The 70,808-nt window shown below is 48.7% G+C and overlaps 1 protein-coding gene and 1 pseudogene across 3 annotated transcripts; one reads left to right on the top strand and one right to left on the bottom strand.

Moving 5' to 3' along the window:
* The first annotated feature begins 2,781 nt into the window (after nucleotides 1-2,781).
* Nucleotides 2,782-55,129, top strand: HNF1B (HNF1 homeobox B). 3 transcript variants are annotated; one of them, XM_047081123.1, is made up of 9 exons: nucleotides 2,782-3,125; nucleotides 7,839-8,038; nucleotides 12,906-13,170; nucleotides 14,832-15,067; nucleotides 33,895-34,055; nucleotides 39,971-40,103; nucleotides 44,103-44,297; nucleotides 46,949-47,067; nucleotides 55,017-55,037. In XM_047081123.1, the coding sequence occupies exons 1-9, from the start codon at nucleotides 2,782-2,784 to the stop codon at nucleotides 55,035-55,037; spliced, it is 1,674 nt and encodes a 557-aa protein (XP_046937079.1). The 3 variants fall into 3 exon arrangements, with proteins under 3 accessions (XP_046937079.1, XP_046937080.1, XP_046937081.1); XM_047081124.1 differs by having other exon boundaries at nucleotides 12,984-13,170; XM_047081125.1 differs by lacking the exons at nucleotides 44,103-44,297; nucleotides 46,949-47,067 and having other exon boundaries at nucleotides 12,984-13,170; nucleotides 55,017-55,129.
* Nucleotides 55,130-65,984: 10,855 nt separating this feature from the next.
* Nucleotides 65,985-66,946, bottom strand: LOC124513156 (60S ribosomal protein L32-like; annotated as a pseudogene).
* Nucleotides 66,947-70,808: the final 3,862 nt, after the last annotated feature.

A 70,808-nucleotide genomic window follows, 5' to 3' on the forward strand; every position in this document is an offset into this window, starting at 1 on the left:
CATTGAATTAGCATTTATGACCCACATCCTGAAGAACTGTCTGCTGAGATCATTACACTTTTCCTTTTAAATGTCCATATGAAGAGGTAGGTATTGGATCTGCTCACAGAGCTATAGTTGCTGTTACTTACTGAGCACCCATATTACACCAGGTATCGTATCCAAGGTAGGAATGAGCAGGAGGATTACAGGAAGTTGCTGGACATGAAGAGTCAGGTTGACTGAAAGGCATACCTGGACACTCATAGGAAGTTTCCCTCTGAAAGTGAAACTTCCCCCACGTTCACATCATTGGCCTGGGGTAGAGGGGAAAGAATGGGTTTGCTACCACCTGAATTTTGAGAGATAAGAAAACTTGAGTCAGACTGGGCACATGGTAGTTAGAACTACAAATCAAAGCTTTGTTGTTAAAAGGGAAGTGATTGCTGGTTTTTTAATGGGTTTTCCCAGCCGAACACAGAAACTGATCTTCAATTACACTTGACTGCTTCTATCATGATAGCAAGTGAGACACAGAGAAAAAGAGATTGTTCTCCAGGGACATTTACTCTGAACACTTCATTATCCTGGCTGAGGGGATCTCGGTAGGCAGAGAATGTTCTCCCATTGGGCCGAATTGTGAGGGGCAAGGACCTGCCATATGTCACAACAAACTAAAAGACAATAGGGTGAAATGAAGGACCCTCATTTCCATGAACTTATTAACCCTTTCTCAAGGGAAGAGCCTGAGACAGTGTAAACTTCCCGGAAGGCTCCATACACTCCATGCACACAATCACCCCCTTCCTTCTGGCTCCCGGCACGTGTCCCAGGCATCCCCAGCAGACCCCGTGTTTAAGAGGCAGCCTCACTCTTAGCAGTCAAACTTGGATCAGTCGCCTCTGGAGCTTCAGCTCTAGCACACCTAAGAGATTTGATCCAGAATGAAGCAGATGAGAGCCGCTGATCCTTCCTCCCCCTTGCTGAAATTCCACATTTCCCAGAACTAGTCCCAACTTCCTCCTGCCTTTTAAAGGTGGGAATGGTAGGAGATTTTGGTTAGAAGCCCCTTTGCAAATTCCCTGCTGATTCTGAATTTTTGTCCCTAATCTCCCAGTCCCTCCAACCCCAGTGCTGGATCTGCCCGATTCTGAGAACACTAAGCCCCCAAAGGGGTTAGATTTTCCTACTGGGAACTGGCTTCCTTCCCTTTCCAGGCTGAAAAGTGTGAACACCAATTATTAGACCAAGGGGTTCACAGGTGGTCTCATTCAATGTATGCACCACCCCTCCCCCTGCACTGTCCGCTGCAGTATTTCTCGGATGAGGAACTGAGGCTTAGAGAGGGTCAGGGGGTGTCCTCTGCCTATGGGTCTGTGAACGGTGGATCCTAAAAAGCCCCTTGCCCTGTTCTTCTGCAGGTCAGAACCAGCCTGCACGTCCAGGTGCGCCGCAGGCCTCCTTCCTTTCCCCCCTCGGCGCCCTGGGGAAATGCAGGTGAAACTCCCATAAAGCTGAACGGTTCCGGTTTCATTCCTGACCGGACCCAGGTGGAAAAAAACTTCATTCCCTCAGCGGCTTGGTGGGCGTCTGCTCCCACCAGTGCTGCAGTGACCTCGCGGCCGCAGAGCGCCATCCTGGGAACTTCTGTGTCCTGGAGCTGCGAATAAACCAGCAGGCAGTGGCCCCGGGGACACCCGGCTCCAACCGTCCGCGCAGCTAGCTGCTGGCCACGCGTTGCTTTCGCGGCTAGGAAGAAGGCCCGGCGATTCTAGTTTTGCCCGGAAAGCGGAGGCGCTTTGATATTCCGGGTTTAAACAGGAGAGCATGGCCCAGGCGGCCAGCTCCCGCGAGGCTTGGGCAGCCTAGGTGCAGCCTGGCTGCTTGCGGGACTCACCTTTGGCTACTCCCCTGACCATAAATTAGTGGGCGCCTCCTCCCAAGGGTTCTCTGGGCCTCCTTCCCGCTCGCCTACGCTCTCCAGGCCAGCAGTTCTGCAGATCCAAACCTCCAGACCCGTGTGGTAAGGGCCTGGGGTCTGCAGAACGGTAGGAGGGGTAGAGCTAAATGGGGTCGCGGCGATCCGCACTCACCCCGCCTGACACCCCCACTTCCCCCGGGTCTCCGCGTCCATTCCCAAGGAGTCAGTTTCTCCTCTCCAGGCTGGCTCTCCCTGCCGGCCACCTGCGTCTGTTGGGATGCCTCCGAAGGTCTCTACTCTTTGCATCCTCTTCCATCTCCTTCCAAGAGCACCCTAACTACTTCCAGCTCTCATCTGAACCCCCAAAGGGCAGTTTCTTCTCTCCAGACTAAAACTGGACCCGCAGCGGGTGGAAAAGCCCCAAAGCCTCCCACACTATGCTGCAAGCTACTTGCTTACCAAGTCCAAAGGTCAGCTAAAGTTTGGCTGATAAACAGAACCAGTACAAGAAGGTCTTCAGCCCCCCAGCGTGAGTACAATGGACCCTGGCAAGCCCTGCTCCCGGCCCGGGTCTCCAGCTCTCCACGTCTGCTCCTCATGCGCTCCCTCTCTCGCTTTTCCCCCCTCCCCACGACCATTTGCATCTTGCCGAAAGCCGGGCCCTCCCCACTAATTTGCATATCTTATATGGCCTAATGGTGGCGATCATGGCAAGTTAGAAGTTTTCTGACTCCTCTCGGAGGAGACTCCGGGACCCCGGGGAGTAACAGGTGTCTGAAGGGTGGGGGGGCTCCTGGACTTGGGGTTCTCTTGTGAAACTCCCCTCCACCCTCCTCTCTCGCGCCCACCCCCTCACCCCCTTCTTTTTCTGTCCTTGGAAAATGGTGTCCAAGCTCACGTCGCTCCAGCAAGAACTCCTGAGCGCCCTGCTGAGCTCCGGGGTCACCAAGGAGGTGCTGGTCCAGGCCTTAGAGGAGTTGCTGCCATCCCCGAGTTTCGGGGTGAAACTGGAGACGCTGCCCCTGTCCCCCGGGAGTGGGGCCGACCCGGACACCAAGCCTGTCTTCCATACTCTCACGAACGGCCACGCCAAGGGCCGCCTGTCTGGGGACGAGGGTTCCGAGGACGGGGACGACTATGACACCCCTCCCATCCTCAAGGAGCTGCAGGCGCTCAACACCGAGGAGGCGGCCGAGCAACGGGCGGAGGTGGACCGGATGCTCAGGTAGGCGCGGACCGAGGTGGAGCCCCTAGAGCCCGGGCCTTGTGCCTGAGCTCCGCTGCTTCAGACCCCTGTCGCCAAGTCCGTTTCCCACCAAGGAAGTCCCCCGGGGGGCGCTCCGCTTCTCTCCCGACACCTGGACCCCTCCCAGTACCTCAGTCGGAGGGCCCTGAATCCCGAGCTCCCTCTCTCCCTGCCCAGGGCAGCGCCCCGGACCGCGGGGTCCTCCCGGCCTGGGAGAACCGCAGCGGCGGAGCCCTTTGCGGGAGGATTGCGCGCGCTACTGAAGGTGCGGGTGGGTGCAGTGAGACGGTGACCACTTCCCAGGAGCAGAGACTCGGGCCGCACAAATCCCGGGCCGAGCATTTCTCCCGGGCCAGCCTCCTACCCGGTCCCGGGAAACGCAGGCCGGCCTCGGGCGCAGCGTCCTGCTGTTCTTTGCAGAGGGCCTGGGGGCACCCGGGGCCGGGACTCGGGGGTCAGTTCTCTGGAGGGCACTCCCATCTGCAGCGCTCATGCAAGGCCCCAGGATTATCCGGAATCCTCAAAGCCGGTTCAGATTTGCAAAAGGAAATGTTTGCGTGTCGCAGGGCCCAGCCTGACCCGCACGGGGCAAAAGAAGCACATATCTAAGCAATCGCGGGGGGCGGGGGGGGGGGGGCAAATGCGGCTAAGACCACATTCGCCGAGGATTTGGTCGCCTACTGAGAAAGAAGGGCGTTTCCAGATCTCGCCCCCGACATCCCGGCGTCCTGGGGAATTCAGGCAGGCTGGCGGGTCCGGGATCCTTTGCAGGGCCTCTCCGACCCGCCGAGGGCTTTGACAGCTGGTTACTAATTATCCAAGGAGCCCAGCGGTACCCTTAGACCGCACGTCTCTCTCGGCCGCTTGGCTTGAGGACCGAGCCCCTCGCGTGGCCTCGGACACTTGAGCGCCGCGGTTTCAAGGCAGGGGCCAGGACCAAAGTTGCGCTCTGATTCAGGCAGCCTCGGTCGCACGGCCGCAGCAGCAGTTTGGAGTGGGATGTGACCTTGCATTTGAATTTGCGATCTGAGGGCCCAGGGGCTTAGTCTCTAGCAAAGACAATGGGGGGATTTCTAGTCCCCCCCAAAGTATTTGGCCATTCGTAGGTTTGGGGTTCCTGCCTCGCAGTTTCCGCGAGCGGCGGCGGTTTCTCCCGCGCCGGGGTTCGGGCGCAGGAAGGCGAGGGGTCGGAAGAGAAGCAGCCAGGGCTCCGGGGCGACCGGGAGGTCTAACCGAGCTCCCGCCGCCTGCCACGGGGAGCCAGCGGGGCCCAGGCCCATCCACCTGGCTGCAAGCGGCCGCTTGTAGCGGGGCTCTGGGAAGATTTGGGCAGCGCGAGGCGACCCAGGGCCCCCTCCGCACCCAGCCCCGCGCTGGGCTGGACGCAGCAGAGATGTAACATAAACGGCAGCACGTGGAGTTAGGGTGTTATTAATTTATTTCTATAAATCATCAACAGAAAGATACACAAAGAGTCGTGATTAGGTTGAAAAGAGAGGCGGGTTATTCATTGGTGAAGTTGTAAAGGCGGCTTAGAGGGGGAAGGAAATCCAAACGCCGACGCGGGTCGGCTAGCCGCTGCCCTCGCGCACGCCGGGCGCTGCGGGGCGCTCCCAGCCAAGCCCCCGGCGCCGGACCTCGACTGCCCCGGCCGCCCCGGGTCGCGCGCACCTGCAGGCCCTGCCCGGGCCTCGGCCCTGTGCCCTCCGCCCAGCTCCTGGCTCCAGAGAGGCGGGGAGGAAGGCAAGGGGCCGAGCCCCTCACCCTGGTATAGACGCTGGACAGACCCAAGGTCCCCCCCCCTTTCCCTGGCGGGCGCCGCCTTCCCTCCCCCCACCTTCGGGAGTGCTCAGACTTTATTAAAAGTAATTTTTCAAGAAATTGCTAGCGGTTCCCAGGTCATTGCACGGTCGGCTCCTGAGCACTCCCTTTTTTGCCCACCCTGTTCTAAAGCCGAGAGAACAGAGCTAAATTCACTCTTTGGACTGCCTGGACGCTCTTTATACCTCCTAGAAGGAAAAGGCGACAAGGGAAGGTCCGGGGCTAAGCGTCGTCCAGCCCCGGGACCCGGGCTCCAGGCTCCGGGCTCGGAGCCTCCAGCGCCGGCCTCTGCCCTGGGGCGCCTGCAGCGTTTGCAAAGTGGGCTGCTCCCTGAGGAAGCCAGAGCTGAGGCTTCTTAAGGAACGCGGGGCGAGCCGTGCTGGGGTCCAGGGCTTTCCTGCTCGTGGGCAGCAAAGTCACGGTTGGAAAAGGAGCGTGCTGGGCCCACTCGGGGCGCTGGGGTCGGGCGTTTGACACCTGCGCCCCGAGCACGGTGGCGGCTCGTGCTTCTCCGGGTCCGTGTATTTTTGGGGGTCGGAACCCCTCCCCCCCATATAAGCTGTATTTCCAACGAACAAACGTAAGCGGCTCTCAGGGCGCTTCCCGGTGAACTCAGGTGAATTCTGTGGTCAGAGCTGGAAAGGTAGAAATAACTGCGCCATCTTACCCCTGACTCCTGTCCTCAGATGCGGGCTTAAAGGTTTGCTGCATTGCAGCGTTTCCCTGGGCTTTTTTTTTTTTTTTTAACCTTCCAATTGTTAGGCTAATATTTCTTTCCACAGAACCCTTCGCTCTAAAGAACATTACACTATTTTGCTAGGTTTCTGAGACACACGAAATGAACACAGGTGAAGAAATTTGAACAAAACGGAAATAGTCAAAGAATCTGTTAAAGCGATATTAACTTTGAAAATCCAAACACTCTAACTTTTGAAGCAATTGTATTTGTTGGAAATGTTTTTCCGCCCTAAAAACCTCTGTGGAAATACTCGTCAGAAGTAAGCTTTAAAATGATCGCGGGTGTTTATACGGGTATGTGCATTCCACGGACCTGTTAACACTACTTTTAGTCAAGGTGAATTTAACATGTGTGAAACTGGAACGTGTTTTCACATTTTTTGTTTTTGTTGTTAGTTTATTATGTTTTGTTACTTGGATGTAGCTTTATAGATACTCGGGAAATGTACTAACTTATATATAATTAACCTTAAAAGTTTGTCTTTCCCAAAAACATCTCCATCAAAGCCTGTGATTTCACGAATTTAATACCAGACTTGTTAAAATAGCCACAATTATTCAAATGCTTACAAAATATGTTTAAATTACTAGGTTTTTAAGTTCATCAAGCAAAAACTAATTTTATTTGACCTACGATAGGCACCATTTAGAAATGAATTGGCTATTTAATTTACAACACTATCCGTTTTGTCCTCTGCTTTACACGTTCTTTATTGTTTGGTATGAAACTAATTTTTTCCCTTTGTTTTTTTTTCATGTTCTATGAGGCTACTATGCACATCAGCATACAGTAAAGGGGTGCTGGGTCTGTTTTAAAAGTTAAATATACAGCTGTATTAAACAAACAGTACATGTGACGTATTGCATTAATACTTTTGTTCTATACTTTGCCTCATTTTCTTAATTTCCTGTTTTAAATTATATCTCTCACTTTTAAGTTAATAAGCAATAAAAGATACTAGCGAAGTTGAAAACACTTTAAATAAGTGCAGTTCAAAGGCCCTAATACATTGCTGTAAAGAAACTTATGCGTGCCTGTGTTTATGAGAAATGAAAAGCATACACAAGTTCTATCCCAAGCTTGAAATTTATGAAAGCCATTGCCTTCCAGAAACTCTTACCCTATATCAGGGAGGAACTGCAAGAATACAGGAAACCATGGCATTTGGAATGCTTAATATCTGATTCAGAAATTGAAAATATCCCCACTCTGTTTCATCTGAGAGGTGGGGCTCTGGTGACTTGTTTTTTGTTTTTTTGTTTATTTATTCTTGTAAGAGAGAGAGACAGAACAAGAGCAGGGGAGGGGCAGAGAGAGAGGCAGACACAGAATTGGAAGCAGGCTCCAGGCTCCGAGCTGTCAGGACAGAGCCCGACGTGGGGCTCGAACTCAGGAGCCGTGAGATCATGACCTGAACTGAAGTCAGGCGCTTAACTGACTGAGCCACCTAGATGCCCCTGTTTTGTTTTTTTTTTTTTCTAAGTTGCCTCACCTCACTGGAACAATTCTTCACTCCAGGAGGAATGTCATTGTAGTTCTTAGAACTTTTCTGAAACTCTGAAAACTGTTTAGCATTTGGCCAAGAAGTTCTCCTTGCTTCTCAGGAGATGGGCACACGTTTCACTCCAATCGCATAAGCTAAGACACCGAGACACCCATTCGGAATGGAAATAAGGTAGAAGAGGTCTAGCATCAGAACTGATGCTGGCCCCCATCATTGCAGGGTCAGCCAGCCCCACCCTGAGCTAATGGCATCTCCACTTTCCAGAAGTGGAAAATTCTTGCCTTCAGGTCCCTCACTTTCCAGGAAAATGGAGGAAAGCAAAACAAAATGGGAACTTTTCTTTCTGCTTAATGAGAGAGAGCGTTGATGGTGCTGTCCCATCCCTGAAGACAGGAAGTCCTCCTCACCTTTGCCCTCCTGATCTCATGTGAAAGGGACGGAGTGTACTGTATGGAAGATTTCATCTCCCTTTTTTCTAGGTTCTGTTTTGGCCTCCCCTCTCTCCCAAGGATGGAGAAATGGGTGAAGATCAAAGTTTTGCAGAGAGTTTAGGTAAAACTCCTAAAAAGAGAATCTTTCTCCCCAGACATCTTCCACCAGAATCCTAACCATCTGCTTATCTGTCTAGTGAGGACCCCTGGAGGGCTGCCAAAATGATCAAGGGCTACATGCAGCAACACAACATCCCCCAGAGGGAAGTGGTCGACGTCACAGGTCTGAACCAGTCACACCTCTCTCAGCATCTCAACAAGGGCACCCCCATGAAGACCCAGAAGCGAGCAGCCCTCTACACCTGGTACGTCCGAAAGCAACGGGAGATCCTCCGACGTAAGTGCTTTAATCCCCCCTCGACCTCACCCTGTGGTGACCTTTGCCCTGATTCTGACCCCCGTGGGATGCCTCAGTTTCCCCTTCATTGAGAAGGCCTACATAGCACTTGGCAAATATAAGGAAGCTGGCAGGTGGATTTGGTTTCCATAGTTATTGTACAATGGATTGGCTTCAATCATTTTCTTTTCCCATGGTCCTTACTACCCAGCCAGCTACCTTGACAAGTGCTTAGTGTATGTAGTGTACCTTGAATTTTCTGGTCCCTGCTTCCAACACCCTTCCCTTTGAAGCCAAGTAAGTCACAGTGGAATATTGTCCCCCAAGTCAGCCAAGCAGCTCCCCCTTGATATATAACCACAGATCCGAGTTTCCAAGGAAGACATTTTGTAGCAATCAATAATATTGATCACTGTTCCTGTTCTCTTCCCTCCCCTCTGAAGAGAGCATACAAAATTGAAGATATTTTTATATATAGATGTATTCAGAACTCGACCCTGATATTTGGGAGGGCGGGGGGAGGGTGCGTGTGCATCCTGAAGCAACTCAAGGTGATTACTCATATTTACCAAAATCCATAAAGCTTTGAGACTTGAGCCAGTGACACTGCCTGATGAAGAAGCTTCTCTGGCTAAATCAGGACACAGCACAAGTGTCTGCATTTGGAACTCTGACCAATCAATACTTGTCATTTCCATCCCCATCCTCAAATCTCCTTTCTGTCCCAACATCCCATCCTCCTAGTAATACCAAGAGATTTTTGTTTTGAAGTGTCGGGAAGTTGCAACAGCATTTGAATGATATTCTATGTTTCTTTTAGGACACCATACTTCCATTATCTTTTAATTATTTCCATCAGCCCCTTTCCTAGTAAAGTTTTGTATGAGCTTCTGCCCTTCCCGTTATACTATCCTCTGGGCCGTGGGCTTCTCTGTCTTTAAGATATCAGTTTCCACTGCCTTCCGGGTTGGAATTTCTCCCTTCTCACTGGATGGCCACTTTTTAAAATCATTCTTGTTTTCTGTCCTACACTGCTCTGAAGTGATTGTTTCAGTATTTATGGTCTCAATGTCTGTGGGCTGGAAAGGCCTTCATGGCAGAAGGAAAGGTTTTAGACCTCCATCGCCTATTGTGGCTGCTTGTCTGAAGCATTAAATGGATAGATTAGAAGAAGCAAAGCGGCATAGGAGAAGAGGCCCACTCTGGGTTGACTCACCATCCATGGTGACTAGGTCTTTAAGAATTTGTGTGTCTGACATGAAGCAACTCTCTGTAATTCCTGAAAAGGCCTAGAACATTCTTAGGAGACACAGTCTCCGAAGGCCAGGGAACCGTTGGGCCTGCCCTCGCTCCAATCCAAGCCCCATGTGGTGTCTCCAGTTTGAGCTGCCTCTCTGTGTTCAATGGGAGTCCCCCCCAGAAAGGAGAGGGAGACAGGAAAGGCCAGCTAGAAGCTTTGAAAAACACACAAGTCCTAGAAAGTTTCACCACATGCTTGAGAAAAAACATTTTACAAAAACATACGACAGGCTCTGCCAGGGATTTTTTTGAGTTATCGTTATTACTGTTTTAAAGCCACATGAGACCTAAACCTTAAGAAACATTCCTTCATTCTGTAAATACTGTATGAACATCTATTAAGTGCCAAACACTGTGTGGGGCTGTGAGATACAAAGGCCCTCTTCTCCAGGGACTTACAGCCCAGTGGGGGAGATGATATGTTTGAGTGGATCATGACAGCAGCTTTCTAAGAGCTGTTATAAAGGTGTACACAAGGGGCAGCAGAGGAACTGCTAAATTGCCTAGAGACCTCACAGAGGGCTTCCTAGAGGAGGTGACATTGGAACTAATTCTTGAAGGATGAATATAAGACATGTAAACATGGGATAAAAATTAGGAAATGAGATGAATAAAAGAGAGACACAAGTGAATGGGGTGTCTGGAAGGAGAAAGAAGTGGGAGAATTTAAAAAGATGATACATGGGTGCCTGGGTGGCTCAGTCAGTTAAGCGTCCAGCTCTTGATTTTTGGCTTAGGTCATGATCTCACGGTCATGAGATCAAGCCTTGAGTCAGGCTCTGTGCTGACCGTGAGGAGCCTGTTTGGAATTCTCTCTCTCCCTCTCTCTCTGTCCCTCCCCCATTCTCAAATAAATAACCTGAAAAAGATTACATAAATTTTCTTGAGAAACTAAAACTAATAAGTGATAATATTCATGGGCCCATCTGCACATAGAGAACCTGTTTGTCCAAGCTGGCTCTGAGTCTGTAAAGAGGCTGTTGAAACCAGCTTCTCCAAGGTAATTTTTATGGGCAGTGAACATTTTCTGTCTCTCCGCTCCCCTCCCCCCACCCCGCATTAATCTAGAAGGAAGTGGAGGAGAGGTGGTAGAGGCCAGAGTTTGCTTCTTCAAAAATTGAGAAGCTAGGGCCCTAAGGTGGGTAGAGCCTGGATGGTTCTGGGCCCCCACAGGCAATGTATCAAGGCTGATCCCGGCACACACATAGTTCTGAACACAGTGCCAGCGGCTGCCCCCTCAGAGGACAGCCCCGCGCTTCTGGGCGGCTGAGTGAGCCTCACACCTGCCACAGACAACAGTGGAGTCCATTGTATTACCTCCACCCAAGTCAGATTGGAAGGTTTTGGGCATGTATTGGTTGGGTTTTGTTTCTAGCAAGAGATGATGCATAGGCTGCTGATAACGAACTTCGTGTCTTTAGGCTGGGTTATGTCCTGGCTGATGCCCCACATTCATGCGACTTCGGGCAGGTCCTGTAACCAGTCTGAACCTCTGTTTCTTCAGTTACAAAGTGGAGATAATGATACTTCTTGCATGTAGAGGTTGTGAGAACTAGACAAAGGGATATGCTTAGAGGACCTTGTACGATACCCCTCCAGGGGAGTGGTTCAATAAATATTCATGCTTATCACATCTCTTCATAGCACGTGAAGAGCCTCATGTTGATCCTGGGTCCTTGGGATTATCCATACTGGCTTTTGGCTCTTACTTATGGTGACTCCACAGGGTCACAGTGAGGAGAGAAGACCCTGAGCGGGGAACTTCTTTCTCTCCCTCTTATTGTCCCTGCGGTAAATGCACTAGTTGGCTGCCATGAAGCCAAATGACATAAGAGGTATGAAAGCACTTTGAGAGATATGGCGTCCATAGGAATTCGGGTCCCCATCACCATCCTGACTAGAGGTAGATGTTCTGAGAGACTGTTGAGTGCCCCTTAGGTGTTCACCCAGTCCCATTCCACAGGCAGGGAAGCTGAGGGCAGGGGGGAATTAGGTGACTTGGCTGGGACCCGCCAGTATCCAACCGAGGCAGTGGCTTCCTGCCAGTAGATTTGGCAGAACTTTCCCTCAGGTATCTAAAGCAAGTGTTGGGAACCAGTGAAAACACCTCTTTAAGTAGCCTGAGAATCATCCAAAGTGGGTGGGGCCCAAATCAAAGGCCCCAGTGACATGTTCGGTCCATCCACTGAGGAGTCTGCTTGTACCTTGGCCAATCGGCAACCGGTTCAAACAAAGCCCAACACCACCTATCGCTGAGTCCTGAGTCCAGGCTGGTTAGAGGCCCACTGCTTCTGAAGATGGAACCAAATGGAAATGGATCCTTAGATTGGTAGTAAGTTCCCTATGGCCGGAGGGAATAGACTGTAAAACCACATGGTAGGATGTTGTCAAGGGGATTCAAGCATTAAATAGTAGCCCCGACTTTGAACCTTGGAGAATTTTGGATCGAGTTGCCTCTGAGACCTGCAGGAGGGACTCTAGGAACGAAGAAAGAAAAACATCAAGGTCCAGAACATGGGGACCAGGAGTTAGGAAATGAATCTGTTATGTGTCCTTGCTCAGCAGGGCGGTTGGCCTCTATGCTTATTCATCTGTAAAATGGAACTAATGACCCTGAACCCTGCTTCATGCAGATATGAGGAGGACAACAACAAAGTTCGCCCACAAGTAAATATCAAACCTCATTTAAACCATATAGGCTAGGGTGTCATCACTGGGTGAGCTGCCACCTTTCATTCATTCATTCAACCAAAAATGGACCCTGGGAATTGGGTGGACAGGGAGCATCATTTCATCTATATTTATCTTTCTCCAACTCATTAAATGCCATTGCTAGAAAGATCCTGTGTCTGTAGACTTGTGCATTTCCCATCTTTTAAATGTGTAGGCAAGTCTGTGAGACATTTCCCTCTGGGGCTATTTCCCTCATAAATGGACCCCTGGACACACATATACACACCATCACCTTTGAAATGATCTGAAATCAGAGAACTTCTTCTCTTTCTAATATAAAACTCCAGTTCTATTTATTTCAAAGTACCAGTCGACAGGTTTGGGTCCTGGGTTTTTCTAAGAACATAGCATCATAATGTGGACCCCTAGGATCTATGAGGAGAGAGGAGAGGTGGGGAAAGCTGTTTTTAGTCTCTGAATATTTTGTCTAAGTGCAAATTGTACCTTTGAGCCCTTTCCCTCTAGACCTGAGACTTGGTTGAGCTCATCCTCTTGGACACCAAAACACGAGATGTCAGGATTCAGAGGGTTGCTTCATTGTCTGAGAGCCAGTGATCCAATGAAAACACATTACCACTAAAAACAATGGTTGGTCATATTTGAGCTCCTTTAAAGAAAGGAAAGGGGTGGCTTTGTGGGGCAGACTGAGGTGGGCAGAGAGGAGCCTATCATGGGCTTCCCCTCCGTACCCCACACCCCACATGTAATAACGGCAGATGGCAAAGCTTCGGGGAGAAGAATAAAGGTGTTTTTGTCTGTCCGTCCGTCTGTCTGTCTGTCTGTCTGCCAAGTGAAGGCTACAGACCCTATCAAATCTACTCCTCTCTCTTTGCAGAATTCAACCAGACAGTCCAGAGTTCTGGAAATATGACAGACAAAAGCAGTCAGGATCAGCTGCTGTTTCTCTTTCCAGAGTTCAGTCAACAGAGCCAGGGGCCTGGGCAGTCCGATGACGCCTGCTCTGAGCCCCCCAACAAGAAGATGCGTCGCAACCGGTTCAAATGGGGGCCCGCATCCCAGCAAATCTTGTACCAGGCCTACGACCGGCAAAAGAACCCCAGCAAGGAAGAGAGGGAAGCATTAGTGGAGGAGTGCAACAGGTAACACGACCAGAAACTCGCTCGAGCAGGCAGGCAAGCACACGGACCTGAGATCCATCCCCTCAGTCCCAGGATATTGAAATACTGATTATCCAGCTAAGTGTGGCTAAATTGGGGTTTCCCAATGTGTGTTCCACGGAACCCCGATTTCAAGTCAAATAAGACTTGAATAAGTCAAATAAGTCTCAAATAATTTGAGAAACATCAGATTCATACTTCCTCTTGGGGAGTCATGGCATAAAGTAACATATTAAAGATTCCGAGAAGGCCTAGAGTCAAGAGACTTACTTGGCTTTGTTGAATTGATTGTTAGCTGTGGAATCTTTTTTTTTTCTGGGGGATATTTACACCATGAGCTATTATTGCAGGGAAGATACTCTGGAGAGTCTAAAATAGGCCAGTGAAATGAGAATCATTGTGTCTGACCTCCATGCAGACTAGGGAAAAACCATTGGTCTAAAAGGAAACTTGGCAGAAAAGACCTGGTCAGATCTGTCCAATCCACTCTGCCCACACTGAATAGAGTTCTTTTGGTATCTTAACAACTGCATGTAATTTTAAAGAAAACTATTAGAAATCCTTGGGATATCTTATTTATTCATTCATTCATTCATTCCTGCCATCCTCCCTGACTCCAACATTGATTTTTTTTAAGTTTATTTATTTATTTTGAGAGAGAGGGAGAGAGAGAGAGAGAGCACTCGCATAAGTGGGGGAGGGGCAGAGAGAGAGAGAATCCCAAGCAGGCTCCATGCTGTCAGCATGGAACTCAATATAGGGCTGGAACTCATGAACCATGAGATTCAGACCTGAGCTGAAACCCAGAGTTGGACACTTAACTGATTGAGCTACCCAGGTGTCCCTCCAACATTGACTTTCTTAAAAGTCTGGTCTTTGCTCTGGCCAACACCTGTGGTCTCTCTGTTTCTGGGCTGGGCTGGCTCTAGCAATAACATATGGCTGGGGAGGTCAGGCCAGGAAAGGGGAGGCAAAGCAATCAGCTTGGACATGTCACAGCCTATACTCTGTCCCCTGCTAATGAGAAGCTCCGTAGCGTCCAATGGTGTCTAAAAGTCTCTCTGACACGTGGAATTGGGGTTTCACGGGCAATGATAAAGCTGGAGACCAGCCACCTCGGCATGTTCTCCTTGTACCTCACCCAACCTACCTTTTGGGGAGGATTCCTGTGGCACAAATGAGGAATTTGGTTTCCCTGGCACCCTTTGGGGGTATCCAAACCGCAAACGACCAGAAGTCCCTTTGAAGGGAATCACAGCTAGTGAAGGACATCACCTTTTGTAGGTCGGGAAGGGTAGCAACATAAGATGTCAAGAGGCCTGGTCTGGACCTTCTCCCTGAATTACCTGCCTCTCGACTACTCTCTTCTTGCAAGGAGCCACACCAGAGGCCTATGCCCCTCACTGACAGGGCCACAGAGCTTGTGCTGCACCTGTGTTTGGCCCTATTCCCACCATGTCATCAGAGAACTACTACACAGGCTGGACTTTTCTCATTACAGGCTTTTCCCCAGGATCTAGCTCTATCCTTGCCCTCTTCGTACTCCTAACTGAGACCACTGGGATTGTGTGTCTGGGGCCAAACACCGGCAAGCCTCCCCCTGGCTGTCCTTGCTCACCATCTCCCCCACTGTCCATCCTCAGGGCAGAATGTTTGCAGCGAGGCGTCTCCCCCTCCAAAGCCCACGGCCTGGGCTCCAACCTGGTCACTGAGGTCCGTGTCTACAACTGGTTTGCAAACCGCAGGAAGGAGGAGGCGTTCCGGCAGAAGCTGGCCATGGATGCCTACAGCTCCAACCAGACGCACAACCTGAACCCCCTGCTCTCCCACGGCTCTCCCCACCACCAGCCCAGCACCTCTCCTCCAAATAAGCTGTCAGGTAAGCCCAGCCCAGGCCTCACTGCCTTGGCAGCCCAACCGTCCTGCTTCCCGCCATGGGTCTCATCTGGGTCAAGACTTTTCAGAGGAGGAAATGCTCTGGGATGGTGCTCAGGCTGGCCTCCCATTGCCAGAATGTTCTTGTGAAAACAGTGTTTGGCTGTGGTCAGGTTTCCTCTGAGTCCTTGCTCAGCCTCCAAGAGCCCCTCTCCCCAGTCTTCTCTGGTCCCCTTTCTTCTCCCTGTGTGGCTGCTGACTCAGCAAGTCAGTGCGGCTGTCAGATTAGACGGAGAGGCTGCCTTATTGGCATGCCAGGTCCACACTGCGGGCAGAGGGGTCACCTCCTCCACCCCTGTTCATATCCTACCCCAGGGCTCTGTCCAGCTCCAGCAGGAGGAGCCCAGGGGCCTCTGGGGAAGGGCCACTCTGTTGACAGTCTCTGCTTGTTCTCTGCCAGAGTTTGGGTGGAAACAGCCACATAAAGTCTTTGCACTGATGAATAGGCCAAAACTCATTGAGTACCTACTGTGTGCCAGGTCCCGGCCTGGATTAGCATGCCTCTGCTGTGGGGTGTGGGTTTATCAGGGTGGAAGCCCTATATGCTGAATGTTCCATCACACATAGTCTGAAGGCACTTCTCCGCCTGGGGCTTAGTTCTTCCAGGAAAGCTGGCTTCCCAGAATTAGGATGCTTATTGAGGCCGTCATGGTGCCCGTGTAGAAAGAGTATGGCATGGTCTCCCGCCTGCTCTGGGGAAGGGCTTGCAAAAGGAGAACCAAGCACCATTTCCAACTCAGGGTTGGTTCTGAAGTCTGTTGCTTCCTTGCCTGCTGGTTGCTCCACTGCTTGGAGAGCCCTGAGGTCTGGGGCTGGCCTAAGTATTGGGGGGCCCAAGCTTTTGTTCTACTCTGTGCTCCCACCAGGATCTCTGGGAGCCTGAAACTGTCCGGCATAAACCAGGGCCAGGGCTAGGGGCTTCTCTGGATCCAACTCCCATAGAAGGGGAGGCTCAGCCACACGGGGAGTAAGTTTTGGTTACTCTTGAGAGGCAGAGGAGCCCCTGATGGACACTGGTCCGATTGCAGAGTAACCCAGTGCCTTAATGGAAATTCAAAGCAGGGTTCAGAGGGCAGTGGCAAACGGCATGTGGCCGGCACTGAGCAAGACTGGAGCACTTGCCGCCCGCAGTGATCCACGGAGCTGGCTCTGGAGCTGTGGGGGGCGTGGTTGGGGCAAGGGGCATTATTGAGGAGACAATGGCTATTGTGTTGGGACCTGTGATCTCCACACCAAAGTCAGGGAGCCTGCAAACCAAACAAAGGCCCAGCAGCTTTCTGACAAGCTGGGGTTGTGGTGAGGTCACCACAGGGTCGTTAGCTTAGGCCTTCTGTATATGGACAGGAGACAGAGAGGGGCTGGGGGGACAGGGGCAGGTCCTGGAAGCTGAGCAGGGTGGGTGGAAAATACAGTCCCAGAGCCCTCTGAGTGGAGTCCCAGAAGGCATGGCCCACTTGGAGTGGGTTCTCTGGGGTCTCCCTAGATGTTGGCCTTTGAAAAAAATCACGGAATGCTAGAACTGGGCAGAACGTCAAAGAAGGAAACTGAGGCTCAAAAGAAGCAGTGACTTGCCAAAGTTATACAGAGCGATGGTGGCAGATGGGACTGGAACTCAGGCCTGCTGATTCCCACTTGGTACAGCATAGATGCACATGTGTCCCTGCCCACAGGAGCATATTGTCGTCTTGGGAAGACATTGTGCTGGCATGGAGGGCCCAGAACCATCTAGGGACCAAGGCTGTCTTTCAGGGTTTTGTGTGTCTTTCTAGGGAGAGACTCCTATTTATGGAGCATTAATTATGAGACATTGTATATTTTCAGTGGCTGCCCTTCCCCTCTGCCTTAATTTTCACTCGGGGCTCATCAGGATAGTCCTTTCCATGCCCAGAGAGTGGATGCTCTGGACTTAGTTTTGAAGCCCACATCTAGCCAGCCAGATTGATTCCCATAACTGCAGCGTGACCCAGCCATGTAACTTCTCTGAGTCTGACTTTCCTGTCTGTAAAATCAAGAAGTCAGACCTACCTCATCGGGTCCACGTGAGGATTAAATGAGAGAATGTATAAACACCATCTTTCCCAATAAACTGTAATTGCTATCATTATCACTCTTGTTATTACAGCAGTGGGAAGAAGGACCGGCAGCAGAAATCCATTTCCTTCTAAATTTCACACACTGGGGCATTATTCCTAAGAGGCAGTGACGTGTGACCTGGCCCTGGGAGTGGAAGCAGAAGCGGCCACTGGGCTGGGGCCTGGGGTGCAGGATGCTGGCATGCGTGTCTGTTTCCCCCTCTCAGGTTGCCAGGGGGGCACGTGAGGTGTAATGGGGCTGCTGGGGAACGCACCCAGGGCTAGGCCAACAGCAGGCCGGAGCCCAGCACTCAGGGAGGGCTACAGTCCAAAGAGCCTCATGGTGCACTTCCTATCATGGGCCCCACGGCCAAGGTACGCTCTCTAACGAAGCCCAGAATGTACGTGGGTGTAGAATACAAAACGAGCTCTGTGGAGGCCGAGGAGAGACCAACACCCAGAGTCAGCAGCAGCACCAAACACCCTCCAAGGCTAAGCTGGGGAGACAAGGCCCCGGTCTCCCTCCCCCGCACTCCCTCCCCTCTGAACGCCAGCCTCTGAGCCAGGAGGACTGGAGGCACTTTAGAGACAAATCTTTCCCTTGAACCTTCTTCCTGGAGAGGAGAGCATCCCTTCCCTAACGAGCCGCCTTCTCTCCCAGCCACTCTGGGTGTGCTGTGGCCCACTTGCCCACGGTGACCACAGTGTGACCCTGGTCCTGGAATGTCCGGCACAATAGGAGTGGCAGGAGGAGCACTTTGCCTCTGTCAGCGGCTGATTGGTTACAAGGTGCCCTACAAACACGCTGTCAGCAGAATCAGCTGTTTTCTGCGTTGCCCCTCCCGGCTTTACAATCACACACCAGCATGCAGCCCAGGGTTGTCATGGCTTTGTCTCCCTTATGCATGCTTAATTGCCAATTAAGTTGGGGCTTTGAACCAGCCTGGCTGCCGCTGATGGGCCTTCATCTTTCCAGTGAGTGTCACAGGGGCACCCTTTGTTTGCTCTTCTTGGGGGCCTGAAGTTACTGTAGCAGGCTGCAGGCGGCCATTTATCTTCAGCCTGGAAGGCCTTTATCTGCACACACACCCCCCTCCCAGCCCTGCTCTCGCCAGCAGGAGCTGTCCCTGGTTATAGGCCCCATGACAGCCCATTCTGAGGCCATTGAGCAGGCCCGGAGTGATGGCCCCTACCTCCATTCTGGAGTGGAATCAAGAGAAAGGCCCCCAAAAGGTCAGAGAGCAGGGCTGTGGCGAGGAAGGGGACTGGTTGGAGACAGGTGCTTGTATTGATTGGCTCGAGGAGGAGGAGGAGGAAGTTGGCGTGGAATGGAAGCTGGGCTAGCCTTGGCCCAAGCCTTGGGGCCAGGCTGCATGATCTGTGGTGGCCTGGCTCACTGTACCCTTTGCTCCAGCCTGCAGCTGTCTGCGACAGCAAGGGGGGAGCGGAGGGTCTTCATCAGCTTTCATTCAGCCAACACATCACGTCCTCACTCTTCTATCATCTTTTGGGAAGGAGATTGAGGCTCATTCTCCCAGAGGTGAGAGGAAGCCCTTCCAGAAGAATCTTTGGGTACCCTGATGGACAGCCTCTTTAAGTGGAGACCTTTATTTCTGTGGCTGCTTACTCCTGCTTCTCTTGCCCTTTCTCCAAGCCTAGTGGACTTGATGGTCAGATCAGAGCTTGAAACTCAGAGAATCCTGCCTCCCACCTCCCCCTTGTGGCCTCTCACATGCCCTACCAAGTCACCCACAAGAGTCCAAAGACTGAGTCTTAGACAAATCGAACTCTGGGCCAGGATATCTGTGTGGTTGCTGCTGCTTTCCCTGATGCTGAAATCTGTAGGACCCAAAGAAATCTCAAAAGTGCCCAATGGAAGGGTTATGGCTAATGTGAATAATCATAACAGCTAGTGTTGATTAAATATTTCCTGGGTTCCAGGCCCTGCGCTGAGCGCCTCCATGCATCATCTTATCTAATTCTCATGACAACCTTGTAGGGTAGAAACTTTCTGTACCCATATCCCCATTTTACAATGAACGAAGGTGAGATGTTTGGAATGTAGATAATTTACCCAAGTTCATATAGTTAGCAAGCAGTAGAGACAGGTTTTGAACTATTACACACTGACCATCTCTTCTGCTTTATGCAGATGCTAAGAACTTTTCAGGCATGGAAACCAACACACACACAATACCCCCACAGTTCCTTCTTTTCCCACATTCTTATTGCTCCCCTCTGAAAGACAAAAGGCTTTAGGAGAGCATGGCCAAGGATGGGGGTCTCCCAGTCTGGCTAGTTTACTGCTTCCCCTGCACCAACTGTTGCCCCTGACCAAGGTAGATTCTGCACTCTGCAGAAAGAGATGTGAGCCCCCTCTTCCACCACCCCATCCCCATCTGGGCAGGGATTTGAACTGCCCTTGCAGTCGGCACTGTCTGGGGCACTAAATGCCTTAACAACTTAATGGGGCTTCTGAGACAGCCTGGTCACCTCAGCTCACCTCTGAAGCTCCGCCCCCTCCCCGGGCAGCAGACAAGGGGCGGGGCGTTTATGAGGGTGGTCGTAAAAATATTCATCTCGGCAGCAAAGGTCCCCATAGTAAATAAGCCCTATTGTCCCAAAGTAGCAGCTTATTTCAGTTCAGAAAAGAAACAAATGCCACCTTGAAACATCTGGTGTTTTAGGAAACCCTTTTGTACTGACTGGGAGTCCAGGGGTGGACCTGGCTCCACGGTTCTCCTTCAGAAGGACTTTATCTGACGGCCATTTTATCTGCTGAATTTGAAGGTCATTTTATCTTGCGGTACCACCCCATCGGCTGCCGCTAGATTGAGGAAGACAATCAGGATATTAATGAGATTAAGAGGCCCAGCCTTCAGAGATTCTGCTGGCAACCTCCTCCTGATAGTGGACCGAGCCTGGTCTGCATACAAAGAAACCTGGCTGCTGGGCTGGTGGGGCTCAGAGCTTGTGCACAAAGGAGCCGGGAGATACTGGAGTGCTATCACTATAGGCAGCCCCGTGGGCCATGCCTAATCCCCCTGAAGGACCCTTAGAAGATTCAAGGACTCCTTGTTGCCTCCAGTCAGCACTGAGGAGGAAGGAAGCTGCCAGTAAACACACAGCCCCTGCCTGCAGGTTATAGAAGTGCCCTTGGAATCTGTTTGTTGAAGGTTTGATGGGAACGGACAGGAACTTGGGGGGAATTTAAGCACCAGAGGTACAGAGGGCGGCCAAAATCTGTGCAAGGGCCTTTGAAGCTAGCTGCTCGATGGGAAGGCACAAGATCTGGCATTTTGCCTCTACCCACTTTTCGATGAGAAGTACAAGCACAAATGGGGAAGCTATATATATATATATATATATATATATATATATATATATATACACACACACACACATACATACACACCCACATATATGAAAATTCATATATATATGAATGAAACATAGCCCCAAAATAAGGTCAAATGAAGCATTCAGTTGTGGTTATCGTCCTAGGAACTCTGGTATAGGGGTTGGCAAACTTTTTCTGTAAATAATTTAGGCTTTTTGGGCTGTATAGTCTGTCTTCACAATTACTTGACTCTGCCTTTGTGGGATAAATGTGGCCACGAACCATATGTAAACAAGCGAATGTGGCTGTCTTCCAACAAATGTTATGTACGGGACTGAGATTCGAATTTCTTTGGCCTGTTTGGACCACAGTTTGTGGACCCCCACTCTAGGATAATGGTTCCCAATACCTTGCCACACTTTAGAATCAACTAGGGAGCTTCTAAAATCCCAATGCCCAGGGGTGCCTGGGTGGCTCAGTTGGTCAAGCATCCAACTCTTGATTTCGGCTCAGGTCATGATTTCACGGTTTATGAGTTCGAGCCCCTCATTGGGCTCTGTGCTTACAGCACAGAGCCTGCTTGGTATTCTGTCTCCCTCCTTCCGTGCCTCTCTCCTGCATGCTCTCTATCGCTCTCTCAAAATAAAAATAAATGTTAAAAAAAATGTAAAAATCCCAGTGCCCAGGCTGTGCCATAGATGCCTGACCATCACCCGGACGTGTGATACAGATTGAAGATAATCTGGGGAAATGCTTTTCTAAATCCAGTGGACGTAGCAACGAGTCATAGACTATGCAGCCAGACCTGAATTCCAACCTCAACTTGGCCTGTGTGACAATGGGCAAATCTCTGGGATCACTAAGCCCCAGTGTTTCAATTTGTAAAACAGGACACCAACTCATGCAGAGGCTATGAGGATTAAATGAGCTGGTGTATGTAAAGCACCCTGGATGTAGCAAGTGCTCATGAATGGTAGCTATTGCCATTCCTTGCAGGGCCTTGTTTTGGGTTTTTATTCCGCCTCTTTCTCTCTGTTCCTCTTGGAGGTTTCTTTCAACCCTGACTTTTGGAGAATTTGAAGGGTTTCCAACTAGACACTCATCTTGGTGTTTGTGGCAGATTAAGTCTGGCTTCTTGTATAATGCAGTTTCTCATTCTTCCAAGAAGGACTGCTCTGTGACATCCATAACACATGTCCAGTGCCATATCCAGTACTATAGGCATTTAGAGCAAAAAAACAGAGCTGGGAAGCGCCAAGGATTGTGGGGAGGGGCGGAGGCTCATGACCATGTAGCAGGAGGTCAGGTTCATAAGATGACCCTGAATTTCCTGTAGGGCATTTTTCTCCTTTAATTTAAGGAGGCGCGAGCACCCTGCTTGTTAGTAATTAGCCCTGGGATCCTGCCAATTACAGGGGGTGTGGTACTTTCTTGGTGGAAGCCTGATCAGAGAAGCTTAATGGCCTTTGTTCTTAGGAGAGAAGCTCCCCCAAATTTCAGGCACAAGAGCAGTAAGAAGGGGAGGGTGGACACAGCTCCTGCAGTGAACGAACGCAGGAAACCTCAGAGGCTCCAGAGGGCTGATTCTCTGGAAGCTGCTTCCCTCAGCCTGTGAGCCTGCATCTGCCTAAGATACGCCTTTCTGTTGCCCTGTGCTCTGGCTTCAGCAGCCCGCCCGACAAAAGCACCACTGTGTAAGTTTAGCCACTGAGGAGTCAACCGATGAAGCCCAATCTCTAATGCTTTCAGGAAGTCAAGAACCATCTTTCTCAGAACACACACTCACCTCCCTCCCAAGCTGGAAGAACACCATGCAGATATCTTTAGTGTTTAATGACTCTCCCAGGGAAGTCTCCATCCCCTGAGGCAAGCTGGCTACCAGCAGGCCCTTGCCTGGACTGCACTCAAGAAGGGTGTATCTGGGTAGCAAGGGGTAGCATCCCCAAAGAGGCTTGGGCTTGATCTATGGTTCTTTCACTCTCTGATGGTTACTTGGGCTCGTTGAACCTCAGTGTGTTCATCTATAAAATAGGGATCAGGGATTGTGATGTCTGTCTCCTCAGGGCTGATGTGAGGCTTAAGTATGATAAAGGGCCCAGCAACAAGGTGCCTGACAAGGTATTGTTGGGTTGGCTCAGGAGCCCTTAGGGCCTTGAGAGAGAGGAAGAGCTTTGGGTTTCCTTGGGTTCTTGACTAGGGTGTGGCTTGCAGTTTCACCCTGGAAGTTTCCTTTTCCATGAACCCTGCTTCTCATTTGAGACATCAGAAACCATGAAACCCAAGTATTGGCAAGACCTGTGCTTCTTACACCTCCATCCCAGCCCACATAAAAGGCATCTTGGGAGCTCATGAAAAACACCCACATCTCCCCCACCTACACCTTTTAGAATCAGAACTTGATGTTGGGGGGGGCGGCGGGTCAGGCGTGGAAAGTTTCAATAAACTCTCTAAGAAATTTGGATATACAGTCAGGGCTGGACGTCACAAGGCCAGATGGAGCAGGAGGGTCCTGAAGGGGTTGATGATGATCCCGAAGGCCCTTTGCTAAACTAGGAGAGGTGAGGCAGCTGGGGGAAGGGCCCTGGACTAGGATTCAGGAGACCTGAGCCGCGAATGAGAAGGGGTGACCTTGGGCCAACTTCTCAGGGATCCTGGCAAATGAGGGTATCGGACCTTTCAGCTCTGACAGGTGAGTATTTGGAGATTGCATGTAGCATCAAGTGTTGGGGCCCGGGCCCCTGCTGCCTGAAGTAGCAGAGGGACGTTGGTCATTGTGATATCTTATTGTTAAGCTCATCATCTGTCTGTCTCTCGCTCCGTCCCCATTTCAGGAACTGTGTGCTGTTACAATCCTTCCACCTTTATTAGGGACCATTAGAGCTTTACAGCAGCGGCAGATTGGGTGGGGCCAGTCACAATAAACAGATTTATAATGGGTGTAAACGAGACACCTATCACTGCTGAAGGTTAACACTTTCAGGGCCTTTGAGTGGCAGCCTGCATGCCCATTGCCTTCTGGCCCTACCCAAGGTAGGGTGCCTCTTCCTGGTCAGCACCTCTTGGACTGGGTTGGTGATGAAGTCCAGGGAGTTCTTGTTCAGCGAGCGGGGAAAACCTCTGAATAACATCTCCCATTTGTGTCACATCAATTTGCATGGTGGGTACAAAATAGCTGCTTGATTTATCTCAAGATGTTTTACCAATGGAAACAGAAACAAGCCTTCTCCTCCTTCTTGAGAATCTTCCTGCTGGGTGAAGTATAGGGTTTGCATCCCTATATGTCAAAGAAAAAGAAAGAAATCCAGTAAGTCTCATTCTTCCTGTGAGGAAAAGTAGTTCCCGGAGTCTCTAAAACTGTGTATGTATGCTGAGTGGTGGAATTCCAGGCTGTACCCACATCGAAGCCCGAGTTGGCTTTCTTCACCACTATGTCTCCAGTCCATAACCTGTGCCTGGCACATGGTGGACATTCCATTATTTGTGCGCTGACCATATCTATTATAAAGGGCTTCTTGTCCAAAACCTGAATGCATAAATCCCCTATTTTGTAATCTGTTTTTCAGGTTTACAGTTAAACTGACAAACTCCACAGTTTGTCTCGTTTTACGTAACATAGTACATATTATGATTTAAAGCATATTTTCCCTTTTCTAGAAACAATGACATCCAGCTCTACTTTCATTGATACTGCTTAACCAAAGTATACAGTGTATACACACACACACACACACACACACACACACACACACACACAACCTCCAATATTTAATGTTACCAGGAAGTTTTCAAAGAACATATTATTGGGGTGCCTGGGTGGCTCAGTCAGTTGAGCATCAGACTCTGGATTTCAGCTCAGGTCATGATCCCCGGGTCGTGGGATGGAGCCCCATGTTGGGTTCTGTGCTAAGCGTGGAGCCTGCTTAAGATTCTTTCTCTTTCCCTCTGCCCCTCTCCCCTGCTCACATGTGCTTGCTTGTTCTCTCTCTCTCTCTCAACATAAAAGAGAGCATATTATTATTCTTTTTCTCCTAATGTTCTACTGGTTTAGTTTACTAGCTTAGTCTACTAGTTTAATTTAGTTCTACTAGTCAGCTTAATGTTCTACTACATTAGTTCCTATTATAATTTCTTACCAGCATGTCTTGGACAAGAAAAGAGCTAGAATAGCTCTTCCTGAGTTTATGTTGAGTGAGCCAAGGTCTAGAAAAGGGCCTGGGTTTTTCTTGCAGATCAGAGTCATTTGGAGAGATGGCTCTAAGCAGCTGCCATCCTTGGGGGACTGCTTCCTGAGTGCTTCTCTGGTGCTCCTGTTCAGTGGAAGCCAGTAATCATCCAACTTCCAAAGCCTCAGCCCGATGCCTGGTGACCAGCATCCATGAGCTGGTACCCAATGGCTATTTGTCATGCTGCTGCTGCTGCTGCTGCTGCTGCTGCTGGGGGAGCTGCCTCCAACGGTGGTGATGAAGAGGCTGGGGTCTGGCCAGGCAAACTCCCATAACGGGGCAGCTCTGACACTTGCCAGGCCTCAAAGGATCTTCTCCCCGGGTGTCACTTCCCAGCGGGGCCCTGCTTATGAATGGGTCGCAGTGGAAAACCTCTCCTTTCTAAGGCAATTTTATGAGCCTTTCAGTCACAATACAGATGTCTGTTTTTAGGACCTTACTTTTGTGTGGACACCCAGTGGCTCAGTCTGCTGATGGCTTTATAGCCTTCTTCGTTCCCCAGATCCACTAGAAGCGTCATCGTCCTCCTCGCCAGCCAAGCCCAGGGGCCTTTGTTACAGCTACATTACCCCTCCCTGCAAAGGCTGCCTCTGAGAAAAGAGACCCCAGGAGCCAGACTGCGGCAGGGCTCTGTCTGTCCTCACAGCCTTTAGGCCTAACGATGTCCGCTTTTAACCCTTCTAAGTTTTCACTCCAGCTTCCTTTGGAGAAAAAGGCATCTAAGTGACATTTAGTGTTGCCACAGTAAATTCCCATTAATTGATCCTTCCTCAAAATCAACCCGATGAGCCTCAAACTGGGTTCTAACAGAGTGAGTCCAAATTCGGGCTTCCCACCCACAGCCCCAAACCTTTAGAAATGCTCAGCCTGTGCCCATGGAAGCACCCATTTCAACACCCCCCTCCCCCTGCTTAAAGCATCGTAGGTAGTCAGAGTTATGCTTAGGCCCCAAGAAGTCAGGAATGGGTAGGCCCCCTACAGGCACCCCCATTGGCCTTTATCACACTAGGTAAAGCACTAACGAGATCCAGGCTGCTTCGTAAGCAATACTCCTCGGTGCACTCACCTTGCGCCTTCAAACACAAAATCACCCCAATGTGTCAGTGCTATTTCTATTTTGATTATATTTTACTCTCGCTTTCTCCTCCTCTCTCACTCCCCCTTCCTCCTTCTTTAAGGGGCATGCCTCCCGCTAACCTCAGCAAAATCAGGAGACCTAGAGGAGAAATGTATACCACTGTTGCTTTTGCACCCCTCAGTTCCACAGACCATGTGGAACCTGGTCATCAGTTGCTCATTCCACCAATATTTACCGAGCGCCTCTCACAGGCTAGGCTCTGTGCGAGGTGCTGAGGACACAGGCAAGGTCTTGCCCTCGTTGGGCTTACATTCCAGTGACAGAGACAGTCAAGAAACGAGTAAACAAAATCATTTCAAACTCCTTGGGGGGTCACGATGGAGGCTCAACCTACCTGGAATCAATTTGGGGCTTACGGAGAAGAAGAAGAAGGGTCGGCTTCAGGACGCCGCTGACTTGCTAGGGGCCCCTTCACAAGAGGTAGTGAAAATAACCTCTTCTTCTTCGAACCTCAGCTTTCCATTCTGTCGAATGGGCATCCGTGACACATTGAGAGCAGGCTGCGTAAAACACTCACAGATGTGAGGACTTCTCAAGTTCTCGAGTGCCGGCCTGGTTTCTTTCACTTGTAACAGCGGCCTCCGGGCTGAAGGGCTTGTTGCAAAGCATCTGATGTTTGCCTGCAGAAATGGGCTCTCCAGTAAGGACCAGGCATGCTGGCCCGTTTCTGTGGCCCTCCTACCTCCCCACATGTGTGATTTTCTCAGGTGCACTGTGCAGGTCGACTTCTGTTCTCGGCCAAGATGCTTTTGATGGAAGACGATTTTTTTCCCCCGTTGGTTACATTTGCTTTGATTTTTATAAGAAAACCAGTTTGTGGGCTTTCCTTAAGTATCACTCAACTTTTACTCCTTGAGTTCAAGAATGTTTACCGTCCCCGCAGGCCTGTCTGTGTTTCTCCTCTTAGGAACTGGGCTCCTAACCCAGCCACCTCTGGTAGAAAGAGATGTGGAATTAAAACCCAGCCCAGTGTTTCAACTGCTTCCGCCTTGCATCAGCTTTTTTCCTCTCAGGCTTTCGGATTTTTAATCTGAACTCTTCGCAAATGTTAATCTTTATCCCCAGAGGGGAGGAAATGAGAATAAGAGCTGGTGGTAGTCCCGTGTTACCAATGAGGAAACTGAGGCAGCCGTGCTATCTCCTTTATTTAAAGCTTTTATTTCTGGACCTCTCAGTTCACATTCTTTTATCCCAGATGAGCCTCTCAGACGGTCACTAGACTGAATCATTTGCGTGTCTGCCTCTTTTCTCAAGAAAGTGACTCCTCTGTGGGGAGAGGGGGAATGGATTTCTGAGGATAGGTTCCCGGGCCTAATTCTGCCTGGCCCCCTCCCCGGCCGTATGTGTTGGCGTCATAGGAAAGACAGCTCTGTCTACCCATAATTGATGGGCAGAGTTGTTTCCTTTGGGAGGAGCTTTCTCTGTCGCACGCTCCCGCTTGCCTGGGTTTAAATTCCCAGGTTCTAGACCCAACAGGGTTGGGCTGTGCTCTGCATGAGGTTAGAAACACAGGGGAAGAATGCGTGTGACAGAGCTCTGGCCAGTTGAGTAATGTTTACTCTGTTGGTGGCTGGGACGCTCATTCGTGCTGGCAGAGGTCCATCAGCCGGAGGAACATTCCTGCATTATCAGGGATGGGAGATTGGTTTTGAAATGTCAAGGGTGAAAGGCATCCCACCAGATCCTGGGTGAGGCTCACAGACCCCAGTAAAAAGGACCCCCTTGCTTCAGCACCAAAGGCCACGCGGGGGTAAGCTGAACCTCACGTGGCCCAGGAGGCCACACCTCCCACTTTTCTTCTTGCTAAAAGGAGCGATTCTGGTCATGTTTTCCTGGCTGACGTTGCTCTTCTGTTTGCCTGGCATTTTCTCTCTGAGCAAAACCCGGTGTTTCTCTTACCTTATTTAATTCATTCATCGTTATGGCTTCTGAGGAAGGAAGATCCATATGCCCATCTTGTAGATAAAAATACCAAGACCCAAAAGTTGATTGGTCCAGAATCATCAAGGCAGAGAGACAGAAAGAGAGAGGGTATTAGTTTCAAGTGTCTAGTTGCTGGTGTCCTGTTGATTTCTGGAATTGTGGAATTGGGATCTCAGCTGCTTTTAGAAGCTCTAAGAGAGGGGTGCCTGAGTGGCCCTGTCAGTTAAGCATCTGACTTTGGCTCAGGTTATGATCTCATGATTCGTGGGTTTGAGACTGTGTTGGGCTCTATGACAGCTCAGAGCCTGGAACCTGCTTCAGATTCTGGATCTCCCTCTCTCTCTCTCTGCCCCTTCCCTGCTCACGCTCTGTCTGTCTCTCTCCCCAAAATAAATAAAACATTTAAAAAATTTTTAGAAGCTCTAAGAGGGCTATAGTTCTAAGTCCCTGAAGCACAGGTTTCTGAAAAGTCCCCGTGGTTGATTACTCCCTAAGCAGGTCCTCTCTGGGGTCCCTCCCACAAGGCAGTTGTGTCTGTCTTTGAAAACAGATACATGGTCAGTTCTATAGAACCCAACATTCACATCATAAAAACCACTGTGCTCTGTAAAGTAACCCAATAAAAACTATGGGGTTTATAGGGACGAAATGGGGTTAAGGACACAATACTCAAAACTTCTTCAATGACACCCCTTAGAAAGATAAGAATCTAACAAAAACATTAGCCGAGTTTTACACCTGTTACGTGGTTAGGAAATACATAAATGCTGTAGAATGATAAATATGGCCCTTTACCTTGAAAACAGTCCTGCAGTTTGCCTTCAGAAGCAGGCATCAGAAGGGCTGTGGCTTGAGAGTTAATGTGAAGTAGGAGAAGGAGGGTTGTCGGAAATCGGAAGGAAAATTGTAACTCTAGCTGCGGATCAATGTGGCTTATAGCACATGCGGTGAACTGCTGGTAGATGCTCAGAGTGTGTGTGCGTGTGCGCACGCGTGCGCATGCATGTATGTACGTGCACACACACTAGTATGGTTAGTGTTGTCCTTTGTGGCTCCATTCAGCTGGGTCCGATTTCTGAATTCCTCAAGTGTGAAATTCATGTTACACTCAGATTATCCCATATTTGTCAGTAGAACTGGAACAGATCCACACTTTCAATACCAACATTCCCGCAGGACTGACAGCATTCTCTCCTTCTGCCAGAGGGATGCTCCCTTGTTCTAGAGCATGAATGCTCAAAGCAGCTGAGGGCTCATTCCTTCATTCGGGAAATATTCACAGTCCCAAGGCCCTCTGTGAGGCTCCGAGGAAGCAACAGTGAGTAAAAAGTCATCCCTTCCTTTAAGAGGGAACAAGAAGGATCCTCTTATCAGAACATTATGGTGCAGGGTGTCCGACTCCTGCTGTAAGAGTCTTGACTGCATGTAAAATACCAAGGGCGAAGCAGTTAACTATCAGAATGAATCAAAGCGAGTTCCACAGAGGAGATGGCATTTAACCCTCTTAAAAGATGTGGCATGGAGAAGAAGGGAAGAGCTTTCCTGGCAGAGGGAACAGCAGAAGCAAAAGCACAGAGGCAGGAGATGGCAGGGCCAATGTGACGAACGGCAGGTGCTCTGACATGGCTGTATGGGATGTCGTGAGAGATGATACAAATAAGGCGAGCTGGAGTCACAAAGGCCCCATTCTGCTAGTCTTGGGTTGGGGTTTTTCCAGAAGGCAGCGAAGGGCCATCATAGGTTTCCAAACAGGGCAGTGACGTGGTACAAGTTTGTTTGAGAAAGAAATCCTAAGCTCCAGCAGTGAGAAGAGTGCCCTGGAGGTGGTGCTGGTGCAGAAAGTGGAATGTGGAGACGCTAGCTTCTGGAACCCACGAGCTTCTTTCATGTTTTGATGTGTTTGTCACTAGATTCTAGCTGGGATGACGTTTACTGCTTATGCTGTGGTTCATAGGACCAGCGATGGGGGCATGGCCAATTAGTGACTTGAGCCAGGAAGAGAGTGGAAGGTACAGGGCCACGTCTAGTGTTGTCATATCTCCTGTGGGGCCTCTGGGGCTGTTAACCTGGCATCTTTGGCATCATAACCCAGAGCCCTTGTGGTATATTCATTTTCAGAGCTTGCAATGGTGAAGGAGGAAGGGAATGTGCTCCATTCCCCGAGCACAGTACCTGCCACATGATAGGTACTCAATAAAGTTTTGTAACCTCAGCCTCCTGAAAATGTCTTTTAAACAAAGACAGTCCCAAAGTAGAAGGAATGAGATATCTTGTGCCAAACACATTCTGGGGACTTTCACATCCACTGAGTCATTCATCTTCCTCTCCTTGACCCTAAGGGGCAGATACTGTTAACAGCAGAGAAACTGAAGCTTGGGGTGGTTAAGTAACTTCCCCAAGGCCACACAGCTAATCTGTGGTAGAGCCAGGATTCAAACCCAGGTTGCCTGGCTCCAGAGCCTCCTCCACTTTGGTTCTCCTTTGAAGTACCCTTCTGAGTTTGTGAAATACACAAGGACCTGGCCTCTTTCCTTCCTCTGACAAGAACACCTATTTCTGGGGGATCGCCAGTGGATACTTTGTGATACACCTTCCATCCCCTTTAAGGTGGCTACCTGATTATAGCCACCTTCTCTGGGTCCAGAGTGACTGCCAGACTCCTTGGTGGGAGAAGCACCAGTGGGGAAGGTTACAGGTGAATCTGGAGCTGGCAAGCAGCCCCCACCAGCTCCCACCACACTCTGCAGTGAGAACAGCACCCCCCCACACACCCCCAACAGTGGGCAGACCTCTGGCTCAGAGATGAGGAAGCTGAGCTCACCCAGGACACTGATGGCTGAGCTGAGATCAAACAGGGATGATCCCCTGCCTGCCAACCGATGCTGTCCCTTAGCCAGAGGCCTAGGCCCCTGTCTTTCTTTTTTTTTTTTAAGTTTATTTATTTATTTATTTTGAGAGAGAGAGAAAGCACAAGTGGGGGGGGGGGGAGAGAGAAAGAGAGAGAGAGAGAGAGAGAGAGAGAGAGAGAGAGAGAGAATCCCAAGCAAGCTCTACCCTGTTAGTGCAGAGCCAGATGCAGGGCTCAATCTCATGAACCTGAGCTGAAGTCCTAAGCTTAACCACCTGAGCTACCCAGGCACCCCAAGGCCCCTCTGTCTTTAAACAGAACAGCTCCACCCTTACATGAAGCTGTGCTGGGGGAGAAAACAAGGTTTGAAAACCACAGCAGCCTTGGGCTACCCTGGCTGGATTCTAACAAATGGCCCTTGACGCTCTTCTGCCAGGCTCCCTCCTAAAGAAGGCTTTGTTTCCTATGGGTATCCTTGGTTAATTATTTTTAAATACATAATTATGTAGCCTGCAGTAGGGGAGAAGCCTCCCTGTGACCCATATTTGATCACCAAAGGACGGGCCCTCTTCCTTTGGCCAAATTAAATAGGCTAAAACCAGAGTCTGTTTGACTTGAGGCTGAATCGATGATGGGGACAGGCTGGGAGGTGAACACACACCTGACTCCCAGCGTTATCACCACTCTCTCAGGAGCAGAGCATCTTGGGGAGGTAAATAGCTGGCCGGGGAGTCAGAGAAAGCAAGAGAAAAACAAGGTGAAGTGCAGTCCCTCCAAAAGGAAAGAACGAGAAAGCAGGAGACAGGCTTGCCTCCCAAGTAGCTTCCAGGGCAAAACACATAAGTGGTTCTTCAGAGTAGGATTCTTGGAGAACTATGCTCCATGGACAGGTCATTCCATTCAGTACTTAGAATCTGCCCTAAGTTGCCTAGAATTCTAGAGTCTTAGGGCAAATATCCTGGGGTCCATCCCCATACTAGCTGCCTCCCGACCCATAGTTACCATTTCTTTAGCATCATGCTAGGAAACTTTTAGATATATTCTCTTACCCAGAAGTTGCCCTGTGAAGGAAGTGTTCCCTCCATTTTATGAGAGGAGGTGAAGGCACAGAGAGAAAAGTAATTTTTCCAAGATCGAACATCTCCTAAGGGCAAAGTGGGATTTGAGCCTGAGTTTGTCTAGCTCCTGAGCCCACAGTCTTCCCATCGTCCCTCCTCAGAAAATTCTTCCTATTATTGCTTTGAAACCTGCCTCACTCTTTTCTGTTGGATCTTCTCTGCCTCCTGAGCTCACAAGGCACAGATCTTTCTTCTTCTATGTCACAACACTGTGAGCTGTTGGATGTATCCTGCCAGGAGCCCAGTGGTAAATGTGAGTGGAGAAAAAAGACCCAGTGTGATCCAATGGGATGAATAGAGGGTAGGAGATAGGAGACGCAGGGACTGCAAGATAGGTGTGGAGGACCGCGGGCAGGACTGGGGAGGGGGTGTTGGTTCAGAGGCAGGGGAGCCTTCCTCCTTTTAACCTCATGGTTCCTGTTCCCCCAAAAGTGTGGTGCCCCAGACCAATAACCACCAAATTCCAATTTGCCACCGTCACCCCCACTGACAGCCCCTTGAATCAAAGGATGAGGACAGCAACCAATAGAGGAAGCCCATAGAGCATTCATCAAGCCACTCAGAGTCAAACACGTTGCTCTTGAAGGTTAGAACCCTGCCTTAGCATTTGTTTGTTTTCTTCCCAGCCCTCTTAAGCTCTAGGTCATATCAGCCTTGGGTAATGTCCTTTGGATGATGCCAGAAGACTGGCTTGGGTCTCCTCTTGGCAAGCTTCATCTTAGTGATTTGGAGGCTGCTGGTTATGGCAGCTTGCCTGGCCCCTGGGAAGGGGGGCTTTGTAGCCTCCTTGGGCAGGTGGGGCTCCAGGGGGAAGCAGGAAGCAGGACAGGGGGAAACAGACCAATAGAATCAGTATACTTTATACAGTAATGGTTCGTCTTGGGAAAGCTGGCAAAAGGAGAAGTGCAGCCAGATAGTTGGCCCACCCCTCCAAATAATTGCATGCCCAGAGCACTGGTCTCCCTCTCCTGCAGGTAGAAATAGGGTCCCCCAAGCCTTTTTGTCAAGTCCAAAGTGCAACACAAGAACACAGTCTTTGTAGGCTTTGAGCTTAGGGTGAGATGCCCCAGCTGCCCCCAGCTTTGTCTTTGTCTGTTTCACGGGCACATCTAGCAGGACTTGGACTCTGCAAACTGGGTCCAGGTTACTTGCGCCCCTTCGGTAGCCTTCTCTGCCCAGTGCTTTTCCTTTCCTGAGCACAGACCTCTGTTTTGGTTCCTGAACCAGAGGGAGGGCCAGAGTAGTGAGGCTATAAACATGCTTGGTTCTCCCCTCCCTTGCAGACCTAACTGCAGTGGTTTACTAAAGCATCCACATCCCGCCTGTGTGTGCTGCCTGCCCCACCTCCCGGCAGACTCGCCTTTCCCTGGGCCCTGGAAGTCAGCCAAATGGGACCCCATCAAAGGAATGTGAGTTCCAGAGCCACAGACCCCCAGCTACAGCCCCATCCCTGACCTGCTCTGCCTGTGTGCAACACCCTCCGCCTGCCCACCCCAGCCTCTTGTGCTCAGCCATAATAGTGGTATGCAAAGACCGATACCTTCCACTCTGGCTCTTACAGGGCTCCCCGGACAAGTGCCTCTTTGTAGGACGGGTCTACTCATGCTTTGCAGCCCCACATTGCCAAGAGATGCCAGGGAAACATTTCTAGAAGACATTTTGAAGAATACAAGAAATACTCTAGTTAGGAAGAGAAGGCCAATCTCAGCCCCTAAATCCCGCAAGAAGTATGCTGAAGCAAGAATAAGCAGAATCCTTTTGTCCACTCGCTCATTCGTTCGTTCGTTTGTTCATTCATTCATTCATTCATTCCTCTGACAGATATTTATTGAGTGGTTACCAAGTGCCAAGGCACTGGAGATACAGCAATGAGCAAAAGAAAGCAGATAAAAATGTCCTGCCCTCAAGGAGCTTACATTCCAGAATTAAGTAGAGTCCACGCCAGCCTTTACCCTGGAGAAAGCCAGCCAGTGTCTCTCATAGGAAACAGGGGAGGAAAAGGCAACTTTGGGTTCTTGTCATCCACCGTGTGAAAACAGGGGAGTCAAATGTGTGTTCCAGGGCCCTGGGGGCACTCATGTCTGCTGTTGGGTCTGTCTTGTTTTGCAGGAGTCCGCTACAGCCAGCAGGGAAACAATGAGGTCACTTCCTCCTCAACAATCAGTCACCATGGCAACAATGCCATGGTGACCAGCCAGTCTGTTTTACAGCAAGTCTCTCCAGCCAGTCTGGACCCTGGCCACAATCTCCTCTCACCTGATGGTAAAATGGTGAGTACACCTGGGCCATTGTAGCTCTGGAGCTGATAAGATAAGAGGCAAAACAAACACAACTTCTCACAAGGCCTGCCTCAAACAATGAGCCATTGTAGCCCTGGAGGGGAAAACGGGGGCTGTCCAGAGTTGGGACGGAAAGGTAGAGCTGGTGACCCAGCCTTTGGCGGGTGGAAGAGGTGTTCGGTTTGAACCTAGCCAATAAATCTGACAGAGTCCTGCTCTCATTTTATTGATTGAATGCCTCATAAAGGAGCAAGCCGGGTGGGACGCTGTTTGTTTTGGGGCAGGCAATGACATTTGTGTTGATAAAATGTTCATTCGTAACCCCCCCCCCCAAGGCCTCCAAAGCCAGTCTTTTAACCTTAGAGAGTATTTCACTTTGAAACAAGCCCCCTCTTTCTCTTCGCCACACCCTGGTGCCGGCAAGGAGAGAAATTAAGTCAGGATGTAGTGGGTGGCAGGAGATGGAGAGAGGCTTCTTGAACTGGGACATCAGGTGGTATGTCAGTGCGGAGCAGGGCACAAAATGGCGGTGGGGCGGGGCAGGACGAGGTGAGGCTTACAAGGAAAGTGAGAAGCACCGACTTTGAAGTTCCAGTGACCCGGTTCAAATCCCAGCTCTAGCATTTAATAGCTGTGTAGCCTTGGGCAGGTTACTGAACCACTCTCCGTCTCTCTCAACTATAAAATGGGCGTAATAACAGTGCGGTTGTTGGGGGGAACAACTCTGATAACAAGGGAAATACTCAGCACCGTGTTAAATATTCAAGAAGTGACTGGTGTTATTGTTAATGTCAGTGTTCCTCTCTTTAACTGAAGTTTTCTACAATCATAACCACAGCCCACACCCAGATGTAAGTTTAGCACACTTGGCGAGGAATAGACTCTTTTTGAATTTGAATTTTCAAGGCTCTCATTCTCTAACAGCACGAGTGCAGGGGAGCGCAGCCCCGGAGAGAAACAAGCATTACGACACGACACGAGTAAGGGCAGGAAATGGAAAACTTTATTCTTTGGGTCATGCTCCGTGTTTCAGTGGGGGGGGAGGGGGGGGAGGAGCTGCAGGTTCCTGGTTTCCACGCTCAAGGTGGAGCCGCACACATTCCCTCAAGGTGTCTGACCCAGGGGCAGGTGGGGGCCAGCGTGGGGGAAGGGGACAGGGAGCAGATGCCATTTTAGACCTTGACGTGTGTGCTGTGTAGGCAACACAGGAATGGTGAGTCACAGGTGATTGAGTCCCCAGCTCCCTGGAGGAAAAACAAAGTGTAGTTTCCAAGAGGAGTGCTGGCTCGGCCAACTCTTGTCTCGGGGACACGAGCTGCTTTCCCTGGTAGTGGTCTGTGCAAACAAAAATGAAAAGGCGCTCCTGGGGGAGGCATTTTGTAGCCCCCTTTCCCTCCCCTCATCCCTTATGCCTTTTCTTCATGAAAAACTGTTTGTGTGGCTACTTTGTAAGAGGCACAGACAAGTCTTCATGAGTCACTTTGAGACCCAAACAGGTTAAGAGTAAGGATTGCCCAAGCTGCCCTGGGGAAGAGGGTCTTGTGGAAGAAGTCTTGACTTCTCAGTGCATGAAATCCTTCAAGTCTCTGCTTCTATTGCTTGAAGGTCCTTGGGGTTTCCCTTGCACCCTCCTGCTCTTTTTCCTAAGAGGCAAGTGGCCTCACCCCAAGCCAGGGCTGCTCCAAAGGCAGCCTGCAGACACACTTTCTGCTTCCTGTTCTGCTCAGCAGTGCCCTAATGGCCACTATATTATTGGATTGATGATTGACCAAGAGAGCACACCTCAACGTTAGCAAACACCTGGAAGCTTGTTTGCAGGGACCAGCTTTTTACTAGTCTCCAACACCCTGGTTCATATGTTATGTCACTATTACTGGATGCCCAAATTCAAGAATCTGTTTTCTGTTAATATCTAACAGGTGCATCACAGATTGTGGTCCACCAAGGCAAGAGTGGAGTATGGTTAAAAATAACATGGGCAAGAGAACCAGTGTGTGTAAGCCTTGGGCTCAGCAATCAGATAGATGTTGCTTAACTTTAGTTTCCTCATCTATAAAATGGGGGGTAATAATGCCTGCGTCATGGGGTTGGTGTGAGGGCTGCTTATAGCTCCGCTGTTGTTTGGGTAAGCCCCATGTGAGGAGTGACAATCTCTTGTGTACTAACTGTCAGTGGGACGTGAATTGGAAATCTTACCCCAGGAATTAGTTTGGGAAATGCTGCTGATCATTTGAGCTTTCTTTTGCACTATCTGTCCCCTCTCCCATACCCAAATGCATTGACAAAAAGCTGGCCAGATTCAGGGTTGCAGTTCGTGTATGTTGAACCTTGTTGTTGTTTTTTTCATAGATAATTTTTTCAATGTTTGTTTATTTTTGAGAGAGAGACAGAGCATGAGAGGGGAGGGGCAGAGGGAGAGGGAGACACAGAATCTGAAGCAGGCTCCAGGCTCTGAGCTGTCAGCATAGACGTGGGGCTCGAACTCACGAATGTTGAGATCCTGAGCTGAATTCAGGTACTTAACCTACTGAGCCACCCAGGTGCCCCCCTCCTTTTTTTTTTTTTCAAAAGCACATACTGGGGTGCCTGGCTGGCTCCATCAGTGGAGCATGTGGCTTTTGATCTCAGGGTCATGAGTTTGAGCCCCACACTGGGTATAGAGTTTACTTAAAAATAATAATAATAATAATAATTAAAAAGCACATTCTGGATTCTTTCACATTGAAGCAGTATAGCCTAACTGAAAAACCTTGGCGGCAAATGGCCTGCTTTCAATACCAACACCACTTCTTGTGCAGATTTCTTTACTTCTTCAGCTTCAGTTTCCTTGTCCACAATGTAGGGGCAATAACACTAACCTCTTAGGCTGTAGGCAGTAAAGCACTTAGCATAGGTGAAAGTTCTGCAAATGGCAGCATTCATGTAATTCAAACCCAGCTGCGTCCTTGGCAGCCCCGGGCTTCCTTCAGTCTTGGTGACAAATAGAAAAGAATGGTTGCATTTTAGTGGGAAGGCACTTGACCAGGGTTACCCCCAAACAGTAAGTATTTGAACTCTAGTAAAACTGAGTTTGAATTCTGGCTTCCTCACTCACTAGTCAAGGGACCTAGTGTTAGTCTTGCAACTCTTCGGGGGATCAGTCTCTTAATCTGTAACACAGGGGCAGTGATAATAATGCCCTCCCTAGCTGTGTCGATACCTATTGAGGACAGTCAGTGGAAGCACATTACAGACTCTGAAGCCATGCACATTTAAGTTGTTTTTATCGTCGGCATCTGCGTTTGTCTTTCACCATTAAAATCAAACATTGAAACAGGAGAGATTACCGTCATTTCATTGACTTTCTCCAAAGGACTACATTACCCAAAGGAAGTCCAAAGGCAGGTTACTGATTTTTTTTTTTTTAATGACTCTGACATTTTGAAAAACAAGTCCAGCAAACAGGCTGGTTCTCTCTTGTTTGATGTGGTCGGAATTCCTTCTTGGTCACGTGACCCCCCCCAACTCCTTTCTCGATGCCCATTTTAAAAACACAAACAAACCTGTTTGGTTTTTTTCTTTCTTTCTTTTTCAAATTAACCTTGGAAGCTCTGTGGCTGACCAGGTCAAGGTGGGAGATAGTGTCTTACCTGGGTGCTGGTGTGCGACCTATAATTTGACAAGCTCTGGGAGGAAGGGCAACTGAGTTACTCAGACACTGAATGTTTGTATCCTAACCCTAAAACGTTTCCCAGTGGTCCTGATACCATCAAGAATGTCTGGAGCAGTTCACAATGATGGGAGACCTCTATTTTTCTTCCTTCCTTCTTTCTTTTCTTCCTTCCTTTCTCCCTCCCTCCTTTCTTCCCTCCCTCCCTTCCTTCCTTCCTTCCTCCTTCCCTCCTTTTCTTCCTTCCTTCCTGATTTTATTTTTAAGTAATCTCTACACCCAACATGGGGCTTGAACTTACAACCCCGAGATCAAGAATCATGTGCTCCACCAACAGAGCCAGCTAGGTGGCCTGAGACACCCTTTCTTAATAATTTTAGAAATTATTTTAAAACTGTAAGTATTAAAATGCTTCATCACCAAAAGTGTGTGTGAGTGTGGGTGTGGGTGTGGGTGAAAGTGATAGCTCCTTATAATTAATGGGGAAACACTGGAAGCATTTCTGAAAACATCAGAATCAAAGCAAGCACATCTATTACAGCTGTTACTGTTTGATACTATTTAGAAAGTTCTAACCAATGCAATAGACATGTACACATATGAGTACTAGCAAGGAAGAGACCCTATCAGCACATGTGCTTGTGATGTCATTATACATTTGGAGAAATGAAGAAAATCAATAAGGAAAAGACACTGTTAGGAATAAATAAAAGGATTCGATCCCCCCCCCCTCGCCAAAGGATGTATGAAGTAAACACGTGAAAATCAGTAGCTTTCTCTTACTAACCTATCACTAAAATATAATGGTGAAACAGAATGGGGGCACCTGGGGCCGAGGGCTTATTATTTAGTAGCTTTCTCATTACAACATCAGTTCCTTGACCAAAAAAAAAAAAAATCTTTTAATGGATAGTGGAGATTTGGAAAAGGTAGAGAAGCCCAATGATGTCTGATCCCCCTGCAACCCTTGATAATAATTGCAGGGGTGGGGAAAGTTTCTCTCTAAAAGAAGTTCTCTAAAAGAACTCAAATTCTAGAGGCAGACAGACCTGTGTTTGAATACCAGATATACCATTTACTAGGTTATTGGATCTTAGGCATTATACATATCTACTCTGAGCCTTGGTTTTTTTCATCAGGGAAACAGGGATGGCAGAAGTGTCTGCCTCATGGAACTATCATGAAGTTTGTAAGTTAATGTACAAGTGGTACTTAATGGAGCCTGTAGTCCGTGAAAGCTTTCTTGCACTTCTGCCTGGTCCCCAGTCTGCTCTCCCAGAGCATTTCTTCAGTTATTATTTTTAGCAGCCACGTGTCTTTAGCTCCAATAATATACAAGGTACAGAGCAGAACAGAGGATACTTCCAAATTAAGCAAGTGACAGTCCTCTAATACCCCATGGGCAGAAGAATGTCTGAGGCAGGCTAGGAACTCAGAGATAGTCAACCAATGAGGGGCACCTGGGTGGCTCAATCAGTTGAGCCTCCAACTTTGGCTCAGGTCATGATCTCATGGGTTGTGGGTTCGAGCCCCACATCGGGCTGACAGCTCAGAGCCTGGAGCCTGCTTCGGATTCTGTGTCTCCTCTCTCTGTCCTTCCCCTGCTTGCACTCTGTCTCTCAAAAATAAATAAATGTTAACAACATTTTTTACTTAAAAGAAAAAAAATAGTCAACCACTGGAAGCATCATAGGGAAGGGATTATTGGGTATTTTACTTCTCTATCTCCAGCATCTAGAAATGTGCCTCAGTGTATGCTTAATAATTTTTACTGAATGAATGAATGAATGAATGAGCTGTGCCAAGGAATTGCTCAGTCATGTCATTAAAAAAAAAATTTTGGGGGCGCCTGGGTGGCACAATCGGTTAAGCGTCCGACTTCAGCCAGGTCACGATCTCGCGGTCCGTGAGTTCGAGCCCCGCGTCGGGCTCTGGGCTGATGGCTCAGAGCCTGGAGCCTGTTTCCGATTCTGTGTCTCCCTCTCTCTCTGCCCCTCCCCCGTTCATGCTCTGTCTCTCTCTGTCCCAAAAATAAATAAACGTTGAAAAAAAAAATTAAAAAAAAAAAATTTTTTTTTTTCTGTCAGCACAGAACCCAATGCGGGGCTCAAACCCACAGACCGCGAGATCATGACCTGAGCCAAAGTCAGTCGCTTAACCGACTGAGCCCCTAGGTGCCCCGAGTTATGTCAATTTGGACACTGCTTTTTGCAATCCCAGCTCCACTCATGGTGTTTTTGTTTTTTCTCTCCAGCAGATCTCAGTCTCAGGAGGTGGTCTGCCCCCCGTCAGCACCTTGACGAATATCCACAGCCTGTCCCACCATAATCCCCAGCAATCTCAAAACCTCATCATGACCCCCCTCTCTGGAGTCATGGCCATTGCACAAAGTAAGTTCTGTTCTTGGTCAGAAAACTTCGGGGGTAGGTAAGGAGAAGTGTGGGAAGTAAGTCAACCTGAGTTTCAAAACAGTTCCTAGCAGACCCCCTTCAAACTCACCCACCACTTGTAGGATTTGATTCCACTTGTTTAGTTCCTTTTCTCTCTCCTCAACCGTATTTGGATTGTTTAGCCTAAAGAAAGAGAAAATAACAGAATCAAGGTGAATCTTGGGCACAACTCACCAGCTGTGCATCCTGGGGCAAATCATTAACCTTAATGAGGTTCCGTTTCCTCATCTGTAAAATGGGTTGCTGAGGTGATCAAATAATAGTGTGTAGAAACATGCTTGCCAATCTATAAGGCGTGAGTATGTATAATATCATAGCTTATACTTTTGTCTAGTGTTCATTTCGACCCCTAAGTTTGCGGTGGATTTTCCACGAAGTTATGCTGATGTTTCTTTGTGTTGGCAAAGATGGAACAACGATGGGCTTCCTTCTAAACAGGGAATTTCATGTGGTCATGGGACGCCTGTTTGCCCAGTGGTGCAAGTCCAGTGAGAGGGAGCTCTGAGGGAAACTGGCGGAGCATCCCCGAGTCTTTAAGGAGAAACATGGCTGGAGACTGGTGAATGGATCAGGTCCTCCCAGGTCTAGGAGACCCTCATTCCACATCCTCACAGATGGGCCAGTTCAGGGCATGGGAAGGCTGACTGGGGCCATGTCTATGGATAGCTCTCTCAGAATCCTAATGTGGATGAGTGTTCGGTGTGTTCTCAGCTCAGTCGTGAGCTCAGGCCAAGTTACCACTGTCACCCTGGGAAGCGCTCCCAAGAAGTCTCAGGAGGGATCGAAGGAAGGCGCATTGCTCATCTTTCTTTTAACTGACATTGTTCCTCTGCCCTTATGGCCGCACCGACCCCTCTGTATTTTATCACCTTTTCCTCTTTCTCTCTTCTCTCTCTCTAAATCAGCCCCAGCAAAGGTAGCAACTCATCCCTTCTGAGGAGATGGCTTATGTGTTCTTTGAGGGCAAAACAGGGCTGGGCCTACAGGAGGCACAGCTTTCCTGAGTATGTGTGGCTCTCACTGTATCCTCAACTGCTCTGAAATGGATGCACCCAGGGGCGCCTGGGTGGCTCAGTAGGTGAGCGTCCTACTTCAGCTCAGGTCATGATGTCACGGTCTGTGCGTTCGAGCCCCACATCGGACTCTGTGCTGACAGCTCAGAGCCTGGAGCCTGCTTCGGATTCTGTGTCTCTCTCTGCCCTCCCCCACCCCCCCCGCCCACTCTGTCTCTCTCTGCGTCTCTCTGACTCTGAAAATTAAACCTTAAAAAAAATTTTTTTTTAAAGAAATGGTTGCACCCTGCATTTCTTTGCAGAGAGAAATGGGAGTAGAGAAGCATTTAGAGGTCTTACCAAATAAAAATTTATTTTGAACTTACTGCCTTTTCACAGGAATATGGTAACCAGACTAACCCCAGGGTTTGATAATGAGATAGGATATCTAAACCCAGCTTGCTCACCTTCTAGAAGATTTGAGTAAAAGATCCATGAGTAAGATATGCCACCTCTTTATTTCCACAACCAAAATGATACACGAACCATCCCACTTGCCTCTTTTCTTCCCACATCAAGCTTTGGCCGACAGCTACACAATTACATATTTTCTTTTTTTTTTTAATTTTTTTTAATGTTTTTATTTATCTTTGAGACAGAAAGAGACAGAGCATGAGCAGGGGTGGGGCAGAGAGAGGGGGAGACACAGAATCCGAAGCAGGCTCCAGGCTCTGAGCTGTCAGCACAGAGCCCGATGAGGGGCTTGAACTCACGGAGTGTGAGATCATGACGAGCTAAGTCGGACGCTCAACCGACTGAGCCACCCAGGCGCCCCCACAATTACATATTTCCTGGAGCTATTCCATACTTTTCAATCTGGTTCCTCCTAATCTCCTCCACCCACACTTGTCTACCTTCTTGCTGTAGTCCTAATCTACTGCAGGTGGGCAGCACCAGAGTGTAGGTGGCCCTTGGAAGGGTGTGTGTGTGTGTGTGTGTGTGCGTGTGCTTGGAGTGGAGGGAGCATGAACAATGGTGAGCGTCAACAGAAAACCCAGCTGAGACACATGGTCCTACCCTACGGAGTGTCAGGATGAAGAATTGCTTGCAGGCACCCTCATGTGGCCAACTGTTGGGTTGAGTGTGTGGGTCCTGCCTGAGGACCACAGAGGCCCATGGAGAAGTGATAACAAAGGCCCCGGCACTGCCAACTCCTCACTCTCTTTTCATCCCCTGGGCTGCACAACATGCTTCTTGGGCAGGAACCAGTGCACAGAAAGCAGGGGAAAAGGCCACGAGTCACACTTCGCGGGAGCTAGGATGACATCAGTGGCTCTGGATCCTGGAATTGAGGCACAGCAACATCACAGACGGTGTTGAAAATAAGATTCCTGGGCCTCACCTCGGAAGTTTCTGACTCATTAAGTCTTGGGTGGGGCGGAGGAATGTGTATTTCTTAAAGAGCTCCCCCAGATGACTCTAAAGCACAGGCAGGTTTCAGAACCGTGCCCTCAAATGTCATCCACTCTAGGCAGGGTAATTTGCTTTTCTGGGCAGGGATTTCCCAAAAGAGCAGCTGTAATGGGCTCCCCGGGGGAACAGCAAGCATCTGGGGCCTCCCAGGAGACTGAGACCACAGTGGAAGGCAGGAGAGGGAAACAGGATATCAGGGTATCAGGTGAGCCCCTGGGGAATGGGAGATAGTGCTGGTCTGAGGGCGATCAGAGGACCCGGCCCCATCCCCACCCAAGGAAGCCAGGAGGGGGCTTCTTCCTTCACTTCCGCTCAGGAGACTTGCCTTTTAGGGTTCTGATAACAGTATCAGCTAAAGCCCTGAGTAAGCAGCAGCTGAGGTCTTTGTGCTATCTCCCTGGAGGACTTCCCACAAACCCACTTCTGGAACCCTCTCTGTTTCAGGAAAGGCTCTCTAGGTGTCCCTTCCGCACTTGCCTAGACACCTTTTTCTGGATTTTCTTCTTCCCTCCCATCCTGCCCCCCATTTCACAGAAAGCACGGTCAGAGGAACATTGACAGCCCCAGGAAAGAGGTCAGGGTGTCTTGCCCCTGATCCTCTCATCCCTACTCATACTCTGCCTCAGCTGTCTCCCCCACACTCCTGCCCAGAGATGCAGGACCAGGGACCCAGTCTCTGTAGTGCCGGCCCTGGTTCTGAAGAGGCTTCAGGACACAGGCATGGAGCAGTACCACAGAAGCCTCCCACCCCCAGAACAGAAAGATGGCAAGAACCACTGTAAACTGTCAACCTTTCACTTACGACTTCCTCCTCCCAGTACCTGGACCTCTGGATGCCACAAGCCCCGTGCCACGGGATGAGTTACGTCCACTTCATAGAACTGGCTGAGGTCTGCTGTTTTTCCTGCTCTTTGCTATCAGCAAGAGAATGAGCACCTGACCTCTGTCGGGGTCTTTGCACAAGTCCACTAAATGAGGGTGTTCTGGCTTCGTACTCCTAGGACTGTGGAGGTGGTTTTGTTGTTTTGTCGAAATGTGAGTTCCTGATCACTCCTGCCCTCTGCTGGACAGACAGGCCTGGGCACTAATCTGCCTCCTTTAACTGCCCTTAGGGCACCGGGCAGCCCTCTCAGGGAGTCGGGCCTGGAGGAAGTGGGCAAGCAGAGGCAGCTTTCCCAGGGTCCTGGCAACCTCAAGTTTGGGAGGTGCCGGGATGACTTTGGGAAACTGTCACGCCTCGGATCTGTGTAGGCCCATTTCCATCTACAACTCACTGTGGAATGTCAGCAGGTCGATCTCTCCAAGCCTCAGTTTCTTTGTATAACGGATCTAGAAAGTCGTTTCCTGTGCAATCTCTCAAGCAAAGCTCAGTCTTGCCTGGCTCACAGCAGGGGCTCGGTGGGTGACCTCATCCATGCATTCAACCCTCCCCTTCCCGGAAGCCACCTCTGATCTTTCCTTCTTGCTCCCACAGGCCTCAACACCTCCCAAGCACAGAGCGTCCCTGTCATCAACAGTGTGGCTGGCAGCCTGGCCGCCCTGCAGCCTGTCCAGTTCTCCCAGCAGCTACACAGCCCTCACCAGCAGCCCCTCATGCAGCAAAGCCCCGGCAGCCACATGACTCAGCAGCCCTTCATGGCGGCTGTGACTCAGCTACAGAACTCCCACAGTAAGGATGCAGGCGGGTTGGGGGGGTGGGGCGGAGGTACCAGCAAGGGCCCTACGCAACCCACCTCTGCCCTCTCTGGATCTGTACTTGCTTGGAAGTATACTGATTTGGTCACTTTTCTCTACCTGTTATCAACCCAGACAGTGTCTCAGCATGAACTTCCTGTGGTCTGTGCCTTTCCTAGATCCACCCCCCCATTCCTGGAGGGCAGGCAGGTTTGAAGAGGACAGTTGAGGGCCCACTTTACATAAGTGGAGTTGGAGAAAGAAAGCAGGGTGTAGCACATGTGTGGGACACATGCCACCATTGCCCACTTTGGTACCCATGGAAGATATCACCGATCAGCCACAGTACCTTTTCCTGATGAGCCTCAACTTAGCCTTTTCAATCTGAAAGTCTGAGCAGCCATTACCAGATGGCAAGAGTGGGTATGCAATTTGCATCCCATGTGCCCTCCCTGAAATTGAAGAATCTTCTAGAATCCCCGTGCTCTCCAATTTACACACCCCAAACATCTTGAATTGAGAATCATGAGCACAGGTGGAAAATGCCATCTGCATGCCATCCTGGATAAGGAATATTAGCACTTCTCCCCTCCCCCAACCCCCCCCCCACCCCAGTTCTCATATCCTATTTCTATACCTACTCTCAGTCCTGTCTTTCAACCACTTATTTCCCACCCACAGCCAGCCACTAGATCTCTGCCCTCCACCCTGAGCCCCAGACCCCCAGCCCTCTGGCCATGTCAGGATACAGCCCCTGGCCTACAAGTCTGGGGAGAAATCATGGCAGGCACCATCCCACAGGAACACCAGAGAAGTCTCTGTAATAGAGTGATCATCTCTGGGAGTCAGACACACCTAGATTTAAATCCTGGCCCTGAGACTTACCAGCTGTGTAGCCATTGGTAAGTTATTTAGCCACTCTCTGGGCCTCAATTTTCCTCATCTGTAAAATGGAAATAATAATGTAGAGTGATAATGGAGATAAAGTAAGACTTGGTATGAACTGTGTTTGGTGAGCATAAGAGTGAAAGAAGTGCAAGTCATTGTTTATTAAGGGAGTTTTTAATAAGAGGAGGCAGGAATGGGGAAGGGGAATTTTGTTTCTCCCCGGCTGCCTCAATCGGAGCCATGGGTCTAAGGAAGAGCAGCCAAGTTCGGCCTTCTATCCTCAGGCTCTGTCCCCGCCTCAGGCCTGTGGAGCTTGTTTCTATGCACCATCTCACATTCCAATCACATTTTTTTTTTTTTTTGTGGCTTTAAAAAAAAAATCTGCCATAGCCTGTAGCAGAGTCTGGGACCATATGTCATACCCCACTTTCTGTCTTTTCAGGGCCTGGCAATACGCCCCCAATTGTCCCTGCCCCCTCACTTGGGCAGGATTCCTCCGTGGCCAGGCCCAGGTGGGACAGCCAGAGACTGGTCACCAGTGACCTGTGGACCACCAAGGCCCAGCTAGGGGCCCCGGGACCAGGAAATAACCAGCCTCCCTCCACAGGAAGGACAAGCTGGGCTGGCAAGTGGTGACATTTACCCCATTCCCTACTAGAGGATGCTTTGGTAGAGAATAAACTGCTCCCTCCCTCGTGGCCCAACAGCCACATGCTTCTGTTAGGTCATGTGACCTGGAGTTTATATGAATCTAATGGTCAGTTACAGAACTCAAAAGGTTCTAGACTTGGTGAACAAGTACTGTTAAAGCTAAAAACCGAGTCACATGCTCCTGGAGGTTTTATTTGAGTCTTGTCTCCCTTCGTCATCCTTCCTATTTCTGCGATGGCATGATGTGACATACGATGTCATTTTAGTGCAGTCTGGAACAACCCAGATTTATATAATTATTTATAATTGTATAATTGTTGATTATACAATTAACTATATCCATGTCTAATTATCATTGTTAATTCATTTATAATTGCTTGCATGAGGCCAGGTGCTTGAGTCACAGCAGATACAACAAGCATGCGCTGGCCAGTTCGTTTATGTTTGCTAACTGCTTAGAACTTTTTTTTTTTTTTTTGTCTTAAAATCTCTGATGCATCACATATGCCTGAGGGGGCCACTTGTTGATGTCTGGGCACCTAACATTTTATTGAAAGTCAGGAGAACACGGGGCGCCTGGGTGGCTCCGTTGGTTGGGCGTCCAACTTCGGCTCGGGTCATGATCTCACGGTCCGTGAGTTCGAGCCCCGCGTCGGGCTCTGTGCTGACAGCTCAGAGCCTGGAGCCTGCTTCAGATTCTGTGTCTCCCTCTCTCTCTGCCCCTCCCCCGTTCATGCTCTGTCTCGCTCTGTCTCAAAAATAAATAAACACTTGAAAGTCAGGAGAACAGAAGTGCTGTCCACTACTACATGAAAGACACTGTGCAAAGCTCTTTGGTACAACGTACTTTCCACATGATGTTTTCTAACCCTACATTCCTATTTTACAGATGAGGAAATTGAGGCTAAGTAATTGAGCGAGGATTTAAACACATGGCTAGTGTTTTTACCCCAACACACTGCCTTCCAAAACATCGCCGCCGCCACCACTGCCCTTCCGTCTGCCTGGGGACACAGGAGCGATGGGATGGGATGGGATGGGGTATCTGTAGCTGTGCATGTGCTTGTGTGATCTCAGCTTGACTCTGTCTTCACTCTGTCTCTCCAGTGTACACACACAAGCAGGAACCCCCCCAGTATTCGCACACATCCCGGTTTCCGTCTGCGATGGTGGTCACGGATACAAGCAGCATCAGTACGCTCACCAACATGTCTTCCAGTAAACAGGTAATGCCGGCAGGAAGTCAGGAGAGGGCAATGGCTGGGGCTACTGACGGGCAGAGAGCGTGGTGCATGTGGACTGAGCCGTAAGCCTGGTCCTTCCCAGGCTCCTGGTTACTTGCTAGAGGAATCCCTGAGGTCACAGGGCAAAGAAGATGGGCCACAGGCTAAAGGGACTGACTGCTCCCCCAGCTTTGCCAGCAAGAGCAAAAAATGACTACAGCTTGATAAATCACTGGAGACTGGGTGACACAGAGCCTTTAGGTAGTGAGACTGAGTATTCCCCAGGGGATTAATCAGTGAGCCATAGAAAAGGTGTTTCCAAGGGAGACTCAGGAAAGTCACACCCTCTAAAGAGTTTCATGCTTTGCAAGAGGGACCCCTTTGAGGATTTTCCACAAGTTAATCAATGGAAAAAGGGAGTAAGCAGTCAGGGTCCTGAGGCCAATTCCCCCAGTCCAAGACCCATGCTGGACCCAGAACGCTGTAAGCTCCAGAGAATGACCCAATTCAACCGACCCATGGAGATGCCCCAGTAGACAACCTGGCCTTAGAGGGGACCTGCATTTACTTGGTCTGCTGTCAAGAAGCTTGGAATTGACTTCCTGGTGCATGAAAAGTGGGAAATCCAGAGGCACAGTCACTCTTTCAGTGGATGGCTGGTTCCCACCTCCACGCAGGGTTGATGGAGTAGCAAAGACAACCAAAGGTGTGGCTCATCATTGCCGCTTGGACAGCTGGACTGTCACGGGACACCGAGAGTTAGGAAATAGGACAAGATGTCTGAGCATGCATGACAATTCCAGAATAATACAATAGGACCTTTTAGGAGCTGGGGTCTGTGCAGTGTGGGAACTGTTTGGCCTTTATTGATTACTAGATAAGTAGGCAACAACCTTGAACTTCATGTCAGTGGCTCTCAGCAGGGTTTGGTCTTGTTGATGGTCTTTTATCCACCTGAGCCCTGCGAATCACACCTCCTCCACTGCCACATGCTGCCGAGCAAGTTCTTTCATGGGCTCAGGTTCTCTGTTCTTCCCTTTGCCCACATCTCCTGGTCCTGCAGTGTTGTGGAGCAGTAGCTTCTGTTCCTGGTTTGCCACTTGTTTGGTGACCTTGACCTGTCTGAGCCCTTGTTTCTTCAGCTTTAAAATGAGAGTTGTAACATCTCCTTATTCTGGAGATTCAATGAGGTCGTGTAGATTAAGGGCCTGGCATGTCCTGGGTGTGTGCATGTGCGTTCATGAAATGCGTGCACGCGCGCGCGCGCGCGCACACACACACACACACACACACACACACACACACAGCCTAGGTAGCTGGGCTCTGGAGGTAGGGAGAGAGGGAGCGTTGTGTGGGACCGGCTCTGCCACTCTTCTCTCACCCAATGGAAGATGAAAGGACACCCCCTGTTGCCCTGCCCTTCGACTCCCGTGCGATTTCCCACTCTTTGTAGTGAGCAGGGAAAACATTTATCTGTGCTCACAAATCTCAATCAGGGGGGCAGCCAGGCGCAGCAGCCCTGCTTGGGAATACCTTCCCCTTTGAAAGGTTTATCAATCCATCTGCCGCTTGGTCAGCCCTAGACAGGGCTGTGATTAATTATTCCTGTCTTCCCCAAGTTGACTTTGATGCTTGCTTGTTGAAACAGGCCCTCTGAATTCAGGAAATTGTCTCTTAATCAAAATACTTGGAGATGCTCTCTGAGCATCTGGCCCCCAAATGGCGTCTCCCCTCCACTGGACAGAGTGGCCAGCCGACCTTGAAGCTGCATGAACAGCCCTCTAGAACCACCGTGAAGTTGTCCCTAAGCCCCTGGATATTCCAGGAGTCTGGTAGTAGACTCATTTCTGGGATGATAAGAAGGATGATCACACTTAGGATAAAACTAGTCACATAGCATTTTATGTTTACACTTCTCATGAACAGGATCTCATCATTTCTTTTTATTGAAACTTCCTTAGTACAAAGGAATGAACTGAGGCTCAGAGGTGGAGAGTGACCTTCCCAAGGTCCAACAGGTGATCACTTCTAGAGCTGGACCTTTAGACTCTGGGCTTTGGCTCTAAATCCTAGACTCCTTCCACCTAAACAATATTTGTCTTCCAGTATCCATCTCTAAAATACCCATGGTATTTGCTGCTGTTGTGGAGTTAACGGTCAGGAACAAGGGTAAAATCTAGCCCACGTAGGTGTTCCAATCAGGAAACTTCCTTCCTACAAACTGAAGAAGAGGAAGCGGGGGGAAGGGCAGAACGAAGTCAAGTGAGGGTACAGGTGCTGCCTCCTGACGGCAGAAAGAACCAAGGTGAAGAAAATTTGCACTAACTCTGTTCCCAAGGCAAAGGGTCAGAAATGAGTTCCGGTGGCAATTCTGCTTTCTCTTTGTTTTAAAGTATTATTTTCCAAAAGGAGTTTTAAGACCATTGCTGGGAGTTGGGGGCACATGGTGTGAGGAGGGGAAGATCCCTTGATTATAAGTATTGGGTGAACGGCTGGGTTAAAGTTAGACACCACAAGGCGGGGCTTCTCCGAATCTTTCACATGCTGCTGTGTGCCTCAAATGGGGCCATTAGTGTGCACAGAAGCTCCGGGCAGAGGGACACATCCTGGGCAGTGCTACTGTAGAGGCACCCCAGAGTTCTAGGAAAGCCCAGCAGCCTTGCATTAATCCTGGTTCCTTCCCCACTCACCATGTGACCTTGGGCAGTTGATTCACCCTGCGAGACCACTTCTGTGTCTCTTGTGGAGAAAATCCTACCCACCCGCCACCACAGGATCTTCAAAGTGTAGGAGACAGTGTCTGGTACATGGTCAAGTACTCAGAGTGCTAACCCCCTGTTTCTCCTTGCCACCTGTGATTCTTTAGGAGATACTTTCTATCGACTTCTTCAAAATGTAACTCACTGAACTACATGGGGTCAAAGGAGGTTCACTCCCAGGATAAAAGCAAATAGAGCAGGGAATGCCTTTGTGCTTAGCCAAATGCCTGGGCTATAGTAGACATTCAGTAAATATGAGTGAGTGAGTGAGTGAGTGAGTGAGTGAGTGAGTGAGTGAATGAATTCAGAACTAACATTTTTTGAGTGCCTCCCATTTCCATAGCAGCACTCCGGGTGCTTTTCCATTCTTACCTTTCGTGGCCAACCTTCCCCACCCATTCTGCGAGGCCAACTTACAGAGCAAAACACTGAGCTTCGGAGGTGGGATGGGATCTGGCCAAATTCACACAGATGATGAACCTGGAACTCGACTTCCAGACTACTGGTCTTCTCACTCCAAATCCATTAGGCAATGCTCTCCTTCTAATATCCATTTTTAAGCACTCATAAAAATGACCCGAGGTTATGTAGGTAGAAGGCTAAAACCAGGATTTGAACTTGTATCTGATCCCAGTGTTTTCCATTGTCAGGACAGACGTGCCCCAGGGCCTTGTGGATCACATTTCAGGAATCTCAGGGTGGGACTGTCTCACCTGCAGCTCCTGCCCTCCGTCCTTTCCAGAGCTTATGCCTCCCCCTCCTCCTCAACCTTGGGTGCTGGCGAGTTACCATGCAAGTGGGTCTGTGCCTGAGCTCCTGCAAAACAATGTCCCGCCAGTCTGGAAACCAGACCGCAGCAAGCACCGACCTTGGTTAGAACAAGTGTGGGCAGGCTGAGAGCCGAATCCTGTTTCCACAACCTCTGTGCCTACAGCTCCACTTCCTAGTTTATAGAGAGGTCAGGAGAGGGCCCCCAGAGCAGCCACCAGTCAGGGGTGCTGACAGGGAGGTGGACAGCCTTGCCATAAATCCCTGGCAACTATTCCACAGCTTCCAACCGTCTCTGCTGGTGGTCAGCCAGTATGGTGTGATGATTAAGAGCACCGACTTGGGAGTTAGGCAGACCCAGGCCCAAGATTCTATCACCTTCTACCTGGGTGACCTCAGGCAAAAGTCCTAGCCTCTCTGAGCTTCGGTTTCCTCATTTGTAACATGAAAATAATGATTCCTCTTCTGGACGGTCATTAAAAAGACTGAATGCTATAAATCTTGTAAAATACCTAGCTTGGTGCTTGGCCCAGAACACCCAGCCCATGGCGGCTGGGGTGAACTTGGCCTCCCCTGCTGGCAACCCTGAGGAAGGAAGACTGTAAGTAGCATTTATTTCTCCGTGGCCTCCCTGTGACCACACTCAGAAGGTAGAAGGAAATAACCTTCCTCGTGTTTAAGAGCATAGACTTTTCTGTTGTGAGACCCTGGGCAAGTTATTTATAATCTTTCTAGGCCTCAATTTCCTTGAAGTATAATCATTACTTCTAATTAATGGAGCCATAATTAATCTAACTTAATAACAGCAGGAAGTTATCTGTACTCACGGTCCCTACTTCCTCACCCCCAATTCTGTCTTACGGCTATTCCTGATGGGCATTTGTCCTGACACCACATTAGAACCTCTCCGGTCCAGCTCACAAGTACCGCCATATTGTCAAACCCAATGGGGACTTTCCGACCTCTGCCTCTGACACAGCTGATCCTCCCTCCTTTTTTCACTTGGTTTCTGGAACGATACCCATTCCTGGTTCTCCCCCACTGTGGCACTCCTCATTTCCATAGCTGGCAGCTTGTTTTCCCAACATTTTGTTGTTGGAGGGCCCTATCACTCATTCTCTTCTGTGTTCACTCCTGGGTGATCCCCAATCCCATGGCTTTGGATCAAGCATACACACTGATGGATCGTGTACTTCTGTCTCCAGTACAGACCTCTCCCTTGAGTGGCCCATTCACAAAGCCGGTGCAGCTCGGGCATGTACATGCAAATGCCCGGTGTATCTGACAAGCCTCACCAAAATAGGAACTCTTCATTTTGCCCGTTTCTCCCTACTCGCACTGCTTCGTCCTGGGGCTTCTCCGTTTCCAGAAATGGTAACCAGTTATTCAGGTGAGGTACCTGGGAGTCTCCTTGATTCTTCTCTGCGTGCCCTACAACCAGTCCATGGATAAGCTCTGCATCCCACATCTGAGCACTTCTCACTCCCCACCAGTCCAGCCCCTGCTCTCACTGATACCCTGCACTGGCCCCAGCTTCCCAATCCTACGTCCACTCCTGCCCCACGACGGTGGTTACTGTCTGTTCACTACGCAGCAGCCAGAATGATCTCTTAAGAGGGGAAACCAATCATGTCACCCCCACCCGCGTCAAAACTCTCCAATAGTGTCCCATTGCAACCAAGCTGAAATGGAGGCTTCCAAGGCCTCCTGCCGTGTAATCAGCCCCCTGCCGGCCCTGCCCTTCTCACTTCCTTCCTCTCCTCCCTCTTTCACCTGGCTTCAGCTGAACCAGAACTGAAGTGATCTCGCTTCAGGACTTCTGCATTTGTGGTCTCTTCTGCCCCCCAAATTCCATAATGCACATCTTTTCATGCTTGCTCCCTCATTTCATTCAGCTCAAATGTCACCACCTCCAGGAGGCCCCTCCTGATTCCCCTTTATAAATTATTCCCTTTGCCTTCAAATCACCCTAACCTGTCATCATGCTTATATTTCTACAGAGTGTTCATCTCCATCTGAAATTTTATTTTGTGCACATATGTGTACAATATGTATACACATGTGTGTACACATACATATATATTCATTCACTTTATTGTTCAGATCTCTCTCTAGAATATAAACTCTGTGAGGGTATGGACAGGGTCTTATTTGTGGCTGCATCCCCTGTGCCTAAAAAAGTGCTAAGTATGTAGAAGACATTCAAAAATGTATTAAATGAATGAATATAATTACCTGCTTCAAAGGGTTGATGTGTGAATCCAATACAATGATGTGAGTAAAGTCCTTCCTTAGCACAGTGCCTGGTACACAGTGGGACCTCGATAAATGTTAGCTCTTACCATACGTAATCACCACAGCTACCACCCCTTTCAGAGGGAGGTTCCCTCAGATCCTCTGGGCAAGGCCCCCGAGGGGCTGGGTGTGCCAGGCCTTGGTTCTGAGGGACCACAGCGCACCCCTTATCAGCTGTTTGTGTTTAGACTCTGAAGGGGACAAATAACTCTAGTTCCTTTGACAACATTTAGGGCTCTGCCACCATTTTATTATGTGAGCAAACATTTGATAGCTGGGAAGCCCATCCCTAATGACAGGTCATAGAATCTCGCTGGCGTCTCCTTATCTGCCCTTCTTGTTTGCTCTTCTATTGAAACCTGCAAGGTCACAAGCCATTTTCTCTCTCCTTCCCTGAAATCTGAAAATTGGAAAAGGGCTGATAGTGGGAAGTAAAGAGACTCAAAAGTGGGGGCGGGCGACGGGAGGAAGAGGAGGCAAAGGGTATCAGAGGACCCTGACAAGGGCCTCAAGAATTTAAAAGGGTCAGAACCGGTCCCTTCAAATGAATGCACAGCTCAGTCGCATTCTGAAGAGGGCTCAAGGGCAGCACGGACTAGGGCACCCTGTGTAGCCCAGTGTTAATTCTGAACACTTCCCATGTATCGGCTCACCCGATCCCTCTACAACTTCCATTTTACAGATGAAAAAACTGAGGCACAAAGAGAATACCTTGACCAAGAGCACAAAGCCAGTAGAAGACTCTTAACCTCAGAGCATAATAGAAAGAACATGTGCCAGGAGGGTACCCAGAACCAGTTTGAATTTCTGTCTCTATGCTGTCCTAGTTCTAAAACCCTGGACAATTCATTTTCTTTGAACTCATCTTCCTAATCTGTAAAATGGGCATAATGGCAACCTCATACAGGATTATGGCTGGGAGCACTGATTTATGAGATAATAATGGGATAATAGGCCTTTCGTAGTAACGGTAGGGGGGGCTGTGCGTGTGTGTGTGTGTGTGTGTGCGCACACACACACTTATGTGTGCTCCTGAGTATTTAGGGAAGAGTCTTTAGAGAAAGAGCCATTAAGTCAAAAGGCAGAACTTTCCCCTTAGATGCCCAAACAAGTGAAAGGGAAAGAAGAGACAGAGGGAAGCAAAAAGGGCCTCCCTGGAGGGAAAAGGATGGGAATGGTGTGCCATGACGGTTGAAATGAATGAGGCCGAGGGCTCTGGAAGGGGTGACTCCTCTCAGGGGGTTTCTCCATCTGTTCTGGGGTCTCCTGCCCTCGTCTGGGCATCAGAGGCCTTCAGCCCAGGTCTCTTGTCCTATTAGGAGCAAGCCTACAGAGAGCACTTTCCCACACTCCTTCCCTGATGGGTCGTTTGAGCAAGTGGCCATTTTCTCATGTGCTCAAGTAGATCGGCAGCATTGGCACAATCTGGGAACTGATTAGAAATGCAGGTTCTTAGGTCCACCACAGGCCCACTCCATCAGAATATGCATTTTCACGGGATGTCTGGTATTCTTAGGTCCATTGAAGTTTGGGGATCAATGGTCTAGGGGACCCCAGCCCTTAGAGGTCTTAGGAACAGGACCCTGACTTCCATGAGAGGCAAAAAGCTCCTGTCCAGCTGCCATTGCACCCACACTGAGCACATCGTAAAACCCAGTCTCAGGGCACCTGGGTAGAAGCTTCCAACTTCGGCTCAGATCATGATCTTGCGGTTTGTGACTTCAAGCCCCACGTCGGGCTTTGTACTGACAGCTCACAGCCTGGAGCCTGTTCAGATTCTGTGTCTCCCTCTCTCTCTGCCCCTCCCCCCTCTCAAAAATAAACAAACATTGAAATAAAAACCCACTCTCAAAGAAAGAGGAGCTTGACTCCAGAATAAAGGTCAGTGAGTTATGATTAATTCAAGGTCCCCAGCAATTCACTTCTCTCTTCTGAAGTGGCCAGAAGATCTGGCTCCCGAGTGTTCCTAAAGGGAGTGTGCTTCAGGACCAACACTGTGGCATCGAGCAGGCACTAGGTCCTTGGCCCTTTGCCGGCTGACTTGGGTCTCGGCTCCCCTGGAGAAGACAAACCAAGGGCCATTGTCCCCGCTAACTGCACACGGCTGAGCTCTCTCTGCTCTCTCTGCAGTGCCCTCTCCAAGCCTGGTGATGACCACACATCACTTGCTTTGTGCACAGCAACAAGGACCCTATTTTCCACACCATCACCCTCCGGGCAGCTGTCACAGAAAAGCCCAGTGACCTGACAAGCACCTTCGAGAGGTCTCTGCTTACCTGACATCTTGCTGACGCTTCAGACAGCCGCTCCGAGGCGCAGCCCTTCCCTTCTATGCAGTATTGTCGCCATGCCTCTCCCAAGACGTCAAGTACTCCCATCCCGCCCACAGGCGGGAGACAAGAAACCGCAGAAGAGGAAGAGAGAACGCTGTCGTGCCTGCATTATGCTCCTTCATCGAACAAACTGATGTGAAAACTTGAATCTGTTACTGACAGGAGGAGGACACGTGCTGTTGAACTGAGCCAAACACACTGTAAATATCTGCAGACTCCCCCCCTCCCCACCCCCTCCCAGCTGATCTCGAGATTTCTTTTGAAGAAGTAAATTTGTCCAATGGGTGTAAACTATAACCTACTGTAATTAAGTGCAATTTCCCCTCCACTCCCTTTCACCCCTACCCTGTATATAATACTAAAGTGTCTATTAGTTTTCTTTGTAAAGGTCAGAGTTGAATTTTCAAAGTGATTTGCCCCCTTTTTTTCTCCCCCCACGGAGACGTATCCTGAGTCGGAAGTGAAGCCTCTGCCCCTTTCCCTCAGGCCTGGACACACACAGGCACTGTACGTTTGGGACTGACTGCCAGCCGACTCCAATCTCCTGATGTTAAGACACACCTCTGGATCCTGGAGGGGCTGAACATAGTGTCAGACTAACATCCTAGCTCCCGGTGGGGCTAGGGGTTCAGTCAGGACACCACCCAAGAAACCCCCAAGGCAAGGAAACTGGCTGCTTCATAGCACAAGAAAAAGTTACCCTTTCGGAAAGCCTCCCATTAAAACGATTTATTTTATCACCGCCCAGAGTCTCATATTTCTGTCTCTGACATTTCCCCTGCCCCGGTTCCACCAAGAGCCCCTGGTTCCTGTTCTCCTTGGAGTTTTCCACTTAGTCCATTGGATTCATGGCTACATGTCCTAGTGTCTTCACACCAGCTGTACTGCTAAGGTAAGAAGAGTTAATTCCCCTCGCCAGACTCCACAACCCCCCACCCCCACCACCAGGGGATCTGGCCACAGTGGGAGCCCACACCTTTGTCTTCCCTGCAACTCACAGGAACAAAGGAATAGAGCCAGCTCTTGGTGACTCTTGGTCATAGGGACAGATTAAAAGCGGAAAGAATGGAAACCCTGTGGGTAACTTTTTTGGCCTCGTTTCAAGCGTTAATCCCAGTCTTCCTTCTATGGAGCTGTTAGTCACTAGGAGAATGGGAAAACTCTTGTGGTTGCCGCCTCCTGTCCAGCTTTGCCCCTCAGGCCAGGATGCTGACGAATAAAAGCCAAAGGCCTGGACACTCCACCAGCAAGGACATTGCCACAAACAATCCAGTGCTGACTTCAGGAAAGAGGATGGACCTGTCTTCCTTGCCATCTCCTCTTATACAGCAGAGACCTACCAGCATGTGGTTTCTTGCTTCAAGTCAGAGCATTTGCCAGGCGCAGTGTGAACGAGGGAATTGTGCTGAGCAGGTCGCAGGCAATAGGTGCAGTGGAAGACACACTTCGCAGTGATCTGGGCAGATTTACTGAGTACGTATCCTACTATGTGCCCAGGACAGGGATGGGTAGATAAGGAAATGCCGACCTCCTTTGGTTCCCGGCTCCCCTGGACGATGTCACGTGAGCTGAAGTGGTCAAGAGAACATTCCTAGTTCAGTTGAGAGGAGCTGGGGTGGGCCACTGCCAAGCACCACGTGTCAGGAGAGGCCAAGATCCCCTGTCACTAGTTGAGATGTCCTATTGGGTAGCTCCTGTGAGTTCCAGGATGAGGAAGGGAATACAGGCCTCAAGCCCGAGCCTCAGTTGGAACCCCATATCTGGACTCACGTTTCTGGAACAAGTATCTTAATTGGGTACATTTTAGATCTTGCATTATTGCGATAGCCCCAAGAATGCAGAAGGTCTTTTCATCCAAGCAGTCATGTGGGCAGAACTGGAGGCTGAGGGGAGGGAGGATAGGTAGGCTGGGGAAGGTTCTAGGGACTTTTCCTAACCAAACCCTATATAAACCAAGACATGTAGAAGACAACCCTGGCAAGGTTAGCACCTCCCTTCTGCATCAAGCAGGGACCTTCTATACTGGCTCTACAAGGGACAAGGAGGCCACCATGTAGGGTTCATGTGGAATTACCCCCTCTGAAGATTTACTTGTAACTAAAAACTCTCATTCTTCCCCCAGAACTATATGGACTGACATTTCCAGGGCCTCTCTTTACACCTGGAGCCCAGACTGACAGACAGATGGCTCTGTTTTCCCATGACCTACTGTCATTTTCTGGGAAAAGCTCTGGGGAAGCAGATTTCATTTTAACACTCATGGAAATGAAATCAGTAATGAAGACCTGCCTTCAAATGCATTAACCTTTTCCATGCCAAACAGTGGACTCTTCCCCCAACTAAGGCAGAGATAACTGGGGGGTTAGCCGCTAGATTCAGGGGGATAAGAACACAATGTAGACACCCAGGGAATCTGAGCTCTTGGCCCACGGCTGGAGGCAGGTCTTTGGTATTCATTTGGGAGCCAGAATGCCCTGATTAGAATCTCCAACTCCAGCACTTAACCCCATCCTCTGTGTCCTCCATTAAATTGAGTAATGATAATAGTACCTCCTGTATAAGGTTGTTTGAGGAGTGAATGAGTTGAGACACTTGGAAGTGTAGCTGGTATGTTGTGTTATCAGTACTCTCTCATCCCACAGTGACATCTCGCATGGTCTTCCAGGCTTTGTTGCTATTTCCAGATAACCTAACCACAAATCTGATGCTTGATAAAACAGCTGGTAAAGTGATTTTCTTCATTTCTATGGTGTATGGCAAATCCAGCCAGGGACCAAGGATGAGTCAGGGAGGAGGCATCTGAGGAAAGGAGAAAGGCCTGACCGAAGAGAGTCTTTGTCTCCTAAAGGGAAAGAAGGAGGTGAAATGTGGTGACCATTGCAGGAAGTATGAGAGCCAGGAGGCTGAGACTACAGCTGGCGGTGGTCCTAAGGGTCGGTGGGGGGCATGCCAGAGGAGTGCCCAGAGCAAGCAATGGTGTGGGTCAGGAAGAAGCAGGAGCAAACTTCTTCCCAAGGAAAATCAGGGCTGATGTGTTCCCTTCGAATTAGGAATTAACTCAAACAAACACCATCAAAATCTGCTCTGGAATGTGAGATTGCTGATAGGGGCCCATGCAGTGCTATATGACATATCCATGTTATAATACTTCAAACATATCCCGATTGCATCCTATAGGCTGAATACTCATGAGAAGCTACAGTCCACTAAACCAAATGGCTATAAAGCCTGCCCCTCCCTTCCTCTCCCCCTCTCCTCCTCCCCTCTCTCCCTCCCCACTCCCTCTCCCTCTCCTTCTCCTCCCTCTCTTCCTCCCTCTCTCTGCCCCCAGTTCTGGTGCAGAGGTCATTCTGGCTAGGCAAATACTAGATTGTCAGCCAAGATTTATAACATGCCTGTATTTTTTAAATGAATCTTTGGGGTGTGCAGGACTTGACACACACCTGAATGACCATTTTTTCCTGGGTGTCTGTACGGAGATGTGTGCATGTATAGGGAGGAAATGTGTTCTAAGGGACAGCAGAGCAGAGCAAACAAAGTGAGGGGGGTGGGGGTAACATCAAAAGCGGGACTCATCAAAGCAATTTTCACACAGTCCGTGTATGTATGTTTACGCCAACAAATCGTACAACACAAACGACATATTTCTTTACAGTTTCCACATAATTAATTTTCTTAACGTACTATCGTATTCCCAAAAGGCAGGTTTCTTTTCTCTGCCCTATTGTCCAGAGATCCTTACTAAGCCAATCACATCAAACTATTCTCAATTACGAAAGGGATAAAAAGAGAAAGCTAATTTTTTTAAAAAACAAAAACAAAAAAATCCCAGTATAAGGAAAATGTGCCTGGTTTCCTGAGCTTTATAAGTCCTTCCATGTATCCCTTTGCTTTTGGAAACATTACCTAGTCCAAAATTATGTTTCTCATTTATTTATTCAAGAAATATTTACTGACACCTATTATGTGCCAGGCACCATTGTTCTAGACACTGAGGGTACATCAATGAACCAAATAAATAAAAATCCTTCCCCTCTTGGGGCACCTGGTTGGCTCAGTCAGTGGAGCGCGCGACTCTTGATCTCAACGTCATGAGTTCGAGCCGCATTTTGGCTGTAGAGATTACTTAAAATCAAAATCTTGAAATCCTTCCCCTCTTGAAGTTCATTCTAGTGGGGGAAACAAGCAGTAACTGAATGCGTGTGTGTGATGACAAAAACTTCTACGGAAGCAGGGAGGTTAGAGGAGCTCGAGCTGAGTGACAGAATGGCGTGTCAGGGATGTGGGATATGACAAATGACAGAGGGCAGTTGTCACTGCCATCTGTAGGCACTGCTGTGAGGACTTGGCTTTTCCTCTGAGGGATCTAGGAGCCATCAGAGAGTCATGAATGAAGCAGAGACAAGATGTAACTATGTTTTCAGAGGATCCCTCTGGCTGCTGAGTTGTACGGAGGGGCCAAGAGTGATGGCAAAAAACCATCAGAAGCCATTGCTGTCATCGGCCTGAGACCAGGAGTGGCAGAGGGGCAATGGAAGTGAAGAGAGGCAGTGGGATTGTGAGTGTCCCCTTGAAGGAAGAGAATTTGAAGGCACCAAGATTTCCCGGTGGTTTGGACATAGAGTGTGGGAAGGAGAGGCTCTGAAGGCCATTGCAAGGTTTGGGGCCTGAATGAAGTAGGAAACAGAAATTGATGCAGAAATGAAAAACAGGGTTGTCTGAGACTAGACTCTATCTCAGATTTTTTTTTTTTTTTTGAGAAAGAGAGAGTCGGGGGGTGGGGAGAGAATCTTAAGCAGGCTCCATGCTCAGTGCAGAGCCCAACACAGGGCTCGATCTCACAAACTGTGAGATCATGACTCTTGAGCTGAAATCAAGAGTCAGATGCTTAACCGACTGAGCCATGCAGGCGCCCCTCAGATATCTTTTAAAGTGGCACTTTAAAAGTGGTAGGTCATGCTGTGATGTCTGCTACTGTATCCCTGATGTGATCTCCGAGCTCTCCAGGTGGCAATAACATGACATTCAATCATGTATCCAACCAATGTTTATTGAGTACTTACTATGTGCCTACTCTTCTAGGCATGGGGAGAAAAGCGGTTAAAAAAATGTCACTTTTCCCGTGGTGCTTATGTTCAAGTGGGAGGAGCCTACAATAATACACAAACATACACCATGCCGGGAATTGATAGGTACTAGAAAGAAACACAAATAGCCAAGAAAGGGGCTGGAGGCAGGGAAGGAGGTGAATTCATTTGTAGGGGGATCTCTGTGGGAGACTGTATTCATTTCCTGTGGCTGCTCTAACAAATTACCAGAAATATGTTCTCTCACAGTTCTAGAGGCCAGAAGTCCAAAATCAGTATCATGGGGCCAAAACCAAGGTGACAGCAGGTCATACTCCCACTGGAGGCTGTAGAGGAGTTTCTGTTGCTTGCTTCTTCCAACTTCTGGTGGCCCCATCACCAGTCCCCACCTCCATGGTCATTTTACCTTCTCTTCAGTGCCAGATCTCCCCCTTACCCTTCTCATGAGGATACCTGTGGTTGCATTGCATTTAGGGCCCACTGGATTATCTAAAGTATTCTTCTTTGGAGCACCTGGCTGGCTCATTTGGTAGAACGTGTGAATTTAGATCTTGGAGTTGTGAGTTCAAGCCCCATGTTACTTAAAAATAAAATCTTAAAAAAAAAGTTTATTTACTTATTTTGAGAGAGAGCAAGAGAGCATACATGTGCATGCATGTGAGTAGGGGAGGGGCAGAGAGAAAGAGAGAGAGAGAGAGAGAGAGAGAGAGAGAGAGAATCCCAAGTAGGCTCCATACTGTCAGTGCAGAGCCCAGCAGGGGGCTCAAACTCACAAACCATGAGATCATGACCTGAGCTGAAATCAAGAGTAGGATGTTTAACTGACTGAGCCAACCAGGGCCCCCCCCAAAAGCAATAAAATAAAATAGTCTTCTTTAATCATATCTGCCCAGACTTTTTCCTTTTAAGGTAACATTTACAGCTTCCAGGGATTAGGACCTAATATATTTGGGGTCATTATATAGTCTAATACAGAGACTTTATGACAAATCCAGAATAGAACTTACAGTGATAGTTTCTTTTGCACAATTTTTCAATTAAAATATGATTACTTCACAATAGATATAAATCAAACTATCATGCTGCATGCCTTAAACTTATACAGTGATATATGTCAATTATTTTTCAATAAAACTGGGGTAGGAGGGGGGGGAATCATCATTATATTTGTAAAACAGATTGCCTTTCCCATGAAACGTGAATGACAATGAGGCTTCTTAATCTTTAGGAAATCTACTTTCAACAGAATCCATACTTTGGAGAAGCTTAAATTAATAAGTAAATGAAAAACCTAAACATGTTGCTCATGTTTGTATCATGGAAGCCAAACACCAAGCTACCACTGTAGTTAGGGTTAACCATTCATCCACTTCTTTGTTCATCTAGTAAATATTTGTTGCTGCTGTAGAGAGTTGTGGTTAAGAGCTCAGGCTGGAGAGCAATAAAAAAATCTGGATTCAAATCCTGGCTCTGCCACTCACTAGGTGTGTGATCTTGGGAAGTCTACTTGGTCTGTTTCCTTATCTGAAAATAAGGTTGGCATAGGGTTAAATGAGAGACAAGGTGCATCAAGCCCTATGCCTGGTACAAAGAAAGTGTTCAGTAAGTGTTAATTATTGGCATCCAGTCCCTCCAGGATTACAACATGAGAAAACATGATGGGCCCCAACTTCACTGTCACTGGATGTTTTTCCCCAACTAGGATGTAAGTTCTATGAGAACAGGGGTTGGTGTTTTGTTCACTGTTTTGGGCCCCATCTTTTGGTACCTGGAACATATTAGGTACTCAGTAAATACATTTTTTTAATGTTTATTTGAGAGGGAGAAAGAGAAAGAGAGAGAGAGAGAGGGAGACACAGAATCTGAAGCAGGCTCCAGGTTCCAAGCTGTCAGCGGGGAGCCCGATGCAAGGCTCGAACCCATGAACCGTGAGATCATGACCTGAGCTGAAGTCAGATGCGTAACCAACTGAGCCACCCGGGCACCCCCTCATTAAATATTTTTTGAATGAATGAATGTGCATATGTATGTCATGGAGTTTACTAGTTAAATGTCTGGAAAATGACCCAATGTATACCTACCACCACCATGTCAAACTCGTCAAACTTCAAAGGAAGGAGCAAGTCATTATTATTGCTTTTATAAATGGAGATAAGAAGAAAGGAAATAGGGGCCCCTGGGTGGCTCAGTCGGTTGAGCGTCCGACTTGGGCTCAGGTCACGATCTCACAGTCTGTGGATTCGAGCCCCACGTCAGGCTCTGTGCTGACAGCTCAGAGCCTGGAGCCTGTTTCCAATCCTGTGTCTCCCTCTCTCTCTGCCCCTCCCCCAGTCTCACTTTGTCTCACTCTGTCTCTCAAAAATAAATAAATATTTAAAAAAAAAAAAGAAGAAAGGAAATAGATAATAGATAAAAATCGAGCTCCTACATGCAGAAAAATGAACCTGGACCACTTTCTTACACCATATACAAAAGTAAACTCAAAATGGATGGAAGACCTAAACATAAGACAGCAAGCCATCAAAATTCTAAAGAAGAAAGGGAGTAAAAACCTCTTTGACCTTGGCTGCAGCAACTTCTTACTCAACAGGTCTCCAGAGGCAAGGGAAACAAAAGCAAAAATGAACTACTGGGACCTCATCAAAACAAAAAGCTTCTGCACAGCAAAAGAAACAATCAGCAAAACTAAAAGGCAACCGACGGAATGGGAGAAGATATTTGCAAATGACATAACAGATAAAGGGTTAGGATCCAAAATCTATAGAGAACTTATCAAACTCAACACCCAAAAAACAAATAATCCAGTGAAGAAATGGGCAAAAGACATGAATAGACACTTTTCCAAAGAAGATATCCAGATGCCAACCAACACATGAAAAAATGCTCAACGTCATTCATCATCAGGGAAATACAAATCAAAACCACAATGAGATACCACCTGACACCTGTCAGAATGGCTAACATTAACAACTCAGGCAACAACAGATGTTGGTGAGGATGCAGAGAAAGAAGATCTCTTTTGCACTGCTGGTGGGAATACAAACTGGTGCAGCCACTCTGGAAAACAGTATGGAGGTTCCTCAAAAAATTAAAAATAGAACTACCCTATGACCCAGCAATTGCACTAGTAGGTATTTATCCAAGGGATACAGGTGTGCTGTTTCTAAGGGGCACATGCACCCCAATGTTTATAGCAGCACTGTCAACAATAGCCAAAGTATGGAAAGAGCCCAAATGTCCATCCACTGATGGAGAAAGAAGATGTGGTATATGTATACAATGGAGTATTACTTGGCAATCAAAAAGAATGAAATCTTGCCATTTGCAATAACGTGGATGGAACTACAGGGTATTATGCTAAATGAAATTAGTCAGAGAAAGACAAATATCATATGACTTCACTCATATGAAGAATTTAAGATGCAATACAGGTGAACATAAGGGAAGGGAAACAAAAATAATATAAAAAGAGGGAGGGGGACAAAACATAAGAGACTCTTAAATATAGAGAACAGAGGGTTGCTGGGAGGGTTGTGGGAGGGGGGGATGGGCTAAATGGGTAAGGGGTATTAAGGAATCTACTCCTGAAATCATTGTTGCACCACATGCTAACTAACTTAGGTGTAAATTAAAAGAGAAATTATTTTTAAAAATGGAGGTCCTAGGTAATGACTTATGGGCTAGTGTAATATTAAGGTTAGTTAGATTGGCTTGGAACCCATTCTGGCTCCTGAGCTGGCACTCAAAAGGGAAAACCAACAACAAACCACTTCTATCTATCTACCCATGGGCCCAACCTCTATACCTCATCTGCAGATATTCCTATAATCTGCAGGAATATGCCAGATTGCACCCTTCTCAAGTACAGAACCCCTTGACTATGCCTTCTTTACTAGCCTAACCCAGGTCTTCATTCCTTTAACCATGTCCTTTGTATATTTTCATTATGCAGAACATCTAAGTATGGTGGAGAGGCATGTTAACAGGTTCCCATTCACTCATTCATTCAACAAACCTCTTTTTCACACTGTCTTTGAGCTGGTGTAGTGTGGTGGGTACTGAGGGCTCCAAGATGCCCTGAGGGAGTCCCGAACCTGGCTGGGGAGACAGACAAATTAACAAGTGATTGTAATGCAGTGTGTAGGTGTTAGAAGGTAGAGTGGTAGGACAGTGGAAGCAATTCTGTTTAGATAGAAATCAGAGAAGGTCCTTTGAAAGACGCTTGACATCATAAAGAATGAGTGACAGTTTACCAGGCAGATGGGGGGTGGGAAAGACATTTCACGTTGAGGGACCACAACATGCAAAATGAATGTCCAAATCAATGAGTTCCCAGTGTTGTTTCAGCCCAAACCTTCTGTCTTCTGCATGCCTGGGACCCCTGCCTGAACTTCTCTTGCCCTGGTTCTGTAAATCATGATCTGACAGGCTGCAGGGTCCTCAGGTCAAGGTAATGGGTCACTAGCCAGCTGGTGCCTCTGAGGAGTGGACCAGAGTCTAAGAATCAAATATGTGGGCCCCACATCTCAGATGAGCAGAGGTAAGGCGTGGGGTAAGGCATGTGATGTTTACGTTCAGAAACTGCAAAGCCACTAGCCTTGCAAAGTGTCATTATGTCCGCAGGTGGAGGGTAATTTTCTTGTTACTCAAGGACTCTTGATCGGGTGCAAATTGGTGTCTGGGGAATTGCTTTATGACCCAGAGCCAGGCAGCGATAGATAGGAGATGTGGTTTGCTGGGCAGAAGTTTACAAGGCAGGAAATTGCTTCACTGGGTACAACCATTCATAAGAAACACCTCTGGGAAAAGGGAGACTGGGCTCCTGGCAGGTCTGCCCCTGGCCATTTGTTTACATCAGCAACAACCCATGTTCCTGGTTACACAATGTGGCAGCGTCACTTTGAGTGGGGGATCTTTGCCCCATGGAAGAATAAACACATTCCTTACTCGCAATGGAATTAGCAGACCTCACAGGCTTTTCAGTGACTCTCCTGGAGGCCTTAATGTCATAGGAAGGTGACTCTAAACATGATTAGCTATACAACCAAACTTAGTCCAAATTTGGTTGAATTCCCCTTTAAATGGCAGTGCATGTTTAGATGAAGATGCCCCAAAGGTGAAGGGTGGAAAAGTGTGACAATCTTTTGTCAGTCAGTAGCCAAAGCCACACAAGGTTTCTTAGAAACAATTCAGTCACTGGTGTAGGGGTCATTGGTCAATCTTTGGGGAGGAGAGGACAGGGCTGTGGGTTGTTTGGGTGTATTTCAAAGCCCATGTTTTCATTGTCCCACCAACTCTTAGCTGAGTTCTAGAGTCCAGAGATTTTCTGCATTAGAGCCATCAGATCTGCACATGTCATGGGGAGGAAAGATAAGGGGCAGTGGCCAGTGTCTCCAGAACCATGGGCGGGGGGGGGGGGGGTCTGTCTGGCAAGTTACTGGAGGCCTCCAACCCAGCACTGCTCATTAGAGGCAAGAATCATGGGGCACCTGGGTGGCTCAGTCAGTTGAGTGTCTGACTCTTGATTTCGGCTCAGGTCATGATCTTGTGAGTCATGAGTTCAAGCCTTGCACTAGGCTCTGTGCTGATAGCACGGAGCCTGCTTGGGATTGTCTGTCTCCTCTCTCTCTCACTCTCAAAATACATAAACTTTAAGAAAATGAAGCAAGAGTCACGCCCTAGGCCCTACTCTTCCCCACCGCCTTAGTCACCCCATCTTGGTCCCATCCTGGCCAGGTGAGTTTCAACGGGCTGCTTCGCTTCTCTGAGGCCTCAGGTTCTATATCTGTGAAATGGAGGACTTAATGTCAATGTGCCACTTAGGGTCACAGCTCTGAAGTGAGAATCTGGTGAGACTCTGAATGTCCTCCTCTCAAGCGTGTTCACACACCATGGTTTGGTGCATTGTCCTAGAGCACTTGGGCATGTGAGGGGACGTGGATGGAGATTTTGTTTTATGTTTCTTACCTTTCTAAGAGGAGCTTCAGATGGTAAACCCGCCATTACCTCTGACTTAGCCCAGAACCTGTTATTTGTGTACCTATGCTTTTGGACAGAACATTCCAGAGCAGGAGCAAAGGCAGAAGGACCTGGGCCTGCCCCATCTGTGTTTCTTTCATTTACTTCCTTGGAGATTATTCATGTAAATCTGTTTCCCATTTGCAAGTTTTTTTTTTTTTGGTAGTTTTATGGTTTTATTAACACAAATATTACATGCACATAAGCTGTCTGTCTCTTCAATTTCTTTGCTGCGCAGGCTGGCGTTGGGATTGGTGGCTCTGATGGCCAGCTAGGCTGCTCTTTCTACAGTAGCTTTGTGGTTCTTGGAGGAGATACTGTGAGCAATCTCTGTACAGTAAGATTTGTCACACATCAGCAGCACTTCAACCTCCTTGACATTGTGAACTAGGAACTTCTGGAAGCCACTGGACAGCCTGTGCTTTGTTTTCTTATTGGTCCTGTAACCAGTGTTGGGCATTAAGATCTGACCCTTGAATCTTCTGCATACCATGTTGTCAATGCCTCTGGGTTTCCACCGGTTGCACTGAATTTTGACATATCAGTCTGAAAGGCACCAGATGAACTTCTTGGCCCTCTGTTGCACAATCTTGGACTTCACCAGAGGTCTGAGAGTGGCCATGATGCCAAGTAGGAGCTGGCTGCCACCTCCGCAGGTAGCCGAGGAAGAGAGGAGAAAGTGGCATGTGAGGGCTTCACATTTGCAAGTTCTACAGGGGCCAGACCGTGTCCTTCTTGGTCACCATTATACCTCCAGTACCTCATAGGGTGCCTGGTGCATAGTAGGTTCTTTATAAAGACATGTTGAGTGGATAAAAGTTCATCAATGCATGGATATATAGATAAACGGGTTGCATTTTTTTTTTTAATTTAAAAACCATTGGCATACTGAATCCACAACACACCTACGATGGACTTCAGATCGCCCAGTTTCTACCTCATCAGATAAGCAGGCAGCCTGGGTTCCTAGTTTCCTTGTATAGATGGAGCAGCTGTGTCAGGTAAAGCAAGGTGGGGCATAGTGCTAAAGCCCACCAAGGGAGTCGCAAGGATAGTCATTAGCCCTTTGGGTAATTAGTTCCTTAAGTATCCACGTTACTAGTTGTTTTCCAGCCACCTCAGGATCTCATGCTTCTGTTGCCCTGCCCTGCCCATTCCCTGTGAAGGAGACTGCAAAAAGGTTTAGAGCCACCGTCCCTAGACATTTGGGGAATAGTGTTACAGGCACTCTATCTCCAAATCCTGCTAGAGGAACCAGGATGAACCCAGAGGAGAAAGGATGATCCTATGGGTCAGCCTGGAGGAGTGTGTGGCCAGCACAGCATAGGACAAACCCAGAGGAGTGTTTTGGTATCAAGGGTGTGGCAATGCAAGCATGTTAGAGACTCGCTTCAGGATGGCACCCCTGAATGTGGTGCCTGTGCATGGGTCTGATGTCCTAAAAAGCATGCTTCTCACCCCCAGGTACAGGGCAGTGGGTCAGGGAGTACAAGAAGCTGCAGTAAAAATAGTTCATTTTCCCAGAGCATTGATTTCATTCAGAGATAAGTAAATTGTTTGAGTTTATTTGTTTAAATTCAAGTTAGTTAACATACAGTGTAGTGTTGGTTTCAGGAGTAGAACTCAGTGATTCATCACTTACATACAATACCCAGCGTTCCTCCCAACAGGTGCCCCCCTTAGTGCTCATCACCCATTTAGCCCATCCCCCCCACTTCCCCTCCAGCAACCCTCAGAACCCTTTGTTCTCTGTATTTAAGAGTCTCTTATGGTTGTCTGCCTCTCTATTTTTATCTTATTTTTCCTTTCCTTCCCCTATGTTCATCTGCTTTGTTTCTTAAATTCCACGGATGAGTGAAATCATATGATGGTTGTCTTTCTCTGACTTATTTCCTTTAGCATAATACACTCTATTTCCAACCACATTGTTGAAAATGGCAAGATTTCATTCTTTTTGATGGCTGAGTGAATATTCCATTGTGTGTGTGTGTGTGTGTGTGTGTGTGTGTGTGTGTATCACATCATCTTTGTCCATTCATCAGTTGATGGACATTTGGGCTGTTTCCATACTATGGCTATCATTGATAATACTGCTTATAAACATTGGGGTGCCTGGGCCCATTCAAATCGGTATTTTCATATCCTTCAAGTAAATACTTAGTAGTGCAATTGCTGGGTCATAAGGTAGTTCTATTTTTAATTTTTTGAGGAACCTCCACACTGTTTTCCAGAGCGGCTGCACCAGTTTGCATTCACACCAATAATGCAAAAGTGTTCCCTTTTCTCTGCATCCTTGCCAACACTTGTTGTTTCCTGAGTTGTTCATTTTAGCCATTCTGACAGGTGTGAGGTGGTACAGAGATAAGTAATTTTAACTGCATTTTTATATAAAAGCAAATGCATGAACATGATAGAAAATACAAAATTTACACACATTTTTAAGATAAGATACGGGGCTTCAGAGAAATCTCCCATTTGCAGTGATCTAAAACCACAGGCCCCTTGAGAAACACAAATTCAATCTTCTCTGGCATTAATGGTACTTCAGTAGAAAAGTTTCAGAAGCACTGGCCTGAAAGAGCCATGCAGAAAATACCACCCATTGACAGTGTCCCCACCTTCCATGCATGATGCTAGACCCTTACTCCATGCAGGGAAGGTCCCCTTGATGAGACAAAGGCATCGGTACAGCAACAGCCTCTCACTTCATCTGGGCTGACCCTTGGATCCCAAGAGATCAACTTGCTGTCCTTCTTCTCCCAGGTTGTCTGAGACATAAGTTTGACAGGAGAGGAGTTACATTCCTTTTGTCATTTGCTGTATTTCCCGTGGCTAGTACAGCGCTCAGCACAACGAAGCACTCAGTTAAGGTGGGTTAGGATGAACTCAACTCCAGACACCTGCACCTGCTCCTTCCTTCCTCCTGAGGGCAGTGGCAGCTCTGGTCTCGGATCCCTAGGGAGCCCAAAGCAAACAGCACAGGCCCAGCTAACAGCAAGTGCAGCTCTAGCTGGGACGACGTGGTGAGGAGGGGTGGGGGAGGGGGGGCAACTTACACTTCCTTTGTTCCCAGGCTAACAGCTTAAGAAATTCTTTCCAGAGACACTAGTTTTTTATTTTTATTCACATTTTGAGCCGAGGACGCTGAGATGACAAAGGAAAAAGGCTAGACAGGCAGATAGTGAGTTAGCAGAGAGTATGCTCTGAGTATGCAGAGATCCATAGTGAATGGGATCTGAGTCTGGGGTTACCTGCAGTAAGTTTACTCTTTGGCAAACTATGGTTGCCCAAGCAGATTCCCTGGGGGCCCCCAGCTCTAGCTCCTTCCTGAGACCTCCTGCCTAGTGAAGCTCCTCTGGGTCTCCCTGGCATAAGTCCCCCCAGAAAGCGGGAATGGTGTCTAAACAATCTTTGTGCCCCTTACTGCTTAGTGGAGCCTCTGCACATAAGACACCCCCAATAAATATTTACTAGTGATGAGAATGATGGCAACTTACCAAATAGTTATGAGTCATTTAGCTAAGTTGTATTCTGTGCAGTCTGCTGGGCCTAGAGTTTCAATGACAAATAAGAAACAATCTCTTCCCTCAGGGGGCTCTTGGCTCAGCAGGGAAAGCTGCCTTCTCAGACAGTATGAGTGCTGCCTGCTCTCTAGCCAGTGGACCCAGTAGCTAACGTGAAAACTTCTAAAGCCTCTGAGGTGGGCTTGGCCTCCCACAGCTGAAATCATGGGGGGCCAAAGGGAGGATGGCGTTAAAGGGGACCTTTCACAATCACAGGAATGCCCAGAGTGGGTGGGCTGGAGGGTGACCTTCCCATCACCCCGTAGGAAAGTGAGGCCAGGCTAACACCTGTTGAGACAGGTAACTCCCATTTGCCCATTGTCCTGTGTTTGCAGAGGAGAAGCAGAGAACTCTGGGGAGGAAGGGGATGGGTCACAAGCAGGTGAGCCTGCTTTGGCTGGCACCAAGGCATCAGCACTGAGGTAAGGGGGCCATCCCAGGAGGATGTATAACTCCAGCTTTCCAGGTCTTACCGCAAACAAGCTGTTTCTCAAGCACAACATTGGGGGGAGGGGGAGGGGAGCAGGTAGGTGGGGACAGACTGGAGAGGGGCACTGGGCGGAGGTAGGAATCTAGCACAAGTGTGCACATTAGGTTGTAGAGATATAAGAGTTCAGGAGGGAGGGAGAATGGGAGGAGGGGAGAAAGAGGGAGAGGGAAGCTAATATTGTATGGGATATTGAGTTGATTAATAATAATGCTTGATCTCTTGTATCATTCCCTGTGGCCCAGGGCCTGAAAGGTCTTAGCTGTGCTTTGGAATGCAGTGAAATCCTGAGGCAAGCCCAGAGAGCCAGCCCAGTGGAAACACTGTCTTACCCAGGTGTCTACTCTCTAGAAGTTTCTCCCCCATCCCCAGAGTTCCTCACCCAGTGCATTTCATTGCTTAGGGGAAGGGGCCGGTGGGCAGTGTCTCTGGTC

The sequence above is a fragment of the Lynx rufus genome, unplaced genomic scaffold, assembly GCF_022079265.1.
Source record: "Lynx rufus isolate CCGP_SWC_20201006 ecotype Redwood Valley unplaced genomic scaffold, mLynRuf1.p SCAF_18, whole genome shotgun sequence".
Lineage (NCBI taxonomy): Eukaryota > Metazoa > Chordata > Mammalia > Carnivora > Felidae > Lynx > Lynx rufus.

Excerpts from the sequence above, each read along its gene's own strand:
- HNF1B (XM_047081123.1), top strand. The coding sequence starts at position 2,782 with ATGGTGTCCAAGCTCACGTCGCTCCAGCAAGAACTCCTGAGCGCCCTG. Across the intron at positions 40,104-44,102 it reads AGTCATGGCCATTGCACAAA|GCCTCAACACCTCCCAAGCA; the intron begins GTAAGTTCTGTT and ends TTGCTCCCACAG. Across the intron at positions 47,068-55,016 it reads ACATGTCTTCCAGTAAACAG|TGCCCTCTCCAAGCCTGGTG; the intron begins GTAATGCCGGCA and ends CTCTCTCTGCAG.